This window comes from Vicugna pacos, unplaced genomic scaffold (assembly GCF_048564905.1).
Source record: "Vicugna pacos unplaced genomic scaffold, VicPac4 scaffold_20, whole genome shotgun sequence".
Lineage (NCBI taxonomy): Eukaryota > Metazoa > Chordata > Mammalia > Artiodactyla > Camelidae > Vicugna > Vicugna pacos.
Genome location: NW_027328741.1, coordinates 8,581,935 through 8,654,023, shown reverse-complemented (window position 1 = coordinate 8,654,023; position 72,089 = coordinate 8,581,935). Strand labels below are relative to the sequence as shown.

The 72,089-nt window shown below is 41.9% G+C and overlaps 1 protein-coding gene and 1 long non-coding RNA gene across 2 annotated transcripts; both read left to right on the top strand.

Moving 5' to 3' along the window:
• The first annotated feature begins 23,671 nt into the window (after positions 1-23,671).
• Positions 23,672-25,577, top strand: LOC140694100 (uncharacterized). Its single transcript, XR_012069851.1, has 3 exons — positions 23,672-23,945; positions 25,002-25,114; positions 25,323-25,577. It is a non-coding gene; the product is annotated as an uncharacterized lncRNA (long non-coding RNA).
• An 8,509-nt stretch (positions 25,578-34,086) lies between these two features.
• On the top strand, positions 34,087-47,187 carry LOC140694093 (uncharacterized). Its single transcript, XM_072957535.1, has 4 exons — positions 34,087-34,555; positions 35,932-36,501; positions 41,237-41,806; positions 46,547-47,187. The coding sequence occupies exons 1-4, from the start codon at positions 34,359-34,361 to the stop codon at positions 46,911-46,913; spliced, it is 1,704 nt and encodes a 567-aa protein (XP_072813636.1). The 5' UTR covers positions 34,087-34,358; the 3' UTR covers positions 46,914-47,187.
• The last annotated feature ends 24,902 nt before the right edge of the window (positions 47,188-72,089 follow it).

The following is a 72,089-nucleotide window of genomic DNA, read 5'->3' as shown; positions in this document are numbered from 1 at the left end:
CTCTGATTTCCGAATACAAGAGTACTGAGTACATGCAAGCAGCGATACTGGCTCGATGCGTACTGAATGATCCTTGACATCACCTTGAGTATTTCCTTTGGAATAATCATGGTTCCCTTGGTATATGTCAGCCAACCGTACCCTTTGGGTGCATGTTTGTTTGTTTGATTTTTGTTGGTCTGCTTCTCGTTTGTTTTGCAAACACGTCAGGCCATGCATCTCTCCGTTCGCTTCAAACAGAGAGTCATATAAGCTGATTCACTTAAGATAGTGCTTCCAATCACCTATGATTTCCTGCTTCCCTCTCCCATCTTTAGGGTATTGATGTCCTCCTTGCCTTTTTCTGGTTTCTTCTTTGCCACTCATGCTCTTCTTTTATTTCCAATAATGGTTTTCTTCTTTCCATTTCATCTGGCTGCTTTTCTATTCAGGGGAGAATTCTCAACCTTTCTTGTAGGATAAGTTTCGAACTGCTGAATTCTTTTAAGATTTGCCGGTCTGTGGAATTCTCTAGCTCTGCCGTTATTAGAAATTTCGGTCATGTGGCCTAGGCTACCCTAGATGGCAGCATTTTGCCCTTCAGGGTATGGCCTATGTCCTGGTACTCCTCCCTGTCCTGCAATATTGCTGCCGTTATATCAGCTGAAACCTCTCTGGAGGTTCTCTTGTGACTATGTTGCTTTCCTCCAGGCGCATCTTATATCCCTGGGGTGCTCATGAACTTTGTTGATTTGAATCATACAGCTGCTGGTAGGTCTATTGGGATTCCACCTCCTTTGGACGCTGTGTACTTCCTGAATTCGCATAGATGATACTTTCTAGGCTTTCAGCAAGTTTCAGTCTGATTTTTCTACAGATACATTTTCAGACATGTTTTGTTTTTTACCTCTTGTTTTCCATCTGGGACTCTTACGAATCCTAGTCTTTCATGCCTAGTATTACCCCAGGATTCAACAGCAATGTTTTCATTGGTTTGCACTTGCTTTCCTATGTCTGCTTCTGACCGAGGGTTTTCTGTTCCCCTGTCTTCACAATCATTCACGCGTCCCTCTGCATTATTTGGTCTGTTTTGGACTGAATTTTAGCCCTGATATTATCTCATCCACTGAGTTTTCTGATATTATTTGTTTCGCCTTTAGGCTTTCTCATCCCCTTTTCTGGTATTCTGCCTTTTATGATTCTGAGACACTGTTGTTTTTCAGTGTTTCCCTCACCTCCGTTTTCAATTTTTTCTCTGGATTGCGTTTTGCAGTCTAGTTTTTTGAAAGCTTATCTTTTGGGCCTTCAATCTCTTTGGAACTGAAAATGGTATTTCCTGTTTCTTCACTGTACTTCTTCACCTCTACTGGTCAGGTAATATCAGATATCTAATGTAGACTTCTAGGGCTTTGTTAAGTTAAAAATTTGAAATCATGGCTCTATTCAATTCCATGGTATTCTTGTGAGGACAGTTTCTCCTAGACATTGATGCCATGTCCTGTTCCTGTGTTTGTTGTCTGGTATATCTCCAAATGCTGGTGTTGCCTTTAGTGTGATGAACACCCCATTGTATTTTGATTAGCATAACCGTAGTTTGATTACGCTTATCTCACAATTCTAAAAGTGCACAGGACACTTCCTCTGGTGGAAATGAAGCTTCTAAAGGTTCTCAGCTCTGCATTCTGCTCCATGTCACTTTGGAGTGTTTCCAAAACTGCAAACTGAGAGTGCGCTTGTGCTTTGTAGTGCCACGGGAATGTCCCAATGAAACCAGTTCTTCCCAGAGCTTCTCTGCCTACAGAAACACCAGTGGAAGCATATCAATGGATGTCACAAATCAGAGCCAGTGGAATGATCCCGCAGACCGACCTTGGTGTCCTCGGTGCCGTACCGTGCCGGTGCCAACCAAAATGGAGTATCTGCTTTTGGGAGATAATGCTGAAGGAAATGCTTCATCTTCTCACGCTGTGGACTTGGACCACTCTTCTTTGTCCTCTCATCCTTGTGGCACGGGTGCACGAAGGCAACAACAGAGCTGCTGCGTATCCTGTGCCTCAAACCAAACCATAATCCCAGCCCAGGTTATGAATGTAGCAGATCCTAAGTCTTTTCATTCTGATTTCAAACCCAAGGCCACCTAGATCACTCAGACCAGATGCACGATATCTCTGATTCAGCCCCACACTTGCTCTATTGGCACAATGCCCAATTGGTCCCTGGTCCTGCAGATGCACTGGGTGTGGCCATGATACATATCGATAATCTCAACCACGCGTGCCGGTGTGGTGGCCTTCTCACTGAGGTCAGGGTTCGCTTAGCTCTATTGATAGGACCCACCACATCCCACAACGCACTCCAGATCCCTGAGACTCAGCGTGTGCCATCATCCGTAGCCCTATCCCTCCCTGACCGCTGCCTCTGCTATGTCAAATTTGGCAGCTCGGATCTTGGTCTCAGAATCAACTGTGGGGATATTTTGCGCTGGTTTCTTTGAGTTCTGTCAGCCAAGCATCTGCTGTGCACTCTTCTAACACTCAGCGCATCACCTTCAATCCCATGTCTCCTGTCCGCTTGAGAGTGTGCGTCCAAGTTAAACAGAGTTTCACCTTTGCTGCTCCATCACCAGGGGTCAGACCCTGCACTGGTTTCCATTCCCTGCTTTGCCTTCTCCTGCTTCCAGGGGTTCTGAGGCCTTATCCTGTCTGTGGAAGTAACAGACCTCACTTCGGCAAGTGTCCTGTGCCAAGGGCTGGGTGAGTGGATGTTTCCATTGCTGTGTACATGGGAGCGAGTGAGCGCAGTTTGCACTGCTTCTCTGCCAACTGGGCATCGATGAATCACCACTTTCCAGATACACTTCCCAGATATGTGATTTTTGTTTAGCTCTTTGTTTCTATACAGCCGTGGTGGGAGGGATTTTCCGAAGACTCCAGTTTTGACATTGTGTTGATATCTCATTTGCAGCCTTTAAAAAGTTTAATAGATTTGATTTCCATGGTTTGAGAGTTATACGAAAATGAAGTTAGTTTTTGAAACATCCTAAATCGACCTAGAAGCCAGACTTGTCAATTTCGGTAACATTTTGTCAGTTCTAAGTAAAGCATAGACAGATAGAATGCAAAGTAGCAGTCCAAACTGTAAAAGGGTTCATGTCAACTCTTAACTGTTGAAGCCCCGAAACCAACAGGAACCATGAAATAGCTATTGGAAACATGATATAACCCCCAACCTTGGTTTCACTTGTGCCTGTGGTGCTCTTTACTCCCAATAACACCTACTGGCCAATGTTGGCATTTCAAGGGGTAACATCCCTCTCTAGGAAAATACAAGAGGATTCAAACCAAATATATATATTTAGGTTTGAATCCAAAATCACCTAGAGGCATTATAGCTTTGAGAACCCTGCTGCAGCTATGCTAGTCTATTGAGAACCAGGTGTTCTTCTATCAGTGATGAGAACCCTTAATCATCCGATCATGTTGGGTAAAGCAATTTAACGCAACCGAGTCTGTACCCCCATGATATAGTGCCCACGGGGGCTTGACTCAATGTAAGAATGTCCACATAAGCTGTGTCTTTAATGTCATTGGCGACTTTTACAGTTCCGTTCACTATCTGACTTATAATATTTACCTATACTGTCTTGAAAAACTGAGGCCAAATACATATACAAGTGCAGTCAAAGATTCCCCTCACTTACCACACTCCCTTCACCCCAGAGAAGACACAAAACCAGCATTTGCTGAATCTAGCGGAAGGCCATCGTTTCTTTGTGTGAGATAATTATACATATCCTATCTATTTCAGTCGAGATTTTAGACCTTTAAGGAGTTCACTGTTGTTCACAGAGTATAAAGCTGGAGGAACTCTGATTCGAGGAGGGGCTTGCCCTTCTCGTACTGGCTTCATTGCAGCTCAGGTACTGATCCTTCCAAATGGATGCCTGAGTGGAGGGGAGGGAAGAGCAAGGGCTTGTTAGCTAGTCCCAAACCTGGGAAAAGGCTTACCTGGGCTTGGTGCACTTTGGTATGAATGGCTTGGAAATGCCCCTTTGGACGTGTGGATGTTCACGACCTCTTCCAAAAACATGAACGTTTTGATCAACTCTGCCATCTCTTCTCTTTAAGATGTCAGGGATCTTGGACCCGTTCTTGGAGCAGAGAATTGAGGAACTTCCTCAAGTCCACGTTGGCACTCCGTATGTTTCTGCCAGTATCAGCGAGGTTCAATAGGTCTCATGAATGTCTTTCGAGCCTGGTATCCTCTACAGCTGTCTCCAGGCCAGTAATATCCATTGTAGCAGAACATCTTTCATCAATGTGTTCGCATCTCTCCTCAATCCGTGCCGCCATCTTTTCGGCCAGCTTCTCTTCGTATCTTCCATACAGTCGACTTCAACAGGAGTGGGCATGTCTGAAAGTACCTCGGAGCCACACCAGTAAGCTGATGGCAGGCAGATCTTCCACTGTCTGCCCTTTCAGGTTCTGGAAACTGACCCGTAAACTCAGGTCTTTGGGCAGCAGCAGTATCTCGAACTGACACAGCTTCCCGGACCAAAGACCTAAGCTAAGCTCCACAGAGGGCGGCAGCCCCTCCATCACACTGATCCACCCACAGAACTCTGCCCGGTTACCTAGGATCCACCGGCCACAACAAGCCTCGCGGTACACACCAACATTCCACCTGGAATCCAACCGGAAACTGCCATCACCAATGGCTGCTGCATCTTGTCAGTGTTGGGGGAGGGGCTGCAACCGACGAGAGGTTCCTAAGGTAAATGTGATTCTACCCACTAGCGTCCCATGGGCCTCTGTTCTTCCCTCTTTCCTTTTCTTCAGATCTGTATGCACAGTACCAACGGAGGCAAGTGTGTCCATTTTCAGTTGATGGGTTCACACGTCTTTAAACTTTCTAACAGTTCACAGTACACAGAGACCCTCTAAAGGAAACTTATGTTCCTGTAATATCCGTACACCCGGAATACATATCCGTCGGTTGATTTCTGCTGAAACACCCGCACTCTCAGGACATGGATCCATTGGTTTCATGGGGGCTGAAATTCCTAGAAATGAAACCAACCCCATTGTGCACTTTACTCTCTGTCTCATTTGCTCTTAGTACACTTTTGCAGAGCTACTTGTCTTTGTTAAAGGCTTATGCCATTTCTTCTCGAAATAGGGTTTTATATGGCATTCATTCATCCTGTTGAATGGCTTGCAAGTCTATATCACGGACTAGGAATCCATTTGACTCCAAATCGGCATTTGGTTTAGGTCACGATATGCTCTTATTAATCAACATTAACGAATATAAATGCACGCCTCTGATTTCTGAATACAAGTGTGCTGAGTACATGCAAGCAGCGATACTGTGTCGATGCGTACTGAATGGTCCTTGACATCACCTTGAGTATTTCCTTTGGAATAATCATGGTTCCCTTGGTATATGTCAGCCAACCGTACCATTTGGGTGCATGTTTTTTTGTTTGATTTTTTTTGGTCTGCTTCTCGTTTGTTTTGCAAACACGTCAGGCCATGCATCTCTCCGTTCGCTTCAAACAGAGAGTCATATAAGCTGATTCACTTAAGATAGTGCTTCCAATCCCCTATGATTTCCTGCTTCCCTCTCCCATCTTTAGTGTATTGATGTCCTCCTTGCCTTCTTCTGGTTTCTTCTTTGCCACTCATGCTCTTCTTGCATTTCCAATAATGGTTTTCTTCTTTCCATTTCATCTGGCTGCTTTTCTATTCAGGGGAGAATTCTCAACCTTTCTTGTAGGATAACTTTCAAGTGCTGAATTCTTTTAAGATTTGCCGGTCTGTGGAATTCTCTAGATCTGCCGTTATTAGAAATGGCGGTCATGTGGCCTAGGCTACCCTAGATGGCAGCATTTTGCCCTTCAGGGTATGGCCTATGTCCTGGTACTCCTCCCTGCCCTGCAATATTGCTGCCGTTATATCAGCTGAAACCTCTCTGGAGGTTCTCTTGTGACTATGTTGCTTTCCTCCAGGCGCATTTTAAATCCCTGGGATGCTCATGAACTTTGTTGATTTGAATCATACATCTGCTGGTAGGTCTATTGGGATTCCACCTCCTTTGGACGCTGTGTACTTCCTGAATTAGCATAGATGATTCTTTCTAGGCTTTCAGCAAGTTTCAGTCTGATTTTTCTACAGATAACTTTTCAGAAATGTTTTGTTTCTTTACCTCTTGCTTTTCCATCTGGGACTCTTACGAATCCTAGTCTTTCATGCCTTGTCTTACCCCAGGATTCAACAGCAATGTTTTCAATGGTTTACACTTGCTTTCCTATGTCTGCTTCTGACCGAGGGTTTACTGTTCCCCTGTCTTCACATTCATTCACGCATCCCTCTGCATTATTTGGTCTGTTTTGGACTGAATTTTAGCCCTGATATTATCTCATCCACTGAGTTTTCTGAAATTATTTGTTTCGCCTTTAGGCTTTCTCATCCCCTTTTCTGGTATTCTGCCTTTTATGATTCTGAGACACTGTTGTTCTTCAGTGTTTCCCTCACCTCCGTTTTCAATTTTTTCTCTGGATTGCGTTTTGCAGTCTATTTTTTTTGAAAGCTTATATTTTGGGCCTTCAATCTCTTTGAAACTGAAAATGGTATTTCCTGTTTCTTCACTGTACTTCTTCACCTCTACTGGTCAGGTAATATCAGGTATCTAATGTAGACTTCTAGGGCTTTGTTTAGTGAAAAATTTGAAACCATGGCTCTATTCAATTCCATGGTATTTCTGTGAGGACAGTTTCTCCTAGACATTGATGCCACGTCCTGTTCCTGTGTTTGTTGTCTGGTATATCTCCAATTGCTGGTGTTGCCTTTATTGTGATGAACACCACATAGTATTTCGATTAGCATAACCGGAGTTTGATTACGCTTATCTCACAATTCTAAAAGTGCACAGGACACTTCCTCTGGTGGAAATGAAGCTTCTAAAGGTTCTCAGCTCTGCATTCTGCTCCATGTCACTTTGGAGTGTTTCCAAAACTGCAAACTGAGAGTGCGCTTGTGCTTTGTAGTGCCACGGGAATGTCCCAATGAAACCAGTTCTTCCCAGAGCTTCTCTGCCTACAGAAACACCAGTGGAAACATATCAATGGATGTCACAAATCAGAGCCAGTGGAATGATCCAGCAGACCGACCTTGGTGTCCTCGGTGCCGTACCGTGCCGGTGCAATCCAAAAAGGAGCATCTGCTTTTGGGAGATAATGCTGAAGGAAATGCTTCATCTTCTCACGCTGTGGACTTGGAGCACTCTTCCTTGTCCTCTCATCCTTGTGGCACGGGTGCACGAAGGCAACAACAGAGCTGTTGCGTATCGGGTGCTTCAAACCAAACCATAATCCCAGCCCAGGTTATGAATGTAGCAGATCCTAAGGCTTTTCATTCTGATTTCAAACCCAAGGCCACCTAGATCACTCAGACCAGATGCACTATATCTCTGATTCAGCCCCACACGTGCTCTATTGGCAAAATGCCCAATTGGTCCCTGGTCCTGCAGATGCACTGGGTGTGGCCATGGGACATATCGATAATCTCAACCGCGCGTGCCGGTGTGGTGGCCTTCTCACTGGGGTCACAGGTCGGTTTGCTCTCTTGATAGGACCCACCACATCCCACAACGCACTCCAGATCCCTGAGACTCAGCGTGTGCCATCATCCGTAGCCCTATCCCTCCCTGACCGCTGCCTCTGCTACGCCAAATTTGGCAGCTCGGATCTTGGTCTCAGAATCAACTGTGGGGATATTTTGCGCTGGTTTCTTTGAGTTCTGTCAGCCAAGCATCTGCTGTGCACTCTTCTAACACTCAGCGCATCACCTTCAATCCCATGTCTCCTGTCCGCTTGAGAGTGTGCGTCCAAGTTAAACAGAGTTTCACCTTTGCTGCTCCATCACCAGGGGTCAGACCCTGCACTGGTTTCCATTCCCTGCTTTGCCTTCTCCTGCTTCCAGGGGTTCTGAGGCCTTATCCTGTCTGTGGAAGTAACAGACCTCTCTTCGGCAAGTGTCCTGTGCCAAGGGCTGGGTGAGTGGATGTTTCCATTGCTGTGTACATGGGAGCGAGTGAGCGCAGTTTGCACTGCTTCTCTGCCAACTGGGCATCGATGAATCACCACTTTCCAGATACAGTTCCCAGATATGTGATTTTTGTTTAGCTCTTTGTTTCTATACAGCCGTGGTGGGAGGGATTTTCCGAAGACTCCAGTTTTGACATTGTGTTGATATCTCATTTGCAGCCTTTAAAAAGTTTAATAGATATCATTTCCATGTTTTGAGAGTTATACGAAAATGAAGTTAGTTTTTGAAACATTCTAAATCGCCATAGAAACCAGACTTGTCAATTTCGGTAACATTTTGTCAGTTCTAAGGAAAACATAGACAGATAGAATGCAAAGTAGCAGTCCAAACTGTAAAAGGGTTCATGTCAACTCTTTACTGTTGAAGCCTCCGAAACCAACAGGAACCATGAAATAGCTATTGGAAACATGATATAACCCCCAACCTTGGTTTCACTTGTGCCTGTGGTGCCCTTTACTCCCAATGACACCTACTGGCCAATGTTGGCATTTCAAGGTGTAACATACCTCTCTAGGAAAATACAAGAGGATTCAAACCAAATATATATATTTAGGTTTGAATCCAAAATCACCTAGAGGCATTATAGCTTTGAGAACCCTGCTGCAGCTATGCTAGTCTATTGAGAACCAGGTGTTCTTCTATCAGTGATGAGAACGCTTAATCATCCGATCATGTTGGGTAAAGCAATTTAACGCAACCGAGTCTGCACCCCCATGATATAGTGCCCACGGGGGCTTGACTCAATGAAAGAATGTCCACATAAGCTGTGTCTTTAATGTCATGGGCGACTTTTACAGTTCCGTTCACTATCTGACTTCTAATATTTACCTAGACTGTCTCGAAAAACTGAGGCCAAATACATATACAAGTGCAGTCAAAGATTCCCCTCACTTACCACACTCCCTTCACCCCAGAGAAGACACAAACCCAGCATTTGCTGAATCTAGCGGTAGGCCATCGTTTCTTTGTGTGAGATAATTATTCATATCCTATCTATTTCAGTCGAGACTTTTAGACCTTTAAGGAGTTCACTGTTGTTCACAGAGTGTAAAGCTGGAGGAACTCTGATTCGAGGAGGGGCTTGCCCTTCTCGTACTGGCTTCATTGTAGCTCAGGTACTGATCCTTCCAAATGGATGCCTGAGTGGAGGGGAGGGAAGAGCAAGGGCTTGTTAGCTAGGCCCAAACCTGGGAAAAGGCTTACCTGGGCTTGGTGCACTTTGGTCTGAATGGCTTGGAAATCCCCCTTGGGACGTGTGGATGCTCACGACTTCTTCCAAGAACATGAGCGTTTTGATCACCTCTGCCATCTCTTCTCTTTTAGTTGTCAGGGATCTTGGACCCGTTCTTGGAGCAGAGAATTGAGGAACTTCCTCAAGTCCACGTTGGCACTCCGTATGTTTCTGCCACTATCAGCGAGGTTCAATGGCTCTCATGAATGTCTTTCGAGCCTGGTATCCTCTACAGCTGTCTCCAGGCCAGTAATCTCCATTGTAGCAGAACATCTCTCATCAATGTGTTCGCATCTCTCCTCAATCCGTGCAGCCAGCTTTTCGGCCAGCTTCTCTTCGTATCTCCCATACAGTCGACTTCAACAGGAGTGGGCATGTCTGAAAGTACCTCGGAGCCTCACCAGTAAGCTGATGGCAGGCAGATCTTCCACTGTCTGCCCTTTCAGGTTCTGGAAACTGACCCGTGAACTCAGGTCTTTGGGCAGCAGCAGTATCTCGAACTGACACAGCTTCCCGGACCAAAGACCTAAGCTAAGCTCCACAGAGGGCGGCAGCCCCTCCATCACACTGATCCACCCACAGAACTCTGCCCGGTTACCTAGGATCCACCGGCCACAACAAGCCTCGCGGTACACACCAACATTCCACCTGGAATCCAACCGGTAACTGCCATCCCCAATGGCTGCTGCATCTTGTCAGTGTTGGGGGAGGGGCTGCATCCGACGAGAGGTTCCTAAGCTAAATGTGATTCTACCCACTAGCGTCCCATGGGCCTCTGTTCTTCCCTCTTTCCTTTTCTTCAGATCTGTATGCACAGTACCAACGGAGGCAAGTGTGTCCATTTTCAGTTGATGGGTTCACACGTCTTTAAACTTTCTAACAGTTCACAGTACACAGAGACCCTCTAAAGGAAACTTATGTTCCTGTAATTTCCGTACACCCGGAATACATATCCGTCGGTTGATTTCTGCTGAAGCACCCGCACTCTCAGGACATGGATCCATTGGTTCCATGGGGGCTGAAATTCCTAGAAATGAAACCAACCCCAATGTGCACTATACTGTCTGTCTCTTTTGCTCTTAGTACACTTTTGCAGAGCTACTTGTCTTTGTTAAAGGCTTATGCCATTTCTTGTCGAAGTAGGGTTTTATATGGCATTCATTCATCCTGTTGGCAGACTTGCAAGTCTATATCACGGGCTAGGAATACTTTTGACTCCAAATCGGCATTTGGGTTAGGTCACGATATGCTCTTATTAATCAAAATTAACGAATATAAATGCACGCCTCTGATTTCCGAATACAAGTTTGCTGAGTACATGCAAGCAGCGATACTGGCTCGATGCGTACTGAATGATCCTTGACATCACCTTGAGTATTTCCTTTGGAATAATCATGGTTCCCTTGGTATATGTCAGCCAACCGTACCCTTTGGGTGCATGTTTGTTTGTTTGATTTCTGTTGGTCTGCTTCTCGTTTGTTTTGCAAACACGTCAGGCCATGCATCTCTCCGTTCGCTTCAAACAGAGAGTCATATAAGCTGATTCACTTAAGATAGTGCTTCCAATCACCTATGATTTCCTGCTTCCCTCTCCCATCTTTAGGGTATTGATGTCCTCCTTGCCTTCTTCTGGTTTCTTCTTTGCCACTCATGCTCTCCTTGCATTTCCAATAATGGTTTTCTTCTTTCCATTTCATCTTGCTGCTTTTCTATTCAGGGGAGAATGCACAACCTTTCTTGCAGGATAAGTTTCGAACTGCTGAATTCTTTTAAGATTTGCCGGTCTGTGGAATTCTCTAGCTCTGCAGTTATTAGAAATGGCGGTCATGTGGCCTAGGCTACCCTAGATGGCAGCATTTTGCCCTTCAGGTTATGGCCTATGTCCTGGCACTCCTCCCTGTCCTGCAATATTGCTGCCGATATATCAGCTGAAACCCCTCTGGAGGTTCTCTTGTGAATATGTTGCTTTCCTCCAGGCGCATTTTAAATCCCTGGGATGCTCATGAACTTCGTTGATTTGAATCATACAGCTGCTGGTAGGTCTATTGGGATTCCACCTCCTTTGGACGCTGTGTACTTCCTGAATTCGCATAGATGATTCTTTCTAGGCTTTCAGCAAGTTTCAGTCTGATGTTTCTACAGATAACTTTTCAGACATTTTTTGTTTCTTTTTCTCTTGCTTTTCCATCTGGGACTCTTACAAATCCTAGTCTTTCATGCCTTGTCTTACCCCAGGATTCAACAGCAATGTTTTCATTGGTTTGCACTTGCTTTCCTATGTCTGCTTCTGACCGAGGGTTTACTCTTCCCCTGTCTTCACATTCATTCACGCGTCCCTCTGCATTATTTGGTCTGCTTAGGACTGAATTTTCGCCCTGATATTATCTCACACACTGAGTTTTCTGATATTATTTGTTTCGCCTTTAGGCTTTCCCTTCCCCTTTTCTGGTATTCTGCCTTTTATGATGCTGAGACACTGTTGTTCTTCAGTGTTTCCCTCACCTCCGTTTTCAATTTTTTCTCTGGATTGCGTTTTGCAGTCTATTTTTTTGAAAGCTTATCTTTTGGGCCTTCAATCTCTTTGGAGTTGAAAATGGTATTTCCTGTTTCTTTTACTGCACTTCTTCACCTCTACTGGTCAGGTAATATCAGGTATCTAATGTAGACTTCTAGGGCTTTGTTAAGTGAAAAATTTGGAATCTTGGCTCTATGCAATTCCATGGGATTTCTGTGAGGACAGTTTCTCCTAGACATTGATGTCATGTCCTGTTCCTGTGTTTGTTGTCTGGTATATCTCCAATTGCTGTTGTTGTCTTTATTGTGAAGAACACCCCATACAAGTCGATTAGCATAACCGTAGTTTGATTACGCTTATCTCACAATTCTAAAAGTGCACAGGACACTTCCTCTGGTGGAAATGAAGCTTCTAAAGGTTCTCAGCTCTGCATTCTGCTCCATGTCACTTTGGAGTGTTTCCAAAACTGCAAACTGACAGTTCGCTTGTTCTTTGTAGTGCCACGGGAATGTCCCAATGAAACCAGTTCTTCCCAGAGCTTTTCTGCCTACAGAAACACCAGTGGAAGCATATCAATGGATGTCACACATCAGGGCCAGTGGATTGATCCCTCTGACCGACCTTGGTTTCCTCGGGGCCGTACCGTGCCGGTGCCATCCAAAATGGAGCATTTGCTTTTGGGAGATAATGCTGAAGGAAATGCTTCATCTTCTCACGCTGTGGACTTGGACCACTCTTCCTTGTCCTCTCATCCTTGTGGCACGGGTGCACGAAGGTAACCACAGAGCTGCTGCGTATCCTGTGCCTCAAACGAAACCATAATCCCAGCCCAGGTTATGAATGTAGCAGATCCTAAGGCTTTTCATTCTGATTTCAAACCCAAGGCCACCTAGATAACTCAGACCAGATGCACGATATGTCTGATTCAGCCCCACACATGCTCTATTGGCAAAATACCCAATTGGTCCCTGGTCCTGTAGGTGCACTGGGTGTGGCCATGGGACATATCGATAATCTCAACCACGCGTGCCGGTGTGGTGGCCTTCTCACTGGGGTCACAGGTCGGTTTGCTCTCTTGAAAGGACACACCACGTCCCACAATGCACTCCAGATCCCTGAGACTCAGCGTGTGCCATCATCCGTAGCCCTATCCCTCCCTGAACGCTTCCTCTGCTACGCCAAAATTGGCAGCTCGGATCTTGGTCTCAGAATCAACTGTGGGGATATTTTGCGCTGGTTTCTTTGAGTTCTGTCAGCCAAGCATCTGCTGTGAACTCTTCTAACACTCAGCGCATCACCTTCAATCCCATGTCTCCTGTCCGCTTGAGAGTGTGCGTCCAAGTTAAACAGAGTTTCACCTTTGCTGCTCCATCACCAGGGGTCAGACCCTGACTGGTTTCCATTCCCTGCTTTGCCTTCTCCTGCTTCCAGGGGTTCTGAGGCCTTATCCTGTCTTTGGAAGTAACAGACCTCACTTCGGCAAGTGTCCTGTGCCAAGGGCTGGGTGAGTGGATGTTTCCATTGCTGTGTACATGGGAGCGAGTGAGCGCAGTTTGCACTGCTTCTCTGCCAACTGGGCATCGATGAATCACCACTTTCCAGATACACTTCCCAGATATGTGATTTTTGCTTAGCTCTTTGTTTCTATACAGCCGTGGTGGGAGGAATTTTCCGAAGACTCCAGTTTTGACATTGTGTTGATATCTCATTTGCAGCCTTTAAAAAGTTTAATAGATATGATTTCCATGTTTTGAGAGTTATACGAAAATGAAGTTAGTTTTGAAACATCCTAAATCGACCTAGAAGCCAGACTTGTCAATTTTGGAAACATTTTGTCAGTTCTAAGGAAAACATAGACAGATAGAATGCAAAGTAGCAGTCCAAACTGTAAAAGGGGTCATGTCAACTCTTTACTGTTGAAGCCTCCGAAACCAACAGGAACCATGAAATAGCTTTTTGAATCATGATATAACTCCCAACCTTGGTTTCACTTGTGCCTGTGGTGCCCTTTACTCCCAATGACACCTACTGGCCAATGTTGGCATTTCAAGGGGTAACATGCCTCTCTAGGAAAATACAAGAGGAAACAAACCAAATATATACATTTAGGTTTGAATCCAAAATCACCTAGAGGCATTATAGCTTTGAGAACCCTGCTGCAGCTATGCTAGTCTATTGAGAACCAGGTGTTCTTCTATCAGTGATGAGAACGCTTAATCATCCGATCATGTTGGGTAAAGCAATTTAACGCAACCGAGTCTGCACCCCCATGATATAGTGCCCACGGGGGCTTGACTCAATGAAAGAATGTCCACATAAGCTGTGTCTTTAATGTCATTGGCGACTTTTACAGTTCCGTTCACTACCTGACTTATAATATTTACCTATACTGTCTTGAAAAACTGAGGCCAAATACATATACAAGTGCAGTCAAAGATTCCCCTCACTTACCACACTCCCTTCACCCCAGAGAAGACACAAACCCAGCATTTGCTGAATCTAGCGGAAGGCCATCGTTTCTTTGTGTGAGATAATTATTCATATCCTATCTATTTCAGTCGAGACTTTTAGACCTTTAAGGAGTTCACTGTTGTTCACAGAGTGTAAAGCTGGAGGAACTCTGATTCGAGGAGGGGCTTGCCCTTCTCGTACTGGCTTCATTGCAGCTCAGGTACTGATCCTTCCAAATGGATGCCTGAGTGGAGGGGAGGGAAGAGCAAGGGCTTGTTAGCTAGGCCCAAACCTGGGAAAAGGCTTACCTGGACTTGGTGCACTTTGGTCTGAATGGCTTGGAAATGCCCCTTGGGACGTGTGGATGCTCACGACTTCTTCCAAGAACATGAGCGTTTTGATCACCTCTGCCATTTCTTCTCTTTTAGATGTCAGGGATCTTGGACCCGTTCTTGGAGCAGAGAATTGAGGAACTTCCTCAAGTCCACGTTGGCACTCCGTATGTTTCTGCCACTATCAGCGAGGTTCAATGGCTCTCATGAATGTCTTTCGAGCCTGGTATCCTCTACAGCTGTCTCCAGGCCAGTAATCTCCATTGTAGCAGAACATCTCTCATCAATGTGTTCGCATCTCTCCTCAATCCGTGCAGCCAGCTTTTCGGCCAGCTTCTCTTCGTATCTCCCATACAGTCGACTTCAACAGGAGTGGGCATTTCTGAAAGTACCTCGGAGCCTCACCAGTAAGCTGATGGCAGGCAGATCTTCCACTGTCTGCCCTTTCAGGTTCTGGAAACTGACCCGTGAACTCAGGTCTTTGGGCAGCAGCAGTATCTCGAACTGACACAGCTTCCCGGACCAAAGACCTAAGCTAAGCTCCACAGAGGGCGGCAGCCCCTCCATCACACTGATCCACCCACAGAACTCTGCCCGGTTACCTAGGATCCACCGGCCACAACAAGCCTCGCGGTACACACCAACATTCCACCTGGAATCCAACCGGTAACTGCCATCCCCAATGGCTGCTGCATCTTGTCAGTGTTGGGGGAGGGGCTGCATCCGACGAGAGGTTCCTAAGCTAAATGTGATTCTACCCACTAGCGTCCCATGGGCCTCTGTTCTTCCCTCTTTCCTTTTCTTCAGATCTGTATGCACAGTACCAACGGAGGCAAGTGTGTCCATTTTCAGTTGATGGGTTCACACGTCTTTAAACTTTCTAACAGTTCACAGTACACAGAGACCCTCTAAAGGAAACTTATGTTCCTGTAATTTCCGTACACCCGGAATACATATCCGTCGGTTGATTTCTGCTGAAGCACCCGCACTCTCAGGACATGGATCCATTGGTTCCATGGGGGCTGAAATTCCTAGAAATGAAACCAACCCCAATGTGCACTTTACTGTCTGTCTCTTTTGCTCTTAGTACACTTTTGCAGAGCTACTTGTCTTTGTTAAAGGCTTATGCCATTTCTTCTCGAAGTAGGGTTTTATATGGCATTCATTCATCCTGTTGGAAGACTTGCAAGTCTATATCACGGACTAGGAATCCATTTGACTCCAAATCGGCATTTGGGTTAGGTCACGATATGCTCTTATTAATCAACATTCATGAATATAAATGAACGCCTCTGATTTCCGAATAGAAGTGTGCTGAGTACATGCAAGCAGCGACACTGGGTCGATGCGTACTGAATGATCCTTGACATCACCTTGAGTATTTCCTTTGGAATAATCATGGTTCCCTAGTTATATGTCAGCCAACCGTACCCTTTGGGTGCATGTTTGTTTGTTTGATTTTTGTTGGTCTGCTTCTCGTTTGTTTTGCAAACACGTCAGGCCATGCATCTCTCCGTTCGCTTCAAACAGAGAGTCATATAAGCTGATTCACTTAAGATAGTGCTTCCAATCACCTATGATTTCCTGCTTCCCTCTCCCATCTTTAGGGTATTGATGTCCTCCTTGCCTTCTTCTGGTTTCTTCTTTGCCGCTATTGCTCTTCTTGCATTTCCAATAATGGTATTCTTCTTTCCATTTCATCTTGCTGCTTTTCTATTCAGGGGAGAATTCACAACCTTTCTTGCAGGATAAGTTTCGAACTGCTGAATTCTTTTAAGATTTGCCAGTCTGTGGAATTCTCTAGCTCTGCAGTTATTAGAAATGGCGGTCATGTGGCCTAGGCTACCCTAGATGGCAGCATTTTGCCCTTCAGGTTATGGCCTATGTCCTGGCACTCCTCCCTGTCCTGCAATATTGCTGCTGATATAGCAGCTGAAACCCCTCTGGAGGTTCTCTTGTGAATATGTTGCTTTCCTCCAGGCGCATTTTAAATCCCTGGGATGCTCATGAACTTCGTTGATTTGAATCATACAGCTGCTGGTAGGTCTATTGGGATTCCACCTCCTTTGGACGCTGTGTACTTCCTGAATTCGCATAGATGATTCTTTCTAGGCTTTCAGCAAGTTTCAGTCTGATGTTTCTACAGATAACTTTTCAGACATGTTTTGTTTCTTTTTCTCTTGCTTTTCCATCTGGGACTCTTACGAATCCTAGTCTTTCATGCCTTGTCTTACCCCAGGATTCAACTGCAATGTTTTCATTGGTTTGCACTTGCTTTCCTATGTCTGCTTCTGACCGAGGGTTTACTGTTCCCCTGTCTTCACATTCATTCACGCGTCCCTCTGCATTATTTGGTCTGCTTAGGACTGAACTTTAGCCCTGATATTATCTCATCCACTGAGTTTTCTAATATTATTTGCTTATCTTTGGGCTTTCTCTACACCTTTTCTGGTATTGTGCCTTTTATGATGCTGAGACACTGTTGTTCTTCAGTGTTTCCCTCACCTCCGTTTTCAATTTTTTCTCTGGATTGCGTTTTGCAGTCTATATTTTTGAAAGCTTATCTTTTGGGCCTTCAATCTCTTTGGAGTTGAAAATGGTATTTCCTGTTTCTTTTACTGCACTTCTTCACCTCTACTGGTCAGGTAATATCAGGTATCTAATGTAGACTTCTAGGGCTTTGTTAAGTGAAAAATTTGGAATCTTGGCTCTATGCAATTCCATGGGATTTCTGTGAGGACTGTTTCTCCTAGACATTGATGCCATGTCCTGTTCCTGTGTTTGTTGTCTGGTATATCTCCAATTGCTGTTGTTGTCTTTATTGTGAAGAACACCCCATACTAGTTCGATTAGCATAACCGTAGTTTGATTAGGCTTATCTCACAATTCTAAAAGTGCACAGGACACTTCCTCTGGTGGAAATGAAGCTTCTAAAGGTTCTCAGCTCTGCATTCTGCTCCATGTCACTTTGGAGTGTTTCCAAAACTGCAAACTGAGAGTGCGCTTGTGCTTTGTAGTGCCACGGGAATGTCCCAATGAAACCAGTTCTTCCCAGAGCTTCTCTGCCTACAGAAACACCAGTGGAAGCATATCAATGGATGTCACACATCAGGGCCAGTGGAATGATCCCGCAGACCGACCTTGGTGTCCTCGGGGCCGTACCGTGCCGGTGCCATCCAAAATGGAGCATCTGCTTTTGGGAGATAATGCTGAAGGAAATGCTTCATCTTCTCACGCTGTGGACTTGGACCACTCTTCCTTGTCCTCTCATCCTTGTGGCACGGGTGCACGAAGGCAACAACAGAGCTGTTGCGTATCGGGTGCTTCAAACGAAACCATAATCCCAGCCCAGGTTATGAATGTAGCAGATCCTAAGGCTTTTCATTCTGATTTCAAACCCAAGGCCACCTAGATCACTCAGACCAGATGCACTATATCTCTGATTCAGCCCCACACGTGCTCTATTGGCAAAATGCCCAATTGGTCCCTGGTCCTGCAGATGCACTGGGTGTGGCCATGGGACATATCGATAATCTCAACCGCGCGTGCCGGTGTGGTGGCCTTCTCACTGGGGTCACAGGTCGGTTTGCTCTCTTGATAGGACCCACCACATCCCACAACGCACTCCAGATCCCTGAGACTCAGCGTGTGCCATCATCCGTAGCCCTATCCCTCCCTGAACGCTGCCTCTGCTACGCCAAATTTGGCAGCTCGGATCTTGGTCTCAGAATCAACTGTGGGGATATTTTGCGCTGGTTTCTTTGAGTTCTGTCAGCCAAGCATCTGCTGTGCACTCTTCTAACACTCAGCGCATCACCTTCAATCCCATGTCTCCTGTCCGCTTGAGAGTGTGCGTCCAAGTTAAACAGAGTTTCACCTTTGCTGCTCCATCACCAGGGGTCAGACCCTGCACTGGTTTCCATTCCCTGCTTTGCCTTCTCCTGCTTCCAGGGGTTCTGAGGCCTTATCCTGTCTGTGGAAGTAACAGACCTCTCTTCGGCAAGTGTCCTGTGCCAAGGGCTGGGTGAGTGGATGTTTCCATTGCTGTGTACATGGGAGCGAGTGAGCGCAGTTTGCACTGCTTCTCTGCCAACTGGGCATCGATGAATCACCACTTTCCAGATACACTTCCCAGATATGTGATTATTATTTAGCCCTTTGTTTCTATACAGCCGTGGTGGGAGGGATTTTCCGAAGACTCCAGTTTTGACATTGTGTTGATATCTCATTTGCAGCCTTTAAAAAAGTTTAATAGATATGATTTCCATGTTTTGAGAGTTATACGAAAATGAAGTTAGTTTTTGAAACATTCTAAATCGACCTAGAAGCCAGACTTGTCAATTTCAGTAACATTTTGTCAGTTGTAAGGAAAACATAGACAGATAGAATGCAAAGTAGCAGTCCAAACTGTAAAAGGGTTCATGTCAACTCTTTACTGTTGAAGCCTCCGAAACCAACAGGAACCATGAAATAGCTATTGGAAACATGATATAACCCCCAACCTTGTTTTCACTTGTGCCTGTGGTGCCCTTTACTCCCAATGACACCTACTGGCCAATGTTGGAATTTCAAGGGGTAACATCCCTCTCTAGGAAAATACAAGAGGATTCAAACCAAATATATATATTTAGGTTTGAATCCAAAATCACCTAGAGGCATTATAGCTTTGAGAACCCTGCTGCAGCTATGCTAGTCTATTGAGAACCAGGTGTTCTTCTATCAGTGATGAGAACGCTTAATCATCCGATCATGTTGGGTAAAGCAATTTAACGCAACCGAGTCTGCACCCCCATGATATAGTGCCCACGGGGGCTTGACTCAATGAAAGAATGTCCACATAAGCTGTGTCTTTAATGTCATTGGTGAATTTTACTCTTCCGTTCACTACCTGACTTATAATATTTACCTATACTGTCTTGAAAATCTGAGGCCAAATACATATACAAGTGCAGTCAAAGATTCCCCTCACTTACCACACTCCCTTCACCCCAGAGAAGACACAAACCCAGCATTTGCTGAATCTAGCGGAAGGCCATCGTTTCTTTGTGTGAGATAATTATTCATATCCTATCTATTTCAGTCGAGACTTTTAGACCTTTAAGGAGTTCACTGTTGTTCACAGAGTGTAAAGCTGGTGGAACTCTGATTCGAGGAGGGGCTTGCCCTTCTCGTACTGGCTTCATTGCAGCTCAGGTACTGATCCTTCCAAATGGATGCCTGAGTGGAGGGGAGGGAAGAGCAAGGGCTTGTTAGCTAGGCCCAAACCTGGGAAAAGGCTTACCTGGGCTTGGTGCACTTTGGTCTGAATGGCTTGGAAATGCCCCTTGGGACGTGTGGATGCTCACGACTTCTTCCAAGAACATGAGCGTTTTGATCACCTCTGCCATTTCTTCTCTTTTAGATGTCAGGGATCTTGGACCCGTTCTTGGAGCAGAGAATTGAGGAACTTCCTCAAGTCCACGTTGGCACTCCGTATGTTTCTGCCAGTATCAGCGAGGTTCAATGGCTCTCATGAATGTCTTTCGAGCCTGGTATCCTCTACAGCTGTCTCCAGGCCAGTAATCTCCATTGTAGCAGAACATCTCTCATCAATGTGTTCGCATCTCTCCTCAATCCGTGCAGCCAGCTTTTCGGCCAGCTTCTCTTCGTATCTCCCATACAGTCGACTTCAACAGGAGTGGGCATTTCTGAAAGTACCTCGGAGCCTCACCAGTAAGCTGATGGCAGGCAGATCTTCCACTGTCTGCCCTTTCAGGTTCTGGAAACTGACCCGTGAACTCAGGTCTTTGGGCAGCAGCAGTATCTCGAACTGACACAGCTTCCCGGACCAAAGACCTAAGCTAAGCTCCACAGAGGGCGGCAGCCCCTCCATCACACTGATCCACCCACAGAACTCTGCCCGGTTACCTAGGATCCACCGGCCACAACAAGCCTCGCGGTACACACCAACATTCCACCTGGAATCCAACCGGTAACTGCCATCCCCAATGGCTGCTGCATCTTGTCAGTGTTGGGGGAGGGGCTGCATCCGACGAGAGGTTCCTAAGCTAAATGTGATTCTACCCACTAGCGTCCCATGGGCCTCTGTTCTTCCCTCTTTCCTTTTCTTCAGATCTGTATGCACAGTACCAACGGAGGCAAGTGTGTCCATTTTCAGTTGATGGGTTCACACGTCTTTAAACTTTCTAACAGTTCACAGTACACAGAGACCCTCTTAAGGAAACTTATGTTCCTGTAATTTCCGTACACCCGGAATACATATCCGTCGGTTGATTTCTGCTGAAGCACCCGCACTCTCAGGACATGGATCCATTGGTTCCATGGGGGCTGAAATTCCTAGAAATGAAACCAACCCCAATGTGCACTTTACTGTCTGTCTCTTTTGCTCTTAGTACACTTTTGCAGAGCTACTTGTCTTTGTTAAAGGCTTATGCCATTTCTTCTCGAAGTAGGGTTTTATATGGCATTCATTCATCCTGTTGGAAGACTTGCAAGTCTATATCACGGACTAGGAATCCATTTGACTCCAAATCGGCATTTGGGTTAGGTCACGATATGCTCTTATTAATCAAAATTAACGAATATAAATGAACGCCTCTGATTTCCGAATACAAGTTTGCTGAGTACATGCAAGCAGCGATACTGGCTCGATGCGTACTGAATGATCCTTGACATCACCTTGAGTATTTCCTTTGGAATAATCATGGTTCCCTTGGTATATGTCAGCCAACCGTACCCTTTGGGTGCATGTTTGTTTGTTTGATTTCTGTTGGTCTGCTTCTCGTTTGTTTTGCAAACACGTCAGGCCATGCATCTCTCCGTTCGCTTCAAACAGAGAGTCATATAAGCTGATTCACTTAAGATAGTGCTTCCAATCACCTATGATTTCCTGCTTCCCTCTCCCATCTTTAGGGTATTGATGTCCTCCTTGCCTTCTTCTGGTTTCTTCTTTGCCGCTATTGCTCTTCTTGCATTTCCAATAATGGTATTCTTCTTTCCATTTCATCTTGCTGCTTTTCTATTCAGGGGAGAATTCACAACCTTTCTTGCAGGATAAGTTTCGAACTGCTGAATTCTTTTAAGATTTGCCAGTCTGTGGAATTCTCTAGCTCTGCAGTTATTAGAAATGGCGGTCATGTGGCCTAGGCTACCCTAGATGGCAGCATTTTGCCCTTCAGGTTATGGCCTATGTCCTGGCACTCCTCCCTGTCCTGCAATATTGCTGCCGATATAGCAGCTGAAACCCCTCTGGAGGTTCTCTTGTGAATATGTTGCTTTCCTCCAGGCGCATTTTAAATCCCTGGGATGCTCATGAACTTCGTTGATTTGAATCATACAGCTGCTGGTAGGTCTATTGGGATTCCACCTCCTTTGGACGCTGTGTACTTCCTGAATTCGCATAGATGATTCTTTCTAGGCTTTCAGCAAGTTTCAGTCTGATGTTTCTACAGATAACTTTTCAGACATGTTTTGTTTCTTTTTCTCTTGCTTTTCCATCTGGGACTCTTACGAATCCTAGTCTTTCATGCCTTGTCTTACCCCAGGATTCAACTGCAATGTTTTCATTGGTTTGCACTTGCTTTCCTATGTCTGCTTCTGACCGAGGGTTTACTGTTCCCCTGTCTTCACATTCATTCACGCGTCCCTCTGCATTATTTGGTCTGCTTAGGACTGAATTTTAGCCCTGATATTATCTCATCCACTGAGTTTTCTGATATTATTTGCTTATCTTTAGGCTTTCTCTACACCTTTTCTGGTATTGTGCCTTTTATGATGCTGAGACACTGTTGTTCTTCAGTGTTTCCCTCACCTCCGTTTTCAATTTTTTCTCTGGATTGCGTTTTGCAGTCTATATTTTTGAAAGCTTATCTTTTGGGCCTTCAATCTCTTTGGAGTTGAAAATGGTATTTCCTGTTTCTTTCACTGCACTTCTTCACCTCTACTGGTCAGGTAATATCAGGTATCTAATGTAGACTTCTAGGGCTTTGTTAAGTGAAAAATTTGGAATCTTGGCTCTATGAAATTCCATGGGATTTCTGTGAGGACTATTTCTCCTAGACATTGATGCCATGTCCTGTTCCTGTGTTTGTTGTCTGGTATATCTCCAATTGCTGTTGTTGTCTTTATTGTGAAGAACACCCCATACTAGTTCGATTAGCATAACCGTAGTTTGATTAGGCTTATCTCACAATTCTAAAAGTGCACAGGACACTTCCTCTGGTGGAAATGAAGCTTCTAAAGGTTCTCAGCTCTGCATTCTGCTCCATGTCACTTTGGAGTGTTTCCAAAACTGCAAACTGAGAGTGCGCTTGTGCTTTGTAGTGCCACGGGAATGTCCCAATGAAACCAGTTCTTCCCAGAGCTTCTCTGCCTACAGAAACACCAGTGGAAGCATATCAATGGATGTCACACATCAGGGCCAGTGGAATGATCCCGCAGACCGACCTTGGTGTCCTCGGGGCCGTACCGTGCCGGTGCCATCCAAAATGGAGCATCTGCTTTTGGGAGATAATGCTGAAGGAAATGCTTCATCTTCTCACACTGTGGACTTGGACCACTCTTCCTTGTCCTCTCATCCTTGTGGCACGGGTGCACGAAGGTAACCACAGAGCTGCTGCGTATCCTGTGCCTCAAACGAAACCATAATCCCAGCCCAGGTTATGAATGTAGCAGATCCTAAGGCTTTTCATTCTGATTTCAAACCCAAGGCCACCTAGATCACTCAGACCAGATGCACTATATCTCTGATTCAGCCCCACACGTGCTCTATTGGCAAAATGCCCAATTGGTCCCTGGTCCTGCAGATGCACTGGGTGTGGCCATGGGACATATCGATAATCTCAACCGCGCGTGCCGGTGTGGTGGCCTTCTCACTGGGGTCACAGGTCGGTTTGCTCTCTTGATAGGACCCACCACATCCCACAACGCACTCCAGATCCCTGAGACTCAGCGTGTGCCATCATCCGTAGCCCTATCCCTCCCTGACCGCTGCCTCTGCTACGCCAAATTTGGCAGCTCGGATCTTGGTCTCAGAATCAACTGTGGGGATATTTTGCGCTGGTTTCTTTGAGTTCTGTCAGCCAAGCATCTGCTGTGCACTCTTCTAACACTCAGCGCATCACCTTCAATCCCATGTCTCCTGTCCGCTTGAGAGTGTGCGTCCAAGTTAAACAGAGTTTCACCTTTGCTGCTCCATCACCAGGGGTCAGACCCTGCACTGGTTTCCATTCCCTGCTTTGCCTTCTCCTGCTTCCAGGGGTTCTGAGGCCTTATCCTGTCTGTGGAAGTAACAGACCTCTCTTCGGCAAGTGTCCTGTGCCAAGGGCTGGGTGAGTGGATGTTTCCATTGCTGTGTACATGGGAGCGAGTGAGCGCAGTTTGCACTGCTTCTCTGCCAACTGGGCATCGATGAATCACCACTTTCCAGATACACTTCCCAGATATGTGATTATTGTTTAGCCCTTTGTTTCTATACAGCCGTGGTGGGAGGGATTTTCCGAAGACTCCAGTTTTGACATTGTGTTGATATCTCATTTGCAGCCTTTAAAAAAGTTTAATAGATATGATTTCCATGTTTTGAGAGTTATACGAAAATGAAGTTAGTTTTTGAAACATTCTAAATCGACCTAGAAGCCAGACTTGTCAATTTCAGTAACATTTTGTCAGTTGTAAGGAAAACATAGACAGATAGAATGCAAAGTAGCAGTCCAAACTGTAAAAGGGTTCATGTCAACTCTTTACTGTTGAAGCCTCCGAAACCAACAGGAACCATGAAATAGCTATTGGAAACATGATATAACCCCCAACCTTGTTTTCACTTGTGCCTGTGGTGCCCTTTACTCCCAATGACACCTACTGGCCAATGTTGGAATTTCAAGGGGTAACATCCCTCTCTAGGAAAATACAAGAGGAAACAAACCAAATATATACATTTAGGTTTGAATCCAAAATCACCTAGAGGCATTATAGCATTGTGAACCCTGCTGCAGCTATGCTAGTCTATTGAGAACCAGGTGTTCTTCTATCAGTGATGAGAGCGCTTAATCATCCGATCATGTTGGGTAAAGCAATTTAACGCAACCGAGTCTGCACCCCCATGATATAGTGCCCACGGGGGCTTGACTCAATGAAAGAATGTCCACATAAGCTGTGTCTTTAATGTCATTGGCGACTTTTACAGTTCCGTTCACTACCTGACTTATAATATTTACCTATACTGTCTTGAAAATCTGAGGCCAAATACATATACAAGTGCAGTCAAAGATTCCCCTCACTTACCACACTCCCTTCACCCCAGAGAAGACACAAACCCAGCATTTGCTGAATCTAGCGGAAGGCCATCGTTTCTTTGTGTGAGATAATTATTCATATCCTATCTATTTCAGTCGAGACTTTTAGACCTTTAAGGAGTTCACTGTTGTTCACAGAGTGTAAAGCTGGAGGAACTCTGATTCGAGGAGGGGCTTGCCCTTCTCGTACTGGCTTCATTGCAGCTCAGGTACTGATCCTTCCAAATGGATGCCTGAGTGGAGGGGAGGGAAGAGCAAGGGCTTGTTAGCTAGGCCCAAACCTGGGAAAAGGCTTACCTGGGCTTGGTGCACTTTGGTCTGAATGGCTTGGAAATGCCCCTTGGGACGTGTGGATGCTCACGACTTCTTCCAAGAACATGAGCGTTTTGATCACCTCTGCCATTTCTTCTCTTTTAGATGTCAGGGATCTTGGACCCGTTCTTGGAGCAGAGAATTGAGGAACTTCCTCAAGTCCACGTTGGCACTCCGTATGTTTCTGCCAGTATCAGCGAGGTTCAATGGCTCTCATGAATGTCTTTCGAGCCTGGTATCCTCTACAGCTGTCTCCAGGCCAGTAATCTCCATTGTAGCAGAACATCTCTCATCAATGTGTTCGCATCTCTCCTCAATCCGTGCAGCCATCTTTTCGGCCAGCTTCTCTTCGTATCTCCCATACAGTCGACTTCAACAGGAGTGGGCATTTCTGAAAGTACCTCGGAGCCTCACCAGTAAGCTGATGGCAGGCAGATCTTCCACTGTCTGCCCTTTCAGGTTCTGGAAACTGACCCGTGAACTCAGGTCTTTGGGCAGCAGCAGTATCTCGAACTGACACAGCTTCCCGGAACAAAGACCTAAGCTAAGCTCCACAGAGGGCGGCAGCCCCTCCATCACACTGATCCACCCACAGAACTCTGCCCGGTTACCTAGGATCCACCGGCCACAACAAGCCTCGCGGTACACACCAACATTCCACCTGGAATCAAACCGGTAACTGCCATCCCCAATGGCTGCTGCATCTTGTCAGTGTTGGGGGAGGGGCTGCATCCGACGAGAGGTTCCTAAGCTAAATGTGATTCTACCCACTAGCGTCCCATGGGCCTCTGTTCTTCCCTCTTTCCTTTTCTTCAGATCTGTATGCACAGTACCAACGGAGGCAAGTGTGTCCATTTTCAGTTGATGGGTTCACACGTCTTTAAACTTTCTAACAGTTCACAGTACACAGAGACCCTCTAAAGGAAACTTATGTTCCTGTAATTTCCGTACACCCGGAATACATATCCGTCGGTTGATTTCTGCTGAAGCACCCGCACTCTCAGGACATGGATCCATTGGTTCCATGGGGGCTGAAATTCCTAGAAATGAAACCAACCCCAATGTGCACTTTACTGTCTGTCTCTTTTGCTCTTAGTACACTTTTGCAGAGCTACTTGTCTTTGTTAAAGGCTTATGTCATTTCTTCTCGAAGTAGGGTTTTCTATGGCATTCATTCATCCTGTTGGAAGACTTGCAAGTCTATATCACGGACTAGGAATCCATTTGACTCCAAATCGGCATTTGGGTTAGGTCACGAAATGCTCTTATTAATCAACTTTCATGAATATAAATGAACGCCTCTGATTTCCGAATAGAAGTGTGCTGAGTACATGCAAGCAGCGACACTGGGTCGATGCGTACTGAATGATCCTTGACATCACCTTGAGTATTTCCTTTGGAATAATCATGGTTCCCTAGTTATATGTCAGCCAACCGTACCCTTTGGGTGCATGTTTGTTTGTTTGATTTTTGTTGGTCTGCTTCTCGTTTGTTTTGCAAACACGTCAGGCCATGCATCTCTCCGTTCGCTTCAAACAGAGAGTCATATAAGCTGATTCACTTAAGATAGTGCTTCCAATCACCTATGATTTCCTGCTTCCCTCTCCCATTTTTAGGGTATTGATATCCTCCTTGCCTTCTTCTGGTTTCTTCTTTGCCACTTATGCTCTCCTTGCATTTCCAATAATGGTTTTCTTCTTTCCATTTCATCTTGCTGCTTTTCTATTCAGGGGAGAATGCACAACCTTTCTTGCAGGATAAGTTTCGAACTGCTGAATTCTTTTAAGATTTGCCGGTCTGTGGAATTCTCTAGCTCTGCAGTTATTAGAAATGGCGGTCATGTGGCCTAGGCTACCCTAGATGGCAGCATTTTGCCCTTCAGGTTATGGCCTGTGTCCTGGCACTCCTCCCTGTCCTGCAATATTGCTGCCGATATATCAGCTGAAACCCCTCTGGAGGTTCTCTTGTGAATATGTTGCTTTCCTCCAGGCGCATTTTAAATCCCTGGGATGCTCATGAACTTCGTTGATTTGAATCATACAGCTGCTGGTAGGTCTATTGGGATTCCACCTCCTTTGGACGCTGTGTACTTCCTGAATTCGCATAGATGATTCTTTCTAGGCTTTCAGCAAGTTTCAGTCTGATGTTTCTACAGATAACTTTTCAGACATGCTTTGTTTCTTTTTCTCTTGCTTTTCCATCTGGGACTCTTACGAATCCTATTCTTTCATGCCTTGTCTTACCCCAGGATTCAACAGCAATGTTTTCATTAGTTTGCACTTGCTTTCCTATGTCTGCTTCTGACCGAGGGTTTACTGTTCCCCTGTCTTCACATTCATTCACGCGTCCCTCTGCATTATTTGGTCTGCTTAGGACTGAATTTTAGCCCTGATATTATCTCATCCACTGAGTTTTCTGATATTATTTGTTTCGCCTTTAGGCTTTCTCTTCCCCTTTTCTGGTATTCTGCCTTTTATGATGCTGAGACACTGTTGTTCTTCAGTGTTTCCCTCACCTCCGTTTTCAATTTTTTCTCTGGATTGCGTTTTGCAGTCTAGTTTTTTGAAAGCTTATCTTTTGGGCCTTCAATCTCTTTGGAATTGAAAATGGTATTTCCTGTTTCTTTTACTGCACTTCTTCACCTCTACTGGTCAGGTAATATCAGGTATCTAATGTAGACTTCTAGGGCTTTGTTAAGTGAAAAATTTGGAATCTTGGCTCTATGCAATTCCATGGGATTTCTGTGAGGACAGTTTCTCCTAGACATTGATGCCATGTCCTGTTCCTGTGTTTGTTGTCTGGTATATCTCCAATTGCTGTTGTTGTCTTTATTGTGAAGAACACCCCATACTAGTTCGATTAGCATAACCGTAGTTTGATTAGGCTTATCTCACAATTTTAAAAGTGCACAGGATACTTCCTCTGGTGGAAATGAAGCTTCTAAAGGTTCTCAGCTCTGCATTCTGCTCCATGTCACTTTGGAGTGTTTCCAAAACTGCAAACTGAGAGTGCGCTTGTGCTTTGTAGTGCCACGGGAATGTCCCAATGAAACCAGTTCTTCCCAGAGCTTCTCTGCCTACAGAAACACCAGTGGAAGCATATCAATGGATGTCACACATCAGGGCCAGTGGAATGATCCCGCAGACCGACCTTGGTGTCCTCGGGGCCGTACCGTGCCGGTGCCATCCAAAATGGAGCATCTGCTTTTGGGAGATAATGCTGAAGGAAATGCTTCATCTTCTCACACTGTGGACTTGGACCACTCTTCCTTGTCCTCTCATCTTTGTGGCACGGGTGCACGAAGGCAACCACAGAGCTGCTGCGTATCCTGTGCCTCAAACGAAACCATAATCCCAGCCCAGGTTATGAATGAAGCAGATCCTAAGGCTTTTCATTCTGATTTCAAACCCAAGGCCACCTAGATCACTCAGACCAGATGCACTATATCTCTGATTCAGCCCCACACGTGCTCTATTGGTAAAATGCCCAATTGGTCCCTGGTCCTGCAGATGCACTGGGTGTGGCCATGGGACATATTGATAAACTCAACCGCGCGTGCCGGTGTGGTGGCCTTCTCACTGGGGTCACAGGTCGGTTTGCTCTCTTGATAGGACCCACCACATCCCACAACGCACTCCAGATCCCTGAGACTCAGCGTGTGCCATCATCCGTAGCCCTATCCCTCCCTGACCGCTGCCTCTGCTACGCCAAATTTGGCAGCTCGGATCTTGGTCTCAGAATCAACTGTGGGGATATTTTGCGCTGGTTTCTTTGAGTTCTGTCAGCCAAGCATCTGCTGTGCACTCTTCTAACACTCAGCGCATCACCTTCAATCCCATGTCTCCTGTCCGCTTGAGAGTGTGCGTCCAAGTTAAACAGAGTTTCACCTTTGCTGCTCCATCACCAGGGGTCAGACCCTGCACTGGTTTCCATTCCCTGCTTTGCCTTCTCCTGCTTCCAGGGGTTCTGAGGCCTTATCCTGTCTGTGGAAGTAACAGACCTCTCTTCGGCAAGTGTCCTATGCCAAGGGCTGGGTGAGTGGATGTTTCCATTGCTGTGTACATGGGAGCGAGTGAGCGCAGTTTGCACTGCTTCTCTGCCAACTGGGCATCGATGAATCACCACTTTCCAGATACACTTCCCAGATATGTGATTTTTGTTTAGCTCTTTGTTTCTATACAGCCGTGGTGGGAGGGATTTTCCAAAGACTCCAGTTTTGACATTGTGTTGATATCTCATTTGCAGCCTTTAAAAAGTTTAATAGATATGATTTCCATGTTTTGAGATTTATACGAAAATGAAGTTAGTTTTTGAAACATCCTAAATCGACCTAGAAGCCAGACTTGTCAATTTCGGTAACATTTTGTCAGTTCTAAGGAAAACATAGACAGATAGAATGCAAAGTAGCAGTCCACACTGTAAAAGGGGTCATGTCAACTCTTTACTGTTGAAGCCTCCGAAACCAACAGGAACCATGAAATAGCTATTGGAAACATGATATAACCCCCAACCTTGGTTTCACTTGTGCCTGTGGTGCCCTTTACTCCCAATGACACCTACTGGCCAATGTTGGCATTTCAAGGGGTAACATCCCTCTCTAGGAAAATACAAGAGGATTCAAACCAAATATATATATTTAGGTTTGAATCCAAAATCACCTAGAGGCATTATAGCTTTGAGAACCCTGCTGCAGCTATGCTAGTCTATTGAGAACCAGGTGTTCTTCTATCAGTGATGAGAACGCTTAATCATCCGATCATGTTGGGTAAAGCAATTTAACGCAACCGAGTCTGCACCCCCATGATATAGTGCCCACGGGGGCTTGACTCAATGAAAGAATGTCCACATAAGCTGTGTCTTTAATGTCATTGGCGACTTTTACAGTTCCGTTCACTATCTGACTTATAATATTTACCTATACTGTCTTGAAAAACTGAGGCCAAATACATATACAAGTGCAGTCAAAGATTCCCCTCACTTACCACACTCCCTTCACCCCAGAGAAGACACAAACCCAGCATTTGCTGAATCTAGCGGAAGGCCATCGTTTCTTTGTGTGAGATAATTATTCATATCCTATCTATTTCAGTCGAGACTTTTAGACCTTTAAGGAGTTCACTGTTGTTCACAGAGTGTAAAGCTGGAGGAACTCTGATTCGAGGAGGGGCTTGCCCTTCTCGTACTGGCTTCATTGCAGCTCAGGTACTGATCCTTCCAAATGGATGCCTGAGTGGAGGGGAGGGAAGAGCAAGGGCTTGTTAGCTAGGCCCAAACCTGGGAAAAGGCTTACCTGGGCTTGGTGCACTTTGGTCTGAATGGCTTGGAAATGCCCCTTGGGACGTGTGGATGCTCACGACTTCTTCCAAGAACATGAGCGTTTTGATCACCTCTACCATTTCTTCTCTTTTAGATGTCAGGGATCTTGGACCCGTTCTTGGAGCAGAGAATTGAGGAACTTCCTCAAGTCCACGTTGGCACTCCGTATGTTTCTGCCACTATCAGCGAGGTTCAATGGCTCTCATGAATGTCTTTCGAGCCTGGTATCCTCTACAGCTGTCTCCAGGCCAGTAATCTCCATTGTAGCAGAACATCTCTCATCAATGTGTTCGCATCTCTCCTCAATCCGTGCAGCCAGCTTTTCGGCCAGCTTCTCTTCGTATCTCCCATACAGTCGACTTCAACAGGAGTGGGCATTTCTGAAAGTACCTCGGAGCCTCACCAGTAAGCTGATGGCAGGCAGATCTTCCACTGTCTGCCCTTTCAGGTTCTGGAAACTGACCCGTGAACTCAGGTCTTTGGGCAGCAGCAGTATCTCGAACTGACACAGCTTCCCGGAACAAAGACCTAAGCTAAGCTCCACAGAGGGCGGCAGCCCCTCCATCACACTGATCCACCCACAGAACTCTGCCCGGTTACCTAGGATCCACCGGCCACAACAAGCCTCGCGGTACACACCAACATTCCACCTGGAATCAAACCGGTAACTGCCATCCCCAATGGCTGCTGCATCTTGTCAGTGTTGGGGGAGGGGCTGCATCCGACGAGAGGTTCCTAAGCTAAATGTGATTCTACCCACTAGCGTCCCATGGGCCTCTGTTCTTCCCTCTTTCCTTTTCTTCAGATCTGTATGCACAGTACCAACGGAGGCAAGTGTGTCCATTTTCAGTTGATGGGTTCACACGTCTTTAAACTTTCTAACAGTTCACAGTACACAGAGACCCTCTAAAGGAAACTTATGTTCCTGTAATTTCCGTACACCCGGAATACATATCCGTCGGTTGATTTCTGCTGAAGCACCCGCACTCTCAGGACATGGATCCATTGGTTCCATGGGGGCTGAAATTCCTAGAAATGAAACCAACCCCAATGTGCACTTTACTGTCTGTCTCTTTTGCTCTTAGTACACTTTTGCAGAGCTACTTGTCTTTGTTAAAGGCTTATGTCATTTCTTCTCGAAGTAGGGTTTTCTATGGCATTCATTCATCCTGTTGGAAGACTTGCAAGTCTATATCACGGACTAGGAATCCATTTGACTCCAAATCGGCATTTGGGTTAGGTCACGAAATGCTCTTATTAATCAACTTTCATGAATATAAATGAACGCCTCTGATTTCCGAATAGAAGTGTGCTGAGTACATGCAAGCAGCGACACTGGGTCGATGCGTACTGAATGATCCTTGACATCACCTTGAGTATTTCCTTTGGAATAATCATGGTTCCCTAGTTATATGTCAGCCAACCGTACCCTTTGGGTGCATGTTTGTTTGTTTGATTTTTGTTGGTCTGCTTCTCGTTTGTTTTGCAAACACGTCAGGCCATGCATCTCTCCGTTCGCTTCAAACAGAGAGTCATATAAGCTGATTCACTTAAGATAGTGCTTCCAATCACCTATGATTTCCTGCTTCCCTCTCCCATCTTTAGGGTATTGATATCCTCCTTGCCTTCTTCTGGTTTCTTCTTTGCCACTCATGCTCTCCTTGCATTTCCAATAATGGTTTTCTTCTTTCCATTTCATCTTGCTGCTTTTCCATTCAGGGGAGAATGCACAACCTTTCTTGTAGGATAAGTTTCGAACTGCTGAATTCTTTTAAGATTTGCCGGTCTGTGGAATTCTCTAGCTCTGCCGTTATTAGAAATGGCAGTCATGTGGCCTAGGCTACCCTAGATGGCAGCATTTTGCCCTTCAGGTTATGGTCTATGTCCTGGCACTCCTCCCTGTCCTGCAATATTGCTGCCGATATATCAGCTGAAACCCCTCTGGAGGTTCTCTTGTGACTAAGTTGCTTTCCTCCAGGCGCATTTTAAATCCCTGGGATGCTCATGAACTTCGTTGATTTGAATCATACAGCTGCTGGTAGGTCTATTGGGGTTCCAGCTACTTTGGACGCTGTGTACTTCCTGAATTCGCATAGATGATTCTTTCTAGGCTTTCAGCAAGTTTCAGTCTGATTTTTCTACATATAACTTTTCAGACATTTTTTGTTACTTTTTCTCTTGCTTTTCCATCTGAGACTCTTATGAATCCTAGTCTTCCATGCCTTGTCTTACCCCAGGATTCAACTGCAATGTTTTCATTGGTTTGCACTTGCTTTCCTATGTCTGCTTCTGACCGAGGGTTTACTGTTCCCCTGTCTTCACATTCATTCACGCGTCCCTCTGCATTATTTGGTCTGCTTAGGACTGAACTTTAGCCCTGATATTATCTCATCCACTGAGTTTTCTGATACTATTTGTTTGGCCTTTAGGCTTTCTCTTCCCCTTTTCTGGTATTCTGCCTTTTATGATGCTGAGACACTGTTGTTCTTCAGTGTTTCCCTCACCTCCGTTTTCAATTTTTTCTCTGGATTGGGTTTTGCAGTCTATTTTTTTGAAAGCTTATCTTTTGGGCCTTCAATCTCTTTGGAGTTGAAAATGGTATTTCCTGTTTCTTTCACTGCACTTCTTCACCTCTACTGGTCAGGTAATATCAGGTATCTAATGTAGACTTCTAGGGCTTTGTTAAGTGAAAAATTTGGAATCTTGGCTCTATGCAATTCCATGGGATTTCTGTGAGGACTGTTTCTCCTAGACATTGATGCCATGTCCTGTTCCTGTGTTTGTTGTCTGGTATATCTCCAATTGCTGTTGTTGTCTTTATTGTGAAGAACACCCCATACTAGTTCGATTAGCATAACCGTAGTTTGATTAGGCTTATCTCACAAATCTAAAAGTGCACAGGACACTTCCTCTGGTGGAAATGAAGCTTCTAAAGGTTCTCAGCTCTGCATTCTGCTCCATGTCACTTTGGAGTGTTTCCAAAACTGCAAACTGAGAGTGCGCTTGTGCTTTGTAGTGCCACGGGAATGTCCCAATGAAACCAGTTCTTCCCAGAGCTTCTCTGCCTACAGAAACACCAGTGGAAGCATATCAATGGATGTCACACATCAGGGCCAGTGGAATGATCCCGCAGACCGACCTTGGTGTCCTCGGTGCCGTACCGTGCCGGTGCCATCCAAAATGGAGCATCTGCTTTGGGAGATAATGCTGAAGGAAATGCTTCATCTTCTCACGCTGTGGACTTGGACCACTGTTCCTTGACCTCTCATCCTTGTGGCACGGGTGCACGAAGGCAACCACAGAGCTGCTGCGTATCCTGTGCCTCAAACGAAACCATAATCCCAGCCCAGGTTTTGAATGTAGCAGATCCTAAGGCTTTTCATTCTGATTTCAAACCCAAAGCCACCTAGATCACTCAGACCAGATGCACTATATCTCTGATTCAGCCCCACACGTGCTCTATTGGCAAAATGCCCAATTGGTCCCTGGTCCTGCAGATGCACTGGGTGTGGCCATGGGACATATCGATAATCTCAACCGCGCGTGCCGGTGTGGTGGCCTTCTCACTGGGGTCACAGGTCGGTTTGCTCTCTTGATAGGACCCACCACATCCCACAACGCACTCCAGATCCCTGAGACTCAGCGTGTGCCATCATCCGTAGCCCTATCCCTCCCTGACCGCTGCCTCTGCTACGCCAAATTTGGCAGCTCGGATCTTGGTCTCAGAATCAACTGTGGGGATATTTTGCGCTGGTTTCTTTGAGTTCTGTCAGCCAAGCATCTGCTGTGCACTCTTCTAACACTCAGCGCATCACCTTCAATCCCATGTCTCCTGTCCGCTTGAGAGTGTGCGTCCAAGTTAAACAGAGTTTCACCTTTGCTGCTCCATCACCAGGGGTCAGACCCTGCACTGGTTTCCATTCCCTGCTTTGCCTTCTCCTGCTTCCAGGGGTTCTGAGGCCTTATCCTGTCTGTGGAAGTAACAGACCTCTCTTCGGCAAGTGTCCTGTGCCAAGGGCTGGGTGAGTGGATGTTTCCATTGCTGTGTACATGGGAGCGAGTGAGCGCAGTTTGCACTGCTTCTCTGCCAACTGGGCATCGATGAATCACCACTTTCCAGATACAGTTCCCAGATATGTGATTTTTGTTTAGCTCTTTGTTTCTATACAGCCGTGGTGGGAGGGATTTTCCGAAGACTCCAGTTTTGACATTGTGTTGATATCTCATTTGCAGCCTTTAAAAAGTTTAATAGATATGATTTCCATGTTTTGAGAGTTATACGAAAATGAAGTTAGTTTTTGAAACATTCTAAATCGACCTAGAAGCCAGACTTGTCAATTTCGGTAACATTTTGTCAGTTCTAAGGAAAACATAGACAGATAGAATGCAAAGTAGCAGTCCACACTGTAAAAGGGGTCATGTCAACTCTTTACTGTTGAAGCCTCCGAAACCAACAGGAACCATGAAATAGCTATTGGAAACATGATATAACCCCCAACCTTGGTTTCACTTGTGCCTGTGGTGCCCTTTACTCCCAATGACACCTACTGGCCAATGTTGGCATTTCAAGGGGTAACATCCCTCTCTAGGAAAATACAAGAGGATTCAAACCAAATATATATATTTAGGTTTGAATCCAAAATCACCTAGAGGCATTATAGCTTTGAGAACCCTGCTGCAGCTATGCTAGTCTATTGAGAACCAGGTGTTCTTCTATCAGTGATGAGAACGCTTAATCATCCGATCATGTTGGGTAAAGCAATTTAACGCAACCGAGTCTGCACCCCCATGATATAGTGCCCACGGGGGCTTGACTCAATGAAAGAATGTCCACATAAGCTGTGTCTTTAATGTCATTGGCGACTTTTACAGTTCCGTTCACTACCTGACTTATAATATTTACCTATACTGTCTTGAAAAACTGAGGCCAAATACATATACAAGTGCAGTCAAAGATTCCCCTCACTTACCACACTCCCTTCACCCCAGAGAAGACACAAACCCAGCATTTGCTGAATCTAGCGGAAGGCCATCGTTTCTTTGTGTGAGATAATTATTCATATCCTATCTATTTCAGTCGAGACTTTTTGACCTTTAAGGAGTTCACTGTTGTTCACAGAGTGTAAAGCTGGAGGAACTCTGATTCGAGGAGGGGCTTGCCCTTCTCGTACTGGCTTCATTGCAGCTCAGGTACTGATCCTTCCAAATGGATGCCTGAGTGGAGGGGAGGGAAGAGCAAGGGCTTGTTAGCTAGGCCCAAACCTGGGAAAAGGCTTACCTGGGCTTGGTGCACTTTGGTCTGAATGGCTTGGAAATGCCCCTTGGGACGTGTGGATGCTCACGACTTCTTCCAAGAACATGAGCGTTTTGATCACCTCTGCCATTTCTTCTCTTTTAGATGTCAGGGATCTTGGACCCGTTCTTGGAGCAGAGAATTGAGGAACTTCCTCAAGTCCACGTTGGCACTCCGTATGTTTCTGCCACTATCAGCGAGGTTCAATGGCTCTCATGAATGTCTTTCGAGCCTGGTATCCTCTACAGCTGTCTCCAGGCCAGTAATCTCCATTGTAGCAGAACATCTCTCATCAATGTGTTCGCATCTCTCCTCAATCCGTGCAGCCAGCTTTTCGGCCAGCTTCTCTTCGTATCTCCCATACAGTCGACTTCAACAGGAGTGGGCATTTCTGAAAGTACCTCGGAGCCTCACCAGTAAGCTGATGGCAGGCAGATCTTCCACTGTCTGCCCTTTCAGGTTCTGGAAACTGACCCGTGAACTCAGGTCTTTGGGCAGCAGCAGTATCTCGAACTTACACAGCTTCCCGGACCAAAGACCTAAGCTAAGCTCCACAGAGGGCGGCAGCCCCTCCATCACACTGATCCACCCACAGAACTCTGCCCGGTTACCTAGGATCCACCGGCCACAACAAGCCTCGCGGTACACACCAACATTCCACCTGGAATCCAACCGGTAACTGCCATCCCCAATGGCTGCTGCATCTTGTCAGTGTTGGGGGAGGGGCTGCATCCGACGAGAGGTTCCTAAGCTAAATGTGATTCTACCCACTAGCGTCCCATGGGCCTCTGTTCTTCCCTCTTTCCTTTTCTTCAGATCTGTATGCACAGTACCAACGGAGGCAAGTGTGTCCATTTTCAGTTGATGGGTTCACACGTCTTTAAACTTTCTAACAGTTCACAGTACACAGAGACCCTCTAAAGGAAACTTATGTTCCTGTAATTTCCGTACACCCGGAATACATATCCGTCGGTTGATTTCTGCTGAAGCACCCGCACTCTCAGGACATGGATCCATTGGTTCCATGGGGGCTGAAATTCCTAGAAATGAAACCAACCCCAATGTGCACTTTACTGTCTGTCTCTTTTGCTCTTAGTACACTTTTGCAGAGCTACTTGTCTTTGTTAAAGGCTTATGCCATTTCTTCTCGAAGTAGGGTTTTATATGGCATTCATTCATCCTGTTGGAAGACTTGCAAGTCTATATCACGGACTAGGAATCCATTTGACTCCAAATCGGCATTTGGGTTAGGTCACGATATGCTCTTATTAATCAACATTCATGAATATAAATGAACGCCTCTGATTTCCGAATAGAAGTGTGCTGAGTACATGCAAGCAGCGACACTGGGTCGATGCGTACTGAATGATCCTTGACATCACCTTGAGTATTTCCTTTGGAATAATCATGGTTCCCTAGTTATATGTCAGCCAACCGTACCCTTTGGGTGCATGTTTGTTTGTTTGATTTTTGTTGGTCTGCTTCTCGTTTGTTTTGCAAACACGTCAGGCCATGCATCTCTCCGTTCGCTTCAAACAGAGAGTCATATAAGCTGATTCACTTAAGATAGTGCTTCCAATCACCTATGATTTCCTGCTTCCCTCTCCCATCTTTAGGGTATTGATAACCTCCTTGCCTTCTTCTGGTTTCTTCTTTGCCACTCATGCTCTCCTTGCATTTCCAATAATGGTTTTCTTCTTTCCATTTCATCTTGCTGCTTTTCCATTCAGGGGAGAATGCACAACCTTTCTTGTAGGATAAGTTTCGAACTGCTGAATTCTTTTAAGATTTGCCGGTCTGTGGAATTCTCTAGCTCTGCCGTTATTAGAAATGGCGGTCATGTGGCCTAGGCTACCCTAGATGGCAGCATTTTGCCCTTCAGGTTATGGTCTATGTCCTGGCACTCCTCCCTGTCCTGCAATATTGCTGCCGATATATCAGCTGAAACCCCTCTGGAGGTTCTCTTGTGACTAAGTTGCTTTCCTCCAGGCGCATTTTAAATCCCTGGGATGCTCATGAACTTCGTTGATTTGAATCATACAGCTGCTGGTAGGTCTATTGGGGTTCCAGCTACTTTGGACGCTGTGTACTTCCTGAATTCGCATAGATGATTCTTTCTAGGCTTTCAGCAAGTTTCAGTCTGATTTTTCTACATATAACTTTTCAGACATTTTTTGTTACTTTTTCTCTTGCTTTTCCATCTGAGACTCTTATGAATCCTAGTCTTCCATGCCTTGTCTTACCCCAGGATTCAACTGCAATGTTTTCATTGGTTTGCACTTGCTTTCCTATGTCTGCTTCTGACCGAGGGTTTACTGTTCCCCTGTCTTCACATTCATTCACGCGTCCCTCTGCATTATTTGGTCTGCTTAGGACTGAACTTTAGCCCTGATATTATCTCATCCACTGAGTTTTCTGATACTATTTGTTTGGCCTTTAGGCTTTCTCTTCCCCTTTTCTGGTATTCTGCCTTTTATGATGCTGAGACACTGTTGTTCTTCAGTGTTTCCCTCACCTCCGTTTTCAATTTTTTCTCTGGATTGGGTTTTGCAGTCTATTTTTTTGAAAGCTTATCTTTTGGGCCTTCAATCTCTTTGGAGTTGAAAATGGTATTTCCTGTTTCTTTCACTGCACTTCTTCACCTCTACTGGTCAGGTAATATCAGGTATCTAATGTAGACTTCTAGGGCTTTGTTAAGTGAAAAATTTGGAATCTTGGCTCTATGAAATTCCATGGGATTTCTGTGAGGACTGTTTCTCCTAGACATTGATGCCATGTCCTGTTCCTGTGTTTGTTGTCTGGTATATCTCCAATTGCTGTTGTTGTCTTTATTGTGAAGAACACCCCATACTAGTTCGATTAGCATAACCGTAGTTTGATTAGGCTTATCTCACAAATCTAAAAGTGCACAGGACACTTCCTCTGGTGGAAATGAAGCTTCTAAAGGTTCTCAGCTCTGCATTCTGCTCCATGTCACTTTGGAGTGTTTCCAAAACTGCAAAATGAGAGTGCGCTTGTGCTTTGTAGTGCCACGGGAATGTCCCAATGAAACCAGTTCTTCCCAGAGCTTCTCTGCCTACAGAAACACCAGTGGAAGCATATCAATGGATGTCACACATCAGGGCCAGTGGAATGATCCCGCAGACCGACCTTGGTGTCCTCGGGGCCGTACCGTGCCGGTGCCATCCAAAATGGAGCATCTGCTTTTGGGAGATAATGCTGAAGGAAATGCTTCATCTTCTCACACTGTGGACTTGGACCACTCTTACTTGTCCTCTCATCTTTGTGGCACGGGTGCACGAAGGCAACCACAGAGCTGCTGCGTATCCTGTGCCTCAAACGAAACCATAATCCCAGCCCAGTTTATGAATGTAGCAGATCCTAAGGCTTTTCATTCTGATTTCAAACCCAAGGCCACCTAGATCACTCAGACCAGATGCACTATATCTCTGATTCAGCCCCACACGTGCTCTATTGGCAAAATGCCCAATTGGTCCCTGGTCCTGCAGATGCACTGGGTGTGGCCATGGGACATATTGATAAACTCAACCGCGCGTGCCGGTGTGGTGGCCTTCTCACTGGGGTCACAGGTCGGTTTGCTCTCTTGATAGGACCCACCACATCCCACAACGCACTCCAGATCCCTGAGACTCAGCGTGTGCCATCATCCGTAGCCCTATCCCTCCCTGACCGCTGCCTCTGCTACGCCAAATTTGGCAGCTCGGATCTTGGTCTCAGAATCAACAGTGGGGATATTTTGCGCTGGTTTCTTTGAGTTCTGTCAGCCAAGCATCTGCTGTGCACTCTTCTAACACTCAGCGCATCACCTTCAATCCCATGTCTCCTGTCCGCTTGAGAGTGTGCGTCCAAGTTAAACAGAGTTTCACCTTTGCTGCTCCATCACCAGGGGTCAGACCCTGCACTGGTTTCCATTCCCTGCTTTGCCTTCTCCTGCTTCCAGGGGTTCTGAGGCCTTATCCTGTCTGTGGAAGTAACAGACCTCTCTTCGGCAAGTGTCCTGTGCCAAGGGCTGGGTGAGTGGATGTTTCCATTGCTGTGTACATGGGAGCGAGTGAGCGCAGTTTGCACTGCTTCTCTGCCAACTGGGCATCGATGAATCACCATTTTCCAGATACAGTTCCCAGATATGTGATTTTTGTTTAGCTCTTTGTTTCTATACAGCCGTGGTGGGAGGGATTGTCCGAAGACTCCAGTTTTGACATTGTGTTGATATCTCATTTGCAGCCTTTAAAAAGTTTAATAGATATGATTTCCATGTTTTGAGAGTTATACGAAAATGAAGTTAGTTTTTGAAACATCCTAAATCGACCTAGAAGCCAGACTTTTCAATTTCGGTAACATTTTGTCAGTTCTAAGGAAAACATAGACAGATAGAATGCAAAGTAGCAGTCCAAACTGTAAAAGGGTTCATGTCAACTCTTTACTGTTGAAGCCTCCGAAACCAACAGGAACCATGAAATAGCTATTGGAAACATGATATAACCCCCAACCTTGGTTTCACTTGTGCCTGTGGTGCCCTTTACTCCCAATGACACCTACTGGCCAATGTTGGCATTTCAAGGGGTAACATCCCTCTCTAGGAAAATACAAGAGGATTCAAACCAAATATATATATTTAGGTTTGAATCCAAAATCACCTAGAGGCATTATAGCTTTGAGAACCCTGCTGCAGCTATGCTAGTCTATTGAGAACCAGGTGTTCTTCTATCAGTGATGAGAACGCTTAATCATCCGATCATGTTGGGTAAAGCAATTTAACGCAACCGAGTCTGCACCCCCATGATATAGTGCCCACGGGGGCTTGACTCAATGAAAGAATGTCCACATAAGCTGTGTCTTTAATGTCATTGGTGACTTTTACAGTTCCGTTCACTACCTGACTTATAATATTTACCTATACTGTCTTGAAAAACTGAGGCCAAATACATATACAAGTGCAGTCAAAGATTCCCCTCACTTACCACACTCCCTTCACCCCAGAGAAGACACAAACCCAGCATTTGCTGAATCTAGCGGAAGGCCATCGTTTCTTTGTGTGAGATAATTATTCATATCCTATCTATTTCAGTCGAGACTTTTAGACCTTTAAGGAGTTCACTGTTGTTCACAGAGTGTAAAGCTGGAGGAACTCTGATTCGAGGAGGGGCTTGCCCTTCTCGTACTGGCTTCATTGCAGCTCAGGTACTGATCCTTCCAAATGGATGCCTGAGTGGAGGGGAGGGAAGAGCAAGGGCTTGTTAGCTAGGCCCAAACCTGGGAAAAGGCTTACCTGGGCTTGGTGCACTTTGGTCTGAATGGCTTGGAAATGCCCCTTGGGACGTGTGGATGCTCACGACTTCTTCCAAGAACATGAGCGTTTTGATCACCTCTGCCATTTCTTCTCTTTTAGATGTCAGGTATCTTGGACCCGTTCTTGGAGCAGAGAATTGAGGAACTTCCTCAAGTCCACGTTGGCACTCCGTATGTTTCTGCCAGTATCAGCGAGGTTCAATGGCTCTCATGAATGTCTTTCGAGCCTGGTATCCTCTACAGCTGTCTCCAGGCCAGTAATCTCCATTGTAGCAGAACATCTCTCATCAATGTGTTCGCATCTCTCCTCAATCCGTGCAGCCAGCTTTTCGGCCAGCTTCTCTTCGTATCTCCCATACAGTCGACTTCAACAGGAGTGGGCATTTCTGAAAGTACCTCGGAGCCTCACCAGTAAGCTGATGGCAGGCAGATCTTCCACTGTCTGCCCTTTCAGGTTCTGGAAACTGACCCGTGAACTCAGGTCTTTGGGCAGCAGCAGTATCTCGAACTTACACAGCTTCCCGGACCAAAGACCTAAGCTAAGCTCCACAGAGGGCGGCAGCCCCTCCATCACACTGATCCACCCACAGAACTCTGCCCGGTTACCTAGGATCCAACAGCCACAACAAGCCTCGCGGTACACACCAACATTCCACCTGGAATCCAACCGGTAAATGCCATCCCCAATGGCTGCTGCATCTTGTCAGTGTTGGGGGAGGGGCTGCATCCGACGAGAGGTTCCTAAGCTAAATGTGATTCTACCCACTAGCGTCCCATGGGCCTCTGTTCTTCCCTCTTTCCTTTTCTTCAGATCTGTATGCACAGTACCAACGGAGGCAAGTGTGTCCATTTTCAGTTGATGGGTTCACACGTCTTTAAACTTTCTAACAGTTCACAGTACACAGAGACCCTCTAAAGGAAACTTATGTTCCTGTAATTTCCGTACACCCGGAATACATATCCGTCGGTTGATTTCTGCTGAAGCACCCGCACTCTCAGGACATGGATCCATTGGTTCCATGGGGGCTGAAATTCCTAGAAATGAAACCAACCCCAATGTGCACTTTACTGTCTGTCTCTTTTGCTCTTAGTACACTTTTGCAGAGCTACTTGTCTTTGTTAAAGGCTTATGCCATTTCTTCTCGAAGTAGGGTTTTATATGGCATTCATTCATCCTGTTGGAAGACTTGCAAGTCTATATCACGGACTAGGAATCCATTTGATTCCAAATCGGCATTTGGTTTAGGTCACGATATGCTCTTATTAATCAACATTCACGAATATAAATGCACGCCTCTGATTTCCGAATACCAGTGTGCTGAGTACATGCAAGCAGCGACACTGGGTCGATGCGTACTGAATGATCCTTGACATCACCTTGAGTATTTCCTTTGGAATAATCATGGTTCCCTAGTTATATTTCAGCCAACCGTACCCTTTGGGTGCATGTTTGTTTGTTTGATTTTTATTGGTCTGCTTCTCGTTTGTTTTGCAAACACGTCAGGCCATGCATCTCTCCGTTCGCTTCAAACAGAGAGTCATATAAGCTGAATCACTTAAGATAGTGCTTCCAATCACCTATGATTTCCTGCTTCCCTCTCCCATCTTTAGGGTATTGATATCCTCCTTGCCTTCTTCTGGTTTCTTCTTTGCCACTCATGCTCTCCTTGCAATTCCAATAATGGTTTTCTTCTTTCCATTTCATCTTGCTGCTTTTCCATTCAGGGGAGAATGCACAACCTTTCTTGTAGGATAAGTTTCGAACTGCTGAATTCTTTTAAGATTTGCCGGTCTGTGGAATTCTCTAGCTCTGCCGTTATTAGAAATGGCGGTCATGTGGCCTAGGCTACCCTAGATGGCAGCATTTTGCCCTTCAGGTTATGGCCTATGTCCTGGCACTCCTCCCTGTCCTGCAATATTGCTGCCGATATATCAGCTGAAACCCCTCTGGAGGTTCTCTTGTGACTATGTTGCTTTCCTCCAGGCGCATTTTAAATCCCTGGGATGCTCATGAACTTCGTTGATTTGAATCATACAGCTGCTGGTAGGTCTATTGGGGTTCCAGCTACTTTGGACGCTGTGTACTTCCTGAATTCGCATAGATGATTCTTTCTAGGCTTTCAGCAAGTTTCAGTCTGATTTTTCTACATATAACTTTTCAGACATTTTTTGTTACTTTTTCTCTTGCTTTTCCATCTGAGACTCTTATGAATCCTAGTCTTCCATGCCTTGTCTTACCCCAGGGTTCAACTGCAATGTTTTCATTGGTTTGCACTTGCTTTCCTATGTCTGCTTCTGACCGAGGGTTTACTGTTCCCCTGTCTTCACATTCATTCACGCGTCCCTCTGCATTATTTGGTCTGCTTAGGACTGAACTTTAGCCCTGATATTATCTCATCCACTGAGTTTTCTGATACTATTTGTTTGGACTTTAGGCTTTCTCTTCCCCTTTTCTGGTATTCTGCCTTTTATGATTCTGAGACACTGTTGTTCTTCAGTGTTTCCCTCACCTCCGTTTTCAATTTTTTCTCTGGATTGCGTTTTGCAGTCTAGGTTTTTGAAAGCTTATCTTTTGGGCCTTCAATCTCTTTGGAGTTGAAAATGGTATTTCCTGTTTCTTTCACTGCACTTCTTCACCTCTACTGGTCAGGTAATATCAGGTATCTAATGTAGACTTCTAGGGCTTTGTTAAGTGAAAAATTTGGAATCTTGGCTCTATGCAATTCCATGGGATTTCTGTGAGGACTGTTTCTCCTAGACATTGATGCCATGTCCTGTTCCTGTGTTTGTTGTCTGGTATATCTCCAATTGCTGTTGTTGTCTTTATTGTGATGAACACCCCATAATATTTCGATTAGCAGAACCGTAGTTTGATTACGCTTATCTCGCAATTCTAAAAGTGCACAGGACACTTCCTCTGGTGGAAATGAAACTTCTAAAGGTTCTCAGCTCTGCATTCTGCTCCATGTCACTTTGGAGTGTTTCCAAAACTGCAAACTGAGAGTGCGCTTGTGCTTTGTAGTGCCACGGGAATGTCCCAATGTAACCAGTTCTTCCCAGAGCCTCTCTGCCTACAGAAACACCAGTGGAAGCATATCATTGGATGTCACACATCAGAGCCAGTGGAATGATCCCGCAGACCGACCTTGGTGTCCTCGGTGCCGTACCGTGCCGGTGCCATCCAAAATGGGGCATCTGCTTTTGGGAGATAATGCTGAAGGAAATGCTTCATCTTCTCACGCTGTGGACTTGGACCACTCTTCCTTGTCCTCTCATCCTTGTGGCACGGGTGCACGAAGGCAACCACAGAGCTGTTGCGTATCCTGTGCCTCAAACCAAACCATAATCCCAGCCCAGGATTTGAATGTAGCAGATCCTAAGGCTTTTCATTCTGATTTCAAACCCAAGGCCACCTCCACCTAGATCACTCTGACCAGATGCACGATATCTCTGATTCAGCCCCACACGTGCTCTATTGGCCAAATGCCCAATTGGTCCCTGGTCCTGCAGATGCACTGGGTGTGGCCATGGGACATATCGATAATCTCAACCGCGCGTGCCGGTGTGGTGGCCTTCTCATTGGGGTCACAGGTCTGTTTGCTCTCTTGATAGGACCCACCACATCCCACAACGCACTCCAGATCCCTGAGACTCAGCGTGTGCCATCATCCGTAGCCCTATCCCTCCCTGACCGCTGCCTCTGCTACGCCAAATTTGGCAGCTCGGATCTTGGTCTCAGAATCAACTGTGGGGATATTTTGCGCTGGTTTCTTTGAGTTCTGTCAGCCAAGCATCTGCTGTGCACTCTTCTAACACTCAGCTCATCACCTTCAATCCCATGTCTCCTGTCCGCTTGAGAGTGTGCGTCCAAGTTAAACAGAGTTTCACCTTTGCTGCTCCATCACCAGGGGTCAGACCCTGCACTGGTTTCCATTCCCTGCTTTGCCTTCTCCTGCTTCCAGGGGTTCTGAGGCCTTATCCTGTCTGTGGAAGTAACAGACCTCTCTTCGGCAAGTGTCCTGTGCCAAGGGCTGGGTGAGTGGATGTTTCCATTGCTGTGAACATGGGAGCGAGTGAGCGCAGTTTGCACTGTTTCTCTGCCAACTGGGCATCGATGAATCACCACTTTCCAGATACACTTCCCAGATATGTGATTTTTGTTTATCTCTTTGTTTCTATACAGCCGTGGTGGGAGGGATTGTCCGAAGACTCCAGTTTTGACATTGTGTTGATATCTCATTTGCAGCCTTTAAAAAGTTTAATAGATACGATTTCCATGTTTTGAGATTTATACGAAAATGAAGTTAGTTTTTGAAACATCCTAAATCGACCTAGAAGCCAGACTTGTCAATTTCGGTAACATTTTGTCAGTTCTAAGGAAAACATAGACAGATAGAATGCAAAGTAGCAGTCCAAACTGTAAAAGGGGTCATGTCAACTCTTTACTGTTGAAGCCTCCGAAACCAACAGGAACCATGAAATAGCTATTGGAAACATGATATAACCCCCAACCTTGGTTTCACTTGTGCCTGTGGTGCCCTTTACTCCCAATGACACCTACTGGCCATTGTTGGCATTTTAAGGGGTAACATCCCTCTCTAGGAAAATACAAGAGGATTCAAACCAAATATATATATTTAGGTTTGAATTCAAAATCACCTAGAGGCATTATAGCTTTGAGAACCCTGCTGCAGCTATGCTAGTCTATTGAGAACCAGGTGTTCTTCTATCAGTGATGAGAACGCTTAATCATCCGATCATGTTGGGTAAAGCAATTTAACGCAACCTAGTCTGCACCCCCATGATATAGTGCCCACGGGGGCTTGACTCAATGAAAGAATGTCCACATAAGCTTTGTCTTTAATGTCATTGGCGACTTTTACAGTTCCGTTCACTACCTGACTTATAATATTTACCTATACTGCCGTGAAAAACTGAGTCCAAATACATATACAAGTGCAGTCAAAGTTTCCCCTCACTTAGCACACTCCCTTCACCCCAGAGAAGACACAAACCCAGCATTTGCTGAATCTAGCGGAAGGCCATCGTTTCTTTGTGTGAGATAATTATTCATATCCTATCTATTTCAGTCGAGACTTTTAGACCTTTAAGGAGTTCACTGTTGTTCACAGAGTGTAAAGCTGGAGGAACTCTGATTCGAGGAGGGGCTTGCCCTTCTCGTACTGGCTTCATTGCAGCTCAGGTACTGATCCTTCCAAATGGATGCCTGAGTGGAGGGGAGGGAAGAGCAAGTGCTTGTTATCTAGGCCCAAACCTGGGAAAAGGCTTACCTGGGCTTGGTGCACTTTGGTCTGAATGGCTTGGAAATGCCCCTTGGGACGTGTGGATGCTCATGACCTCTTCCAAAACATGAGCGTTTTGATCACCTCTGCCATTTCTTCTCTTTTAGATGTCAGGTATCTTGGACCCGTTCTTGGAGCAGAGAATTGAGGGACTTCCTCAAGTCCACGTTGGCACTCCGTATGTTTCTGCCAGTATCAGCGAGGTTCAATAGGTCTCATGAATGTCTTTCGAGCCTGGTATCCTCTACAGCTGTCTCCAGGCCAGTAATCTCCATTGTAGCAGAACATCTCTCATCAATGTGTTCGCATCTCTCCTCAATCCGTGCAGCCAGCTTTTCGGCCAGCTTCTCTTCGTATCTCCCATACAGTCGACTTCAACAGGAGTGGGCATTTCTGAAAGTACCTCGGAGCCTCACCAGTAAGCTGATGACAGGCAGATCTTCCACTGTCTGCCATTTCAGTTCTGGAAACTGACCCGTGAACTCAGGTCTTTGGGCAGCAGCAGTATCTCGAACTGACACAGCTTCCCTGACCAAAGACCTAAGCTAAGCTCCACAGAGGGCGGCAGCCCCTCCATCACACTGATCCACCCACAGAACTCTGCCCGGTTACCTAGGATCCACCGGCCACAACAAGCCTCGCGGTACACACCAACATTCCACCTGGAATCCAACCGGTAACTGCCATCCCCAATGGCTGCTGCATCTTGTCAGTGCTGGGGGAGGGGCTGCATCCGACGAGAGGTTCCTAAGCTAAATGTGATTCTACCCACTAGCGTCCCATGGGCCTCTGTTCTTTCCTCTTTTTTTCTTCTGATCTGTATGCACAGTACCAACGGAGGCAAGTGTGTCCATTTTCAGTTGATGGGTTCACACGTCTTTAAACTTTCTAACAGTTCACAGTACACAGAGACCCTGTAAAGGAAATTTATGTTCCTGTCATATCCGTACACCCGGAATACATATCCGTCGGATGATTTCTGCTGAAACACCCGCACTCTCAGGACATGGATCCATTGGTTCCATGGGGGCTGAAATTCTTAGAAATGATACCAACCCCAATGTGCACTTTTCCTGTCTGTCTCTTTTGCTCTTAGTTCACTTTTCCTGAGCTCATGTCTTTGTTAAGTCCTTATGCCATTTCTTCTCGAAGTAGGGTTTTATATGGCATTCATTCATCCTGTTGGAAGACTTGCAAGTCTATATCACGGACTAGGAATCCATTTGACTCCAAATCGGCATTTGGTTTAGGTCACGATATGCTCTTATTAATCAACATTCACGAATATAAATGCACGCCTCTGATTTCCGAATACCAGTGTGCTGAGTACATGCAAGCAGCGATACTGGGTCGATGCGTACTGAGTGATCCTTGACATTACCTTGAGTATTTCCTTTTGCATAATCATGGTTCCCTTGGTATATGTCAGCCAACCGTACCCTTTGGGTGCATGTTTGTTTGTTTGATTTTTGTTTGTCTGCTTCTCGTTTGTTTTGCAATCACGTCAGGCCATGCATCTCTCCGTTCGCTTCAAACAGAGGGTCATATAAGCTGATTCACTTAAGATAGTGCTTCCAATCACCTATGATTTCCTGCTTCCCTCTCCCATCTTTAGGGTATTGATGTCCTCCTTGCCTTCTTCTGGTTTCTTCTTCGCCACTATTGCTCTTCTTGCATTTCCAATAATGGTTTTCTTCTTTCCATTTCATCTTGCTGCTTTTCTATTCAGGGGAGAATTCACAACCTTTCTTGTAGGATAAGTTTCGGACTGCTGAATTCTGTTAACATTTGCCTGTCTGTGGAATTCTCTAGCTCTGCCGTTATTAGAAATGGCGGTCAGGTGGCCTAGGCTACCCTAGATGGCAGCATTTTGCCCTTCAGGTTATGGCCTATTTCCTGGCACTCCTCCCTGTCCTGCAATATTACTGCTGATATATCAGCTGAAACCTCTCTGGAGGTTCTCTTGTGAATATGTTGCTTTCCTCCAGGCGCATTTTAAATCCCTGGGATGCTCATGAACTTCGTTGATTTGAATCATACAGCTGCTGGTAGGTCTATTGGGATTCCACCTCCTTTGGACGCTGTGTACTTCCTGAATTCGCATAGATGATTCTTTCTAGGCTTTCACCAAGTTTCAGTCTGATTTTTCTACAGATATCTTTTCAGACATTTTTTGTTTCTTTACCTCTTGCTTTTCCATCTGGGACTCTTACGAATCCTAGTCTTTCATGCCTTGCCTTACCCCAGGATTCAACATCAATGTTTTCATTGTTTTGTACTTGCTTTCCTATGTCTGCTTCTGACCGAGGGATTTATGTTCCCCTGTCTTCACATTCATTCACGCGTCCCTCTGCATTATCTAGTTTGCTTAGTACTGAATTTTAGCCCTGATATTGTCTCATCCATTGAATTTCCTGTTATTATTTCTCTCGTCTTTAGTCTTTCTCTTCCCCTTTTCTGGTATTCTGCCTTTTATGATTCTGATTCACTGTTGTTCTTCAGTGTTTCCCTCACCTCCGTTTTCAATACTTGCTCTGGATAGCATTTTGCAGTCTAGTTGTTTGAAAGCTTATCTTTTGGGCCTTCAGTCTCTTTGGAACTGAAAATGGTACTTCCTGTATATTTTGCTTTACTTCTTCACCTCTACTGGTCTGGTAATATCCGGTATCTAATGTAGAATTCTAGGGCTATGTTAAGTGAAAACATTGGAATCTTGGGTCTATGCAATTCCATGGGATTTTGTGAGGACAATTTCTCCTAGACATTGATGCTATGTCCTGTTTCTGTGTTTGTTGTCTAGTATATCTCCAATTGCTTTTGTTGCCTTTGTTGTGATGAACACCCCATATTATTTCGATTAGCATAACCTCACTTTGATTACGCTTATCTCACAATTCTGAAAGTGCACAGCACACTTCCTCTGGTGGAAATGAAGCTTCTAAAGGTTCTCAGCTCTGCATTCTGCTCTTTTCATTTTGGAGTGTTTCCAATACTGCAAACTGAGAGTGCGCTTGTGCTTTATAGTGCCACGGAAATGTCCCAATGAAACCAGTTCTTCCCAGAGCTTCTCTGCCTACAGAAACACCAGTGGAAACATTCCAATGGATGTTATACATCAGGGTCTTCTGGAATGATACGGCAGACCGACCTTAGTGTCCTCGTTGTTGTACCGTGCCGGTGCCAATCAAACTGTAGCATCTGCTTTTGGGAGATTATGCTGAAGTAAATGCTTCATCTTCTCATGCTTTGGCCTTTGTCCACTCTTCCTTGTCTTCTCATCCTTGTGGCACGCCTGCACGAAAACAACCGCAGAGCTGTTGTGCATCCTGTGCCTCAAACCAAACCATAATCCCAGCCCAGGTTATGAATGTAGCAGTTCTTCTCCCCAAACCAGTATATATATTCTTTTCCTGTACACATGGAACATTTTCTTAGAATGATTATCTACTCAGGCAAATTTGAAACCTCTACAAAGTTAAGAAGATAAAAATTATTTTAAGCATCTTTTCTGAGAATAATACCATGAAACTCGAATTCAGTCACTGAATAACTGTGAGAAAATATCAAAGCATGTACATTAAAAATTGTGATTCTTTGCCAAGGTGGGGAGGTGATGAAGTAAAAGAAGAAATTAAAAAATATCTTGACCATTATGACAAAACACTTCACAAAGTCTATTGAATGCAGTTAAAGGAGGCTTAAGAGGGACGTTCAAAGTGACACGGCCCTCTTCAATGTAGAAAAGCAATTACAAATAAATAATCTTACGTTCTATGTAAACTAATCATGTAAAGTTTAGTAAAATAGTCAAAAGTCAGCAGAAAGTGGGAAATAAGTAAGATCAAGGAAGAAAGATTTGAAATATGATTGAAAATTAGAACAAAATCAATCAAACTCTTTTTTGAAATAGCAAACAAAATTGACAAACTCTGGACAGACTCACCAACAAGAAAAGAGTGAGAACACAATTAACATAAGAATTGAAAATGGAGAAACTGAAACGTGTACAACAAATTTGCATAATATCCTAAGTGAATACCATGAGCAAATGTATGAAAACAAACTGGATAACCAGGAAATAATGGAGAAGTTTTTGGAAATATTCAGCCCACCTATATTGCATCAAGAAATAATTAACCATTTGAACAGACCAATAACCAGAAATCGAATAGAATTATCAATAAAATAAAAAATCTCTGCATACAAATTCAGACCCAAATAACTTCACTTCGGAATTTGACCAAACATACAAAGAATAATACATATCAGTCCTCCTCAAACTCTTCACAAAGATTGATATAGAGAGAGTACTCCCAAACTCACACTGTAAGGCCAACTTCAATCTGATACCGAAACCAGACAAAGACACTACCCCAAGAGAAATCTATACACAAATATCATTGATATACATTAATGTAAATGTCCTTAAGAAATTATTACAAACAGAATCCAACAGCATGAAAAAAGATTTTACACCATAGTCATGTTAGGTTGATCCCAGGAACAAAAGGATGGTTTATCATATGTAAATCAATCAATCAATTGTGATACACCGTATCAACAACAGTGAGGAGAAAAAACCACATGATCATCTCAGTAGATGCAGAGAAAGCATTTGATTAAATTTAACACCTATTTGCAATAAAAGTTCTTATCACAGTGGGAATAGAGGGACCATATCTCAACATAATAAAAGCTAATTATGACAAATATATAGCCAGCAAAATATTCAATTGTGAAAAACTGAAATCTTCCCAGAAAATCCTTAGACAAGACAAAGTTGCCCATTCTCACAATTTCAATTCAATATTGTCTTGGAATTCCTAGTCACAACGATAAGGCAAGAAAAAGAAATTAAATGTTCAGACTGGAAAAAAAGAGGTAAATTTTCACAATATGCACACATGACACTATATATAGAAAAATATAAAAACTTCACAAAAAATTACTTAGGCTAAAAAAGGAACTGGGTAATGTACCCAGATTAAGGTACAAATACCAATTGCATTTCTTTACACTATCATTGAATCAACAGGAAAACAAACTGTAGAACAACCGCTTTAATAACTGCAATGAAAATAATAAAATGCTTAAGAATAAATATGACCAGAGAGGTGAATGAATTATACATGGAGAACTAGAAAACATTGATTGAGGAAATCAAAAAACATTTGAAGAATTGAAAAGATACTCAATGGTCTTGTAATGGAATAAACATTATGGTTAAAATGGTCACAATGCCCAAGGCAATCCACAGACTTAATGTGATTTCCTATCAAATTATGCAAAATATTTCTTTTAAGGACTGAAACAAATGATGCTAAGATTTACATAGAGTCATAAAAGATCCATAATTTCCAAAGCAATATTAAAGAAAAAGAAAGAGGCTGGAAGAATAAACCACCAGGTCTCCATAGAGTATTGCAGAGTTACAATAATCAAAATGACATGATATTGGTACAGAAATAGGCATATGGACCAATGGAACAGAATAGAGGGCCTCGGAATAAATCTACAGGCCTATGTTCAATTAATCTTTGACAGAGTAGAAAGGAAAATGACAAAGAAAGACGATCCCTTCACCAACTGGCGTTGGGAAAACTGGATAGCAGCATGCAGAGCAATGGAGTTAGAACACTCCACAACTCCATACACAAGAATAAACTCAAAATGCCTTGAAGACTTAAATGAAAGGCAAGACACAGTTAATCTCCTAGAAGAAAATGTAGGCAAAACACTCTGAGATATATCTCAGCAATGATCTCCTAGAAGAACCTACCTATGTAATGCATGTAAGAGCAAAATTAATAAATGGAACCTAATTAAACTTATAAGCTTTTGCACAGCAAAGGGAACCATAAACAATGCAAAATGACAAACAACAGGATTAAAGAAAATATTTAGAAGTGATGCAACTGACAAAGTCTTAATTTCTAAAATATGAAGACTTCATACATCCTAATAGTAATAAAAAAAACCAAGAAACCCAATCTGAAAATGGGCAGAAGCCCTAAACAAGCCATTCTCCAATAGAGACACACAAATGCCACATACAAATATGAAAAAGAAAATTGCCCACTATCATTATCAGAGAAGGGTTATTCAAAACTATAATGAAGTATCACCTCACATTAGTCACAATGGCCATCATTCAAAAGTCCACAAACATTAAATGCTGGGGTAGCTGTGGAGAAAGTGAACCCTCCTACACTTTTGGAAGGAATGTAGTTTGGTTCAGTCATTGTGGAAACCAGGATGGGGATTCCTCAAAAGAATGAAAATAGACTTAATATACGATCCAGCAATTCCACTTCTGGGTATATATCAAAGGGAACCCTAATTCAAAAAGATACCTGCACCACAATGTTCTTCGCAGTGCTATAAACAACAGCCACGGCATGGAAACAACATAATTCCCAAAAACAGATGACAGTATTCAGAAATTATGTCGTATTTATACAATGGAATAATATTCTGCAATGAAAAATGATAAAACAATGACATTTGCAGCAAAATGGATGTTCCCAAAAAGTGTCATTCTAATTGAAGTTAGATAGAAAGAGAAAGAAAAATAATACAAGACATGACATATGTGGAACCTTAGAAAATATTTGGATGAGAACACTATGATTTCATCTACAAAACTGAAACACACTCGCAGATCTACTAAACAATTTTATGATTACTGTGGAAAGGGGCTGTGAGAGAATATATTTGGGAGCTGTAAATTTATAAATGTTATCCACTATATATAAAAATAGATTTTTTCAAAATTTCTCTTGTAAGACACAGGGCAATAAGTTAAATATCGTGAGGTAACGTTTAATAGGCACTCAATAATATACGTGTACGGGACACTGTGTTATACACCACAGATTGACACATTGTAAATGGCAGTAATTCAATGATAAATAAATGAAAAAATATGTAAATAAATAAATAAATAAATAATAACTAAATAAAAAATATATAATAATAAATGAAATATAAAGATACACAATACTTAACTTTACAACTCAAGAATCTAGAAAACAACAGAAAAAATAAAGAAGAAAATTGAATGAATGGGAGTAAGGCAAATAACAACAGAAACAACTGAAAAGATGAAAAAGAAAATACCTAAGTCTGATTCTTTTCAACATAAACTGGACAAATTTTATGTTGGCTAAGAAAATAAAGACTCAAATAAAATTAGAAATTAAAGAGAAGATATTACCACTGATGTTGTAGAAATGCAAAGCATCATAAGAAATTACCACTAGTCAACGATTTGAGTGACTTAGAACAAAAGACAAATTCCCAGAAACATATGTCTTCCAATCCTGAATCAAGAAGAAATTAGAAAGTAAAATAGAGCAAAAGTGTGTTTGAGTAAATCAATAATCCAAACTTCCCAAACCAGAAAAAATTTACAAGACTAATTTACTGGTGAATTCTGTCATATATTTGAAATCAAATTTTCACCAATTCTTCCCCAAATCTTCCCAGAATTTGAAGGGTGTGAAAGATTCCAAACATGTTTTATGATGCGAGATTTTTTGCACTAAAATGCTACAAAGGACATTAGATGTAATATATGCAATATTATCCCTGATGAACATATGTGCCAAAATTCTCAACGAAAAACAAGCAAAATGAATTCAACAACACATTTAATGTATCATACACATACATAGGTAAAGGGATTTATCCCTTGGTTTAACAATACTTCAAAATATTCAAATCAATAAAGGTGACATGCCACACTAATAGAATGAGAAATAAAACTCACAATCGTCTCAAAAGATGCAGAAAGAGTATTGTATACAATGCAACATCCTTTTATGATACTCCTAACAAATTAAATTAACCCTGTCACTGGCACGATATCATTCACACACAAACACTGTGTGGAGAGAAGCGAAGCATTTCTCTGTTTATTGATTCTTAGAAGAAGGGTGTATATAGGACTTGCACAATGACTCACATATCATCTAAGTTATAACAATGAAAATAATCTTAAGCTATTTATGTCCCCATGCTCCAGCAGTAAGCGCAGGTTGGTAAATGATCAAGGATTGTTTTAAAGTTCATCATGGAACTTCATTAAGTAGGCCACCTCTTATCCAGCCGACTTTGCCTGTCTTAGGTTGTCCTCCTCTGAGGATCTCGCCCAGCATTGGCTATCCAGTCACCATACTGGATATATCCAGCCTTGATATGTGAATTCCTCACAGCTTGTTTATCAGTTCAGCCCATGGGCTTATTCTCTAGAGCCTTCAGACAGGGGCCTACAAATTCGACATCCCTTGACAGAAAAATGGCTGATGAAAATTTGATGTATATATGCAATGGAATCAATATTTTGCATTCCTATCAACAGTGTGCATGGTGTTCCTTTTTCTCCACAATCTCACCAACATATATATGTTTTCTTTTTGTTGAGAGCTTTCTGACAATTGTGAGGTCTTGTCTCATTTTTGGTTTATGACTTTCCTAATAATCTATAACTCTGAACATATTTTCATGTGTCATTTAGCCAACTGTATGTTTTCTACAGCTAATTGATTCAGATCTATCTATTCAGTTCCTTATGGACATTTTTTTTTATTTGGATTCTTAGGTCTGTTTGTTTTTGTTTGGAGTAAGAGTTTGCCATATATTTTGGATATTAACACTTGATTGGAAAATATCACTTGAAAATATATTCTCCCATTGTGTTGGTTGACTTTTCATTTTATTGATCATTTCTTCTGCAGTGTAAATCTGTTTAGAGTGATACAATCATATTTTGTAATTTTTGCTTCTACTTCCCTTGCCAGAGGAGACATATGTAGAATCAAATTAAGTCCAATGTCAGAGTGTACTTCGTAAGTTTTACCCTAGGATTCTTTGTTTTCTTGTTTACATTTTATATGTCCAGGAGTGGGACTGCTGGGTCATAAGATAGGTCTATTTTTATTATTTAAAGAAACTTCCATACTGTTTCCAAATTGGTTGCACAAATTTTCATTCCCACCAGCAGCGTTGGAGAGTACCTTTTTCTCCACAAACTCCCCAGTCTTTATTATTTGTAGTTATTTGAATGACAGCCCTTCTCACTAGCGTCACGTATAACATTATTTTATTTTTTCTTGCCTTTGTATAATGATTAGCAATGTGTGCACATTTTTATGTTCCTGTTTTTCATCTGTGTGTCTTTTTTAGAGAATTGTCTTCTGCTCATTTTCTGGCTGAGATGTTTGTAGATTTTTGAAATGGAGTTGAATGAACGATTTGAGTATTTTAGAAATTAGCCAATATTTGATTGCATTGTTTCCTAATGTTTTCTCCCATTTGGAACTTCAACTTTCATTCTATTTATTTTGCTGTGTAGAAGCTTTTAAGTTTAATTAGGACCTATTTGTTTAGTTTGCCTTTATTGTTTTCAGCTTGGGATTGTGACATGAGAAAATTTTGCTACAATTTTTGTCTTGTTTTGCCTATGTTAGTTTCCAGGAGTTTTATTCTGTGATGTATTAGATTCAGATATTTAAAACATTTTGAGTTTATCTTTATACAGTGTGAGGGAGTGTTCTAATTTCATTGATTTACAAGTAGCTGTCTAGCTTTCTCAACATCACTTGCTGAAGACTGTCTTTAAGGCTTTGTTTATTTTTGTTTCCTTTGTCATAGTTTAGTTGACCATAGGTGTGATGTTATATTTCTGCCTCTGTGTTCTGTTCCATTGATATAGATGTTTGTTTGTTATCCAGTATTGTGCTGTTTTGATTACTGTATTTTTGTAATATAGTCAGAGATCTGGGAGGGTTATGGGTTATGCCTCTAAATTTGTTCTTTTTCCTCATTCTTTCTTTTGCAGTTCTGGTTCTTTTGCAGTTCCATACAAATCATAGGACTGCTTTTACTTCTGTGGAAAATATCATAAAGTTCGATCTGAATCACATTATATCTGTAGACATATTGTAGTATGTATATGTTAACATTATTATTTCCTCTAATCTAAGACTTTGAGATTTCTTTCCATTTCTTTGCATTATCTTCAAATTTTTTATCAGTGCCCTATAGATTTTATTATCTTGGATTTTCCATAGAGTTTTCATTTTATGATCTGATTTCATATGGATTTTTTAAAATTGGAATATTTCATTGTTAGTGTAAAGAAATGTGACAGTTTTTGTATATTAATCATGAATCATGCTACTTTGCTAAATCTCTTTATTAGATTTAGTTGTTTTGGTTTGGAGAATCTTTAGGGATCTCTTTATATATTATCATGTCATCTAAAATAATAACAGTTTTACTTCATTCATTCCAACTTGAATAAGTTTTTTCTTGTATGACTGCTGTTGCTAGGACTTCCCATACTGTGTTTAATAGAATTGGTGAGATTGGGCATCCTTGTCTTATTCCTCAATTTGGCTTTCAGTTTTTCATTCTGGCATATTATATTGTCTGTGGGATTGTAATTAATGACTTTAATTGTGTTGAGATATATTTCCTGAATCCTACTCATGTAAGAGGTTTCTGTTGTTATTTCTGTTGTTGCTGTTTTTGTTGTTGCTGCTGTTGTTACTGTTTTAATGAACAAATGTTGAATTTTGTGAAATACTTTTTATGGATTTATTGGGATGACCACGTCATTTTCTCTTTTCCTTTTGTTAATGTGCTGTATCAAACAGATTGATTTGTGTATGTTGAAAATCTCTTGTGACCCTGCAATGAATCCAAGTTGACCATGGTGTATGATTCATTTTAGGTATTGCTGAATATAGTTTGCTAATAATATTTTGTAGAATTTTTGCTTCTAAATCTATCAAATTTACTGGCTTGAAGTTCCCTTTGCCTCTACTTTGTTTGCTGACTTTGCTATCAGAGTGATGAAAGTTTCATAGAATTTTGTAGTTTCCCACATCTTCAATATTTTTGAGTAGTTTGAAGAGTATAAGTTCTGCTTTGTATTTTTGTACAGTTCTCCATGGGAGTTGTTTAAATCTGCACTTCTATTTAAAGATTTTTTAAAATGCAGATTCTATCTTTCTTCTAGTAAATAGTTTGTTCAAATTACTTGTTTCTCCTTATCTTTGTCTCTTTCTAGACACTTGTCTATTTCTTCTAAGTTGTCCAGTTTATTGGCATGTAAGTGTTGACAAATGATCCCTTTTTTTGTATATCTGTGGGAATAGTTGTTATTTCTTTTCTTTTATACCTTCCTTTATTTCTTTGGATCATCTCTCTTTTCTTCATGATGCACCTGGCTAGAGGTTTTTTGATTTTGCTTATCTTAAAAAAAATTAAAAAATCTTTGATTTTACTGCTCTTATGCATAGCTTTATTTTTCTCTCTATTTTATATTTACACCTGTAATATTTAGGATCATGTTTTTTTTCTGTTTTTAAGTTTTTTTATTGATTTACACTCATTTTACAAAGTTGTCTCCAATTCCAGCGTACAGCACAATTTTGCAGTTGCAATGAACATATATACATTTGTTGTCCCATTTTTTCCTCTGTGGGCGGCCGTAAGATCTTTTATATATTTCCCTGTGCTATATAATTCAATCCTGTTTATCTATTCTACAATATAGAACTCCCAGCCTATCTATTCCCACCCCCCGCCAACTTGGCCACCAAAACTTTGTATTCTATGTCTGTGAGTCTATTTCTGTTTTGTATTTGAGTTTTCTTGTTTTGTTTTGTTTTGGATTCAATATATGAGCAATCTCATATGGTATTTTTCTTTCTCTTTCTGGCTTACTTCACTTAGACTTATTTTCTCCAGGAGCATCCATGTTGCTGAAAATGGCGTTATGTTGTTGGTTTATATGGCTGACCAGTACTCCATTGTAAAAATATATGACCTCTTCTTTATCCAGTTAACTTTTGATGGCCATTTAGGCTGTTTCCATGTCTTGGCTATTGTAAATAGTGCTGGCTATGAATATTGGGGTGCAGGTGTCATCCTAAAGTAGGGTTCCTTCATGATTTATGGTCAGGAGCGGGATTCCTCGGTCATATGGTAAGTCTATTCCAAGGCTTATTGAGGAATCTCCATCCTGTTTTCCACAGTGGCTGCACCAATCTGCATTGCCCCCAGCAGTGAAGGACGGTTCCCTTTTCTCCACAGCCTCTCCAGCATTTGTCATTTGTGGAATTTTGAATGATGGCCTTTCTGTCTGGTGTGAGTTGATACCTCATTGCAGTTTTGATTTGCATTTCTCTGATAATCAGTGATATTGAGCACTTTCTGATGTGCCTTTTGATCATTTGTATGTCTTCCTTGGAGAATTGCTTGTTTAGGTCTTCTGCCCATTTTTGCATTGTGTAGCTTATTTTTTATTATTCAGTTGGATGAGCTGCTTATATACTCTGGAGATCAAGCCTTCATTGGTTTCATATTCAAATTTTTTCCCATTCCGTAGGTTGTCTTTTTGTTTTACTTCCAGTTTCTTTACTGTGCAGAAGCTTGTAAGTTTCATTAGGTCTCATTTGTTTATTCTTGCTTTTATTTTTTCTACGAGAAAATTTACGAGATATATGTCAGATACTGTTTTGCCTTTATTTCCCTCTAGGAGGTTTATTGTATCTTCTCTTATGTATAAGTCTTTGATCCATTCTGAATTTATTTTTGTGTATGGTGTTCTAGCTTCATTGGGAGTGTTCTAGCTTCTTTGATTTACATGCTGCTGTCGAGTTTTCCCAACACCAGTTCCTGAAGGGCCTGTCTCTATTCCATTGTATTTCCTTGCCTCCTTTGTTGAAGATTAATTGACCAAAAGTTTGTGGGTTCATTTCTGGGCTCTCTATTCTGTTCCATTGGAATATATGTCTGTTTTCCTACCAATACAGTGCTGTCATGTTGACTTTAGCTCTACAGTATTATCTGAATCTTTAGTGTAAAAAATGCCACTGATTTTTGAACCTTAATCTTGTAACCTGCTGCATAGCTGAATTTTTTGATCAGCTGTGGGAGTGTTAGTCTGGATCTTGTAGGGTTTTCTATATATAATAACATTATCTGCATATCGTGAGACTTTTACCTCTTCCTTTCCAATTTGCATTGCTTTTACTTTTTTCTCTTGTTTGATTACTGTGGCTAGGACTTCCAAGACTATGTTGAGTAGGAGTGGTGATAGTGTGCATCCTTGCCTTGTCCCAGATTTTAGTGGGAAGGTTTTAACTTTCTCACCATTGAGTACTATGCTGGCTGTAGGTTTGTAATATATAGCATTCATGATGCTGAGATATGTTGCCTCTATTCCCACTTTGGTGAGACTATTTATTGTAAGTGTGTGTTATTTTATCAAATGCTTTTCCTGCATCTATTGAGATGATCATGGTGTTTTGTTCCTTTCTCTTGTTGATGTGCTGTATTACATTGATTGATTTGCATATGTTGAACTACCTCTTTGTCCCTGGCATGATCCCAAATTGGTCATGATGTATAATCTTTCTTCTGTGTTGTTGGATTCTATTTGCTAATATTTAGGTGAGAATTTTGGCATCTGTGTTCATCAGTGATATTGGCTTATATTTCTCTTGTTTGGTAGTGTCTTTTCCTGGTTGTGGTATCAGGGTGATTGTGGATCCATAGAATGACTTTGGGAGTATTCCTCCCTTTTCAATCTTCTGGAAGAGTTTGAGAAGGACTGGTATGAGATCTTCTCTGCATGTTTGGTAGAAATCCACAGTGAAGCCGTCCAGTCCTAGACTGTTATTTGTAGGGAGGTTTTATATTGCTATTTTGATTTCATTTCTAGTGCTCTGCTTGTTCAAGGGGTCAGTTTCTTCTTGATTCAGTCTTGGTGGACAGTATGTTTCCAGAAACTTGTCCATCTACTCTAGGTTATCCAGTTTGTTTCCACATATATTTCATAATATTCTCATATGATATTCTGTATTTCTATTTTATTAGTTGTAATTTCTCAATTCTCCTACATTATTTTGCTAATTTGTGCTGTCTCTGTATTCTTCTTTTTGAGTTTGGCCAGAGGTTTGTCGATTTTACTTGCTTTTTTGAAAAACCAGCCTTTGGATTGGTTGAATTTTTCCTATGGTCTTTTTAAACTCTATTTTATCCATTTCCTCCCCAATATTTATGATTTCCTTCCTTCTGATGCCTTTTGGGGTTTTTTGTTCTTCTTTTTCTAGTTCATTCTCCTGAGGGGTTAAATTCTTTATTTGTGATTTGTCTTCTTATTTGAGAAAGGCCTGAATCACTATAAACTCCCCTCTCAATACTGTTTTTGCTGTGTCCCATAAGTTTAGTGTGGTTTTTCTTTAATATTCTTTTGTCTCAAAGTACTTTTTCATTGCAGCTTTGATTTCTTCTTTGACCCATCTGTTTTTTATAACATTTTGTTTAATCCCCATGTTCTCATTTTGTGCTCCTTTGTTTCTCTGTTGTTGATTTCTAGCTTCATGTCATTGTGGTGAGTAAATATGCTTGAGGTAATTTCTGTCTTCTTAAAATTGCTGAGGTTTCTTTTGTGCCCAAGTATATCATGAATCCTGGAAAATGTCCCTTGTGCACTTGAAAGGAATGTATATACTATTTTGTGGGGGGTGCAATGCTGTGAATATATCCACCAAGTGTAATATTTCTATTGTATTATTTAAATTCTCTATTGCTTAATTTATTTTCTGTATCGATGTTAAGTCCACTGATGTAAATGCAGTGTTGAAATCTCCAACAATTATTAGTTTCCCATCACTATCCCCATTTATATCTGTTAGTAATTATTTTATGTACTTTGGTAGCCCTCTATTTGGTGCATATGTATTAATGAGTGTGCTATCCTCATCTTGTATCACTCCTTCAATCATTATAAAATGTCCTTCTTTATCATTCTTTATGGCCTTTGCTTTAAAGACTGTTTTCTCTGAAGTCAGTACTGCAACACCTGCGTTTTTGGCTTTTCCATTTGTATGGAATACCCATTTCCATCCTGTCACTCTCAATCTATATGTTTCCTTCTCCCTGAAGTGGGTCTCTTGTATTCAGCATATTGAAGATTCTTTCCTTATTATCCAGCCTATCACTCAATGACTTTGACAGGAGCATTTATTCCATTAACATTTAAAATAATCGATGATATGTTTGTGTTTATTGCCATTTTGACCTTTACTTTGCTGCTGATTTTATACTTCCACTTTGGTCGTTTCATCTTCCTGTTTTGGTTTGGTCATTTTCCTTTGTATTATCATGAAATTTATTTAGTTTTAGTGACTCCAGGAATAAATTTTTGCCTTGTTTTTACCCTTTTATATAAGTCTATTAGACCACTACTATAACTGATTTTATTAAACTGATAACAATATGATCTCAAAACCATCCTACTGAGAACAAAATATTTTAAAAGGAAAGAACAAAAAAAATTTTTCTCTATTTTCCTGCCTCCCTATCTCACTCTCAATGATTTGTATGTGTTGTTTAAAATTTTGTGTTTATTTTACTTGTAGTTCATGAGTTATCACTTTTCCAGCTATGAGTTTCACATATTTGTAGCATCCTGCTGCTTTTCTTTTTAGAGTAGATCTTTCAATATTCCTTTAAGCATGGGTCTAGTGTTGCTAGACTCTTGTAGATATTTTTGTCTGTGAAATTCTTTATGTCTCCTTCTACCATAAAGGATAGCCTAGCTGGTTAAAGTATCCTAATTTATATCATTTTTTTCATTCAGGACTTTGAATATATCTTTCCACTCCCTTCTGGCCTTTAGTATTTGTGTTGTGAAATCAGCTGTGAACCTTATTGTAATTCCCTTGTAACTCACTCTTTGCTAATCTCTTGCTGCCTTTAGGATCATTTCTTTATCCTTGACTCTGGCCGTCTTAATTATATGTCTAGGTGTGGGTTTATTTGAGTTCTTCCTGTTTGGGACACTCTGAGCTTCCTGTACTTGGATATCTGATTCCTTCTTTAAGTTTGGGAAGTTCTCAGTTATGATTTCTACAAAAACCTTTGCAATCGCCTTTGATCATTCCTCCCCTTCTGGGAATTCTATCCTGCAAAGTTTGGCATGCTTTCTGTTATCTCATATGTCTCTTATGCTTTTTCTTTTTTCTCTCATTATTTCTCTTGTAACTCTTCTGATTGGGTGCTTTCCATTGTCCTGTCTTCTAGGTCACTAATTCGTTCTTCTACGTTAGGTAGCCAGCTTTGTGACACCTTTAGATCATTTCTCATCTCAGTCAACGGTTTTACCTATTCTACTAGGATCTTCTTTACAGCTTCCATTTCATTTTTAATATATTTTATATCTCTAAACACTATCTTTTATTTCCTTCAGTAATTTGATCAATCCTCTTTTGAAATCTTGACCTAGTAGGCTATCAATATCTATTTCTCTGATCGTTCTTTCAGGGGATTTCTCATGTTCCTTTTATTGGGTATTGTTTCTCTGCTTCTTCTTTTTGTTCCTACCTCTCTGGGACTGTGATTTATGGAGTATCAGTTACCTACTGTGGTACTAAATGAGTTTATCTACCTAATGCCTAATTATTAATACAACTAAAAAAGAGAAAAAAGAGTGAGGGAGACAAAGAATTTTAAAGAAGGGGAACTAAATGTTTGAAGACATTGTATAATGCATAATAGAGCAAGTTGAAGCAGAGTTTAGAAAAATAATAATAATAAAAATGTTTTTAAAAATTTAAATGGGATTTAAATGGGGGTATATATAATTGCCTAAGAAGTAAAAATTAAGAGAGTAATAGAAAATGGAAAAGGTAAAATCAGATTAAAACTAGGGGGTGGTCAGTGTCCTCCTGGAGACTGTGTAATTTTAAAGTGAAGTCTTTCTGTATTCATCCTGTTTTGGAAGCTCAGCTTGCTTTTTCCAGAGGCCCTCCATTGCAGCCCTTATTTGTGCTGCTCCCAGGGCCTGTTGGCAAGCAGATCACTCCTTCTACCAACACTTGTTCCAGTGAAGCTCTCTTTACTAAGTACTGGCTTGTCACTGACCTGACTAATGCCTCAGTCAGATGTTTCAGAATGACAAGGCAGGATTGGGCATCAGACCATCTCCCAGCCACATGGTCAAGGGCTGCGTTCCATTCCAAAACGTGGGGCGACCAGCCCCCTGAGGGTGCCGGTCTCTCTACTGCACTGTGCCCTGTCACTGGTCTGGGACAAAACCCATCTCCTTGTTTGTCTTGGTGGAGCAAGTTCTCTGAGGAAATAGGATGGAATGATCTTATCTGCCTCAGGCGGTAGACAAGTCCCCATCTGGCACTTGAGTCTAAGTCCTTAGGAGTGAATGCAGGTTTTGCTCTCACTGCTGCCTGGGTGCAAAACACCAGAGGGCATGGTGGCTGTGTCTAAGCCCAAGCTCTCTTGTCCTAGAAACTTTTGTGGATTTTCAGAGATGGGGAATGCACCTTTCCCCTCCCAGGGCACGTCTGCTCTGTTGCTAAACGGAGGGCCCAAGATGTTCTGCCCTGTGCACCCACAGGAATGACACACAGTCCCCTCCATTCCCCCAGGGTGCCCCAGTACAGCCATTCCCATTTTCCACCCAGCTCGGGCAGCATGACCCTGCCACCAGCTGCCTGGATTCATATTGGGGTTGGTGTCACAAGAATTCTCTGTGCCTGTTTAACTTAGTACTGTCAGTCAACTTATACTCTGTAGAGGTCTAATCCTTGGAGGCTCCCCCTCCATCCTGCCAACCTATCAGTTGGAGAGGGGAGACCCAGTGAATGAGTGCCAGTCCTTCTTTGCTGCTCCCTCACAGTGGGATTTGTCCCAATCTCTTTTGCTTTTTCTTCTTTCTTTCTTCATTTTCTCCTACCAGATTTTTTTCATCTTTATCTTTTGAAGAGGACAATGTTGTATCAGAGTCTTGCAGGTTCTCTGGTAAGCTGAGTGGGTCTCTGGATATGAGTCTTGGTGCATTTGTGGGAAAGGGTGAGCTACGAGGATCCTTCGGCTCCACCATCTTGCATTCCCCCACAAAAAGTCTCACTTTATGGTGGAAGATAAAAACAACCAGTAAAAAGATGGAAAAGATATTCCATGGAAATGACAAGTAATTGCAGTTTGCAATGCTCAACTCATACAAAATACATTTTAAAATAAGGGCCACAATGAAAGATATATATGAGATTATATAAATAAGAAGAGATCAATATAAAAATAGAGCTTTACACTCATTGAATTATATATGGACCCAACAATGTAGATCTTATGTATAAAAAGAAATATTAGTAGACATGAAGGAATTAATTCATTATAAAATAATAATAGTAGATGAGTTTAACACCTCACTAGTCTGATGGCCATATCATCCAGAAAGAATATCTGTAAGGAAACAGAGGTCTTAATGACAAATTATATAATTTGAACCTGAGATATTGTACACTGCATCAGAAAAGGGGAACACATAAATTTCTCAAGTGTGCACAGGATGTTATCTTAGGAATTAACCACATATTATGTCACAAAATGAGCAAGAAATATAAGTATACAAAATAATTAGAAAGATATTCTGTGCTTATGGATTGTATACAATGTGAGGAGCTATTCTAATCTATCTTTTACATGTTCAATCACCCCAGCACTACTTATTGAGGAGAATGTTTTTTCTTTTATACACTTTCTTTATGCACTTGCTTCGTTTTTAATGGGTTAATCGATTAGATGTGTGAGGGTTTATATCTGGTTGCTCTACTCTCTTCTATTGATTGGCGTCTGTTTTTGAGCCAGTATCATGTTGTTTAAATTACTAAAGTTTGTAGGGCTGTTTGACATCATAGAAATTTACACCATTAGATTTAATACACTTTTTTCAAGATCATTTTCGCAACTCATGATCTTTGTGAATACATATAAATTTTGAAATTATCTGTTCTATTAAATGGAAAATCTCATGGGTGTTTTGACATGAATCACACGAAATGTAGATTGCTTTGTGTAGTATGGTTGTTTCAACCACATTGTTTCACATCATTAACATAAGAGATCTTTTAATTTCTTTGGATCAGTTTTAATTTCCTTCATCGATGTTTTCTATTTTTTAATGTAAAAGTTTTCTCCTTATTTGTTAACTTCATTTCTAGGTATTCTTTACATATATATATATATATATATATATATATATATATATATATTTTATTTTAAACACGTTTCCTACACAAATACAAGTGGCAGAAGGCAGTGGCAAGACATATTCAAAGTCGAGAATGAAAGAAAGCTGTAATCTAAGACAATTTATCAAGCAAGGCTATCCTTTAGAATAGAAGGAGAGATAAATAACTTCCACAAAAGCAAATACTAAAAGAATTTTGCAGCAGAAAAAGAAATAATGAAAGGTTTACCCTAAAAAAAAAAAAGAAGCAGGATACTACAGAAGGGAGAAAGGCATAATTAGAAAGGCAATAGCTGCAAAGACTTACAACAGATTAAACATGATGTTATAAAACAGGACATGAAAATTTTTAAGGTTCAGAAAGTGAAACAGGACAATACAGAGTATTTTCTTCTTGTTTCTGTTCTCTGTAGAATGGGATAGAGTTTGTATTCCTATCAGTTAAAATAAACAAATATAGTAACAGGTCAATATACATGCAAAACATGGTAACCATAAGTCAACAGCTTACAATGAAGTCACAAAGCCAAAAGAAACCAAGATAATAAAAGAAAACTTATCAAGCCACAAAAAGAAAATGAACAAAAATGAAATACCAAATCAACTGGAAAAAGAAGTTCAAAATGGAAATAAACACCAGTCTCTGAAAAATTGTTACAAATGTTAATACACTAAGTGGTTCTATCAAAAGATATATATTGTCAGGTGGGATAATATAACAAGACCCTACATTATGAAGCATACAAGAGACCCAATTTAGAAAGAGGAACACACATCAATTGAAATTCAGAAGATGGAAAAATATATTCCATGCAAATGGACATGACAAGAAAGCAGGACTAGCAGTACTGACTTCACACAAAATAGACTTTACACCAAAGTCCATAGAGAAAGATAAACAGGGACATGATATAATGATTAAAGAAGCAATACAAAATGAAGGTATTATACTCATTAAGATATATGCACTCAATATAGGAGCACCTTAATACATAAAGCAAATACTAATAGATAAAAATGGAGAAATCGATGGGAACACACTCACAGAAGTAGACTATGACTCCGCATTACCATTATTAGACTGGGCTTTCAGAAAGAAAGTTAACAAGGGAACAAAGATATTAAATTTTACGAAAAAATAATTGATGTTGGTTGATATTTTCAAAGCAGTACTTCTCACCAAAACAGAATATAAATTCTTTTCTAGTGCACATTTAACATTTTCTAGGAAAGATTATGTACTCAGTCACAGAAGAAGCCTCAACAATTTTAAGAAGATAAAAATAATTTCAAGCATCTTTTCTGAGTATAATACCATGAAACTAGAAATCAATCACAGAAAAACAGGGAGAAAAAATGACAGTGTGTAGATTAAACAACATGGTACTAAAATAAGGGGGGAAGGTGAAGAAGTAAAAGAAGAAATTAAAAAAATCTTGAGAAATATGACAAAACACTACTCAAAGTCTATGGAATACAGTTAAAGCAGGCTTAAGAGGGAAGTTCAGAGTGACAAGTCCCTCCTCAAAGTAGAAGAGAAATTTTAAATAAATAATCTAATGTTCTATGTAAACTAATCATGAAAAGAAGAGCAAACAAAACCAAAAGTCAGCAGAAAGAGGGAAATAAGAAAGATCAAGGGAGAAAGAATTGAAATACAAATAAAAAATAGAAAAAATCATTCAAACTCTTTTTTGAAATTGTAAACAAAATTGACAAAACTCTGGACAGGCACACCAACAAGAAAAGAGAAAGAACACAAGTAACATAAGAAATGAAAATGGAAAAACTACATAGAGTACAATAAATTTGCATAATATCATAAGGGAATACCATGATAAACTGCATGGAAACAAACTGAATAACCAAGAAGACATGGAGAAGTTTCTGGGAACATTAGCCAACCATTATTGCATCGAGAAGAAATTGACCATTTGAACAGACAGATCACCAGAAATGGAATAGCATTATCAATAAAAAAAAAATCTGTGAAAACAAAATTCAGACCCAAATAACTTCCCTGTGGAATTTGACCAAACATACAAAGAAAAATCCATACCAGTCTTCCTCAATCTCTTCCAAAAGATTGATAAGGAGAGAGTACTCCCAAACTCACACCATAAGGCCAACATCAACCTGGTATGAAAACCAGACAAAGACACTTCCCCAAGAGAAAATTTTAGGCCAATATCATTGATAAACCTAGATGTAAATGTCCTTAAGAAACTTTTAACAAACAGAATCCAACAGCATGTAAAAAAAGATCATACACCATGGTGAAATTACGTTCATCCCAGGAACACAAGGATGGTTTAACATATACAAATCAATCAATCAATTGTGATACACCATATCAACAACAGAGAGGACAAAAAACACATGATAATCTCAGTAGATGCAGAGAAAGTATTTGATAAAATTTAACCCCTATTTGCAATAAAAGTTCTTATCACAGTGGGAATAGAGGGACCATATCTCAACATAATGAAAGCTATTAATGACAAACATATAGCCAGAAAAATACTCAGTGGTGAAAAACTGAAACCCTTCCCACAAAAACCTGAGACAAGTCAAGGTTGCCCATTCTCACAATTTCAATTCAATATAGTCTTGGAAATCCTAGCCACAACGATCAGGCAAGAAAAAGAAGTAAATTTTCAGACTGTAAAAGAAGAGGTAAAATTGTCACGATATGCAGACTTGACACTATATATAGAAAAGTGTAAAAGCTTCACAAAAATTTACTTAGGCTGAAAAAGTAACTGGGCAAGGTACCCATAGTAATGTACAGAAACCAATTGCATTTCTTTACACTAACATTGAATCAACAGGAAAACAAAGTATAGAAGCAACCGCTTCTATAACTGCACCCAAAACTATAAAATGCTTAAGAATAAATCTGACCAAAGAGGTGAATGGCTTATACATGGAGAACAAGAAAACATTGATTGAGGAAATCAAAAAAGATTTGAAGAATTGGAAAGATATCCAATGATCTTGTAATGGAAGAAACAATATTGTTAAAATGGCCATACTGCCCAAGGCAATCCACAGACTTAATGTGATTTCCTATCAAATTATGCAAAACATTTCTTTTTAGGACTGAAACAAATGTTCCTAAGATATACATAGATTCATAAAAGATCCGTAATTCCCAAAGCAATATTAAAGGAAAAGAAAGAGGCTGGAGGAATAAACCACAATGTCTCCATAAACTATTGCAGGGTTAGAATAATCATAATGACATGATATTGGTACAGATACAGGCATATTGACCAAGGGAACAGAATAGAGGGACTAGGAATAAATCTACAGGCCTATGTTCTATTAATCTTTGACAGAGTAGCCAGGAATATGACAGAGAAAAGAGGATCTCTTCACCAACTGGTGTTGAGAAAAGTGGATAGCAGCATGCAGAGCAATGGAGTAAGAACTCTCCTTCACTCCATATACAAGAATAAACTCAAAATGGCTTGAAGATTTAAATGTAAGGCAAGACAAAATAAATCTCCTAGAAGAAAACATATGCAAAACTCTTTGAGGTAAATCTCATCAATGATCCCCTAGAACTGACTACCCAGGTAATGGATGTAAGAGCAAAATTAATAAATGGGACCTAATTAAACTTATAAGCTTTTGCAGAGAAAGGGAACCATAAACAAAGCAAAATGACAAACTACATGATTAAAGAAAATATTTAGAAGTGATGCAACTGACATAGTCTTTATTTCTAAAATATAAATACTTCATAAAACCCCAAAAAAAGAAACCCAATCTGAAAATGGGCAGAAGCCCTAAACAAGCAATTCTCAAATAGAGACTTAGAAATGCCACATAGCTATATGAAAAAAATAATTTCTCACTATCATTATCAGAGAAGGGCAATTCAAAATTATAATGATGTATCACCTCACAATAGTCACAATGGCCATCATTCAAAAGTCTACAGACAATAAATGCTGGGGAAGCTGTGGAGAAAGGGATCCATCCTACACTGTTGGAAGGAATGTAGTTTGGTGCAGTCATTGTGGAATACAGGATGGGTATTCCTCAAAAGAATAAAAATTGACAATATACATTTCAGCAATCCCACTTCTGGGTATATATCAAAGGGAAGAGTAATTCAAAAAGACACCTGCACCCTAATGTTCTCAGCACTGCTGTATACAACAGCCATGACATGGAAGCAACGTAATTTTCCAAAAACAGATGAGAGTATTCAGAAGTTATGTTGTATTTACACAGTGGAACAATATTGTTCAATAAAAAATGATAAAACAATGACATTTGCAGCAAAATGGATGTCCCCAAAAAGTGTCATTCTAATTGAAGTTAGCCAGAAAGAGAGAGAAAAATAATACATGACAAGACATATGTGGAGCCTTAAAAAAAAATTTGGATGAGAACACGATGATTTCATCTTCAAAACTGAAACACACTCGCAGATATGCTAAACAATTTTATGATTACTGCGGAAAGGGGCTGTGAGAGGATGTTTGGGATCTGTAGATTTATAAATGTTACCCACTATATATAAAAATAGATTTTTTCAAAATTTCTCTTCTATGACACAGGGCAGTAAATTAAGTATCGTGAAGTAATCTTTAATAGGCACCAAAATATATGCGTTTACGGGGACACTGTGCTCTACACCACAGATTGACACATTGTAAGTGGCAGTATTTCAAAGATAAATAAATTAATAATAATGTAAACAAATAAATAAACAAACAAACAAATAAATAAATACAAAATGAATAAATAAAATTTAATAATAAAAGAAATAAAAAGATTCACACTACTTAACTTTACACGTGAAGAATCTAGGATAAAACAGAAAGATTAAACAAGAAAATTGAATGAATGAGATTAAGGCAAATAATAAGAGAAACAATTGAAAAGATGAAATTTTATACCTAAGTCTGTTTCTTTTTAACAAAAACACAAACGTTTAGGTTTGCTAAGAAAATTAAGGCTCAAATAAAATTAGAAATAAAAGAGAAGATATTACCTCTGATGTTGTAGAGATGCATAGCATCATAAGAAATTACCACTAGCCAATGATTTTAATGACCAAGAACTAATGCCAAATTCCCAGAAACATATGTCTTCCAATACAGAATGAAGAAGAAATTATAAAGTGAAATAGAACAAAAGTGTGTATGAGTAAATCATTAATCCAAACATCCCAAATCAGAAAAAATTTACAAGATGACTTTACTGGTGAATTCTGTCATACATTTGTAGACAATTTTTCACCAATACTTCCCCAAATCTTCCAAGAATTTGAAGGGGGTGAAAGACTCCAAACGTTTTTATGATGCCAGCATTATTTGCATAACAATGTTAGAAAAGACATTATATACAAAATATAGAATATTATCCCTGATGAATATATGTGCCAAAATACACAACAAAACACAAGCAAAATGAATTCAAAAACACATTTGATGTATCATACACTTTCATGAGTAAAGGGATTTATCCCTGGGTTTAAGGATACATCAAAATATTCAAATCAATAAAGGTGACATGCCACACTAATAGAATGAGAAACAAAACTCACATAATCATCTCAATAGGTGCAGAAATGACATTGTATATAATGCAACATCCTTTTAAGATACTCCCAACAAATAAAATTAACCCTGTCAGTGGCACGATATCATATACACACAAACACTGTGTGGAGAGAAGCGAAGTAGTTATCTGTCTATTGATTCATAGAAAAAGGGTTTATATAGAACATGCACAATGCCTCACATATCATCTAAGTTATAACAATGTTAATAATCTTAAGCTCTTTACGTCCCCATGCTTCTGCAGTAAGCACAGGTTGTTAAATGATCAAGGGTTGTTTTAAAGTTCATCACGGAACTTCATTAAGTAGGCCATCTCTTCTCCAGCCGGCTGTGCCTGTCTTATGTTGTCCTCCTCTGAGGATCTTACCCAGCATAGGATATCCATCCATCCATAGTGGATACATTGTGTAGGCCATTTCTTCTCCATCGTGGATATGTGACATTCCTCACAGCTTGTTTATCAGTTCAGTCCATGGGCTTATACTCTAGAGCCTTTAGACAGGGTCTTGCAAACCTAACATCCCTTGACAGACAAATTGATAAAGAAAATTTGATGTATATATGCAATGGAATCAATATTTTGCATTACTATCAGCAGAGTCCACGGTGTTCATTTTTCTCCACAATCTCACCAACATCTACTTCTTTTCTTTTGATGAGAGCCTTCTGACAAATGTGAGGTCTTGCCTAATTTTGGGGTTATTACTTTCCTAATAATTTATAACTCTGAATATATTTTCATGTGTCATTATGCCAACTGCATGTTTTCCACAGAAAATTGATTCAGATCTATCTATTCAGTTCCTATGGACAATCTTTTTCAATTGGATTGTTTGGGTTTTTTTATTGTTGTGGTGTATGAGTTTACCATATATATTGGATATTAACACTTGATTGGAAAATATCACTTGCATATATATTCTCCCATTGTGTTGGCTGACTTTTCATTTTATTGATCATTTCTTCTGTAGTGTAAATCTGTTTAAATTGATACAATCA

Bases quoted from the DNA above. Each gene is read 5' to 3' on its own strand.
- LOC140694093 (XM_072957535.1), top strand. From the start codon at position 34,359: ATGTCTCCTGTCCGCTTGAGAGTGTGCGTCCAAGTTAAACAGAGTTTC. The intron at 36,502-41,236 runs GTAACTGCCATC...CTTCTCTTTTAG, and splicing joins TTCCACCTGGAATCCAACCG to ATGTCAGGTATCTTGGACCC. The intron at 41,807-46,546 runs GTAAATGCCATC...CTTCTCTTTTAG, and splicing joins TTCCACCTGGAATCCAACCG to ATGTCAGGTATCTTGGACCC.